We start from the raw sequence: 62,008 nt of genomic DNA, 5'->3' as shown, positions 1-62,008 counted from the left end.
CCCTACGCGCAAGCGAATTATTGAAATAAAATTAAACCATACGTTAGTCCCGAAATGACCTAGTTTGTGTCGAGTGGACGTTAAACCCCATTTATCTCTCTCATCCCTGTAAGTGATAGTAGCGACTAAGCGGTCATTTACTGCTGGTTGAGGGGTTGGATTACCGAATGGCTAGCACGTGCGCGCTGTATCATAAGACTGTCATCGAGTCAACTGGCGTTGTACGTGACAAGGAGTGGTGTCACCTGTCCAACCTCGTGGGTTTTCTCCGGGTCCTCCGGTTTTTCTCCCACTGCTCAAGACCCCTACGCGCAAGCGAATTATTGAAATAAAATTAAACCATATGTTAGTCCCGAAATGACCTAGTTTGTGTCGAGTGGATGTTAAACCCCATTTCTCTCTTTTTACTGCTGATTAGTTTTGGTTTAGGTGACATAAAATCTTCGGTTGATAGTAGATTAACGCATGCGCTTTTGATCATAAGTTAAAGGCATTCATAAGTTGTGTTATTTCCATCCTCTCGGTTTCCCTAAGCTACTAAACCCTTACGTGCAACAAGGTGGTCCCACCGGTTCCCTCCCTCTACTAAAGTCTCCCTCGTGCAACACCGCCTCTACTAAAAACCCGTACGTGCAACGAGGCTATTTCAAAGCTGAACTCCGATTACAAAACTACAGAAATAAGCAAATAAAAAAAAATTAACACCCTAAATAATCGCCATACTTGTTTTCAAGTTGTAGAACAATCATGGCGATTGTACGGTGTACAAAACCAAAGGCATGCCACGCCCACATCCAGTTCATGCCTTGTCAAACACACTGTCTACATCCGGCTAGCAATATTTCTACTACCAATTCCCTCCTGACTGATTGACGTTTTTTCACCAACAGTTTATTATTGCTACAGAATTATTATATCTGATCAGGGACATATTATTTTACTAATTAGACGAAATAAGTAAACCACTGTATACTTTTGCTCTAAAAATAAGAAACAAAACAACTGCCTTACCTCAAACAATAACAATTCTACCAACACCAACGAATTCTATATTGTTGACATAACATCAAGGGACATAACTCCTTCACAAGATGGTGAATATTTTGAAGTAAATGAAATGAAATGAAATGGGGTTTAACGTCCTACTGTTCTGCTCCTATACTGGGCTAATGAAGACGGGCATACGCCATACAGTGTGCTATGAGGGAAATTTTGCCCGGGCAGCGGCACTATCGCCTACTCTTTTATCGAATTCAAACTGCCAGGGGATCTTTTACGTGCATTTCAATATATACACGGGACCTCAGTTTTTCGTCTCATCCGAAGAACTAGACAGCTGTCCTTGTCAGGCCCTCCGCCCTGCATCACTGCCAAGGGGAAACCGCGCCGGAAAATCTGGATGAACTTTCTCGGCCAATGCAGGGCCCGACCTCCTGGCTAGCGAGCCAGCGTCTTACCCACTTAGGAACGTGATCCCCCATATTTTGAAGTGAAATCACACTTCTTTGATGGAGAGAACAACAGTTTTATTGCTGCTTTGGATATATTTTGGAACGATAATAATAGACTTTATAATACTAGAAATTATTTGGTGTTTCCACGCTGTTGTACAAAACATTTCAAGAAATAGGAAAACAATTGTTGGTGTGGTAGATTTGTTATTGTTTGGGGTAAGGCAGTTTTACCATATTTTTTTAGAGCAAACGTACACCGTGGTCTACTTATTTCGTCTAATTAGTAAAATAATATGTACCTGATTAGACATAATAACAGTGTAGCAATAATATTTTCAGTAAACTGATAGTGAAAAAACGTCAATCAGTCAGCTGAAATATTGCTAGCCGGATGTGGACAGTATGGTTGATAAGGCATGATTGTTCTACAACTTGAAAAGTATGGCGATTATTTAGGGCGTTAATGTTTTTTATTTAATTATTTCTGTAGTTTTGTAATCGGAGTCCAGCTTTAAGGAAGTTGAAGCACTTGATTAAAGGTGAATTTGGGGCAGTTGTTTCCCCTTCTTGCGCGACATATCTCGATATCTTCGGTTATTTCATTCAGTATTCAAGTTACTGTATATGTTGACCTGTGTCCTTCACCACTGACAAGTGTAAACCACGTCATAAAATCCCGATGAACACCTCCGGGTTAGCGAGCCAACGTCTTACTCACAATAACGAGTAACTCATTCTTCAAGAGATGGTCACTGTTAAGATCGGTCGAATTATTTCTCTAACGTAAATCATTTATTTAAGTGAAGCCTGCATCATTACAGACCCTATCCTATACATACGTACAGCACAATAGAAGCTTACAGCTGGCCCCCAGATCTATTCACTTGGTTTGATATTTGTTGTTTATTTCTTGCAATGTCTTCCCCGTCCCGTTGTTTGTCTTATCGGTTTTGATTTGCCACCCAACCTCTGCAAGTAATAAACAACAACCATATGTATATATATATCAATTCAAGTAAAATTATCCGGGAGTTAGCCGTAAGCATTTACTGGCCTGTCTATCTTCATTAGACCATTTCATTTCCACTGCGCTGTATAGACCGGGCTTGTAATAATTTTATTCAACAATGAAAACAAAAACATTAAATTACAAGAAAAACGTAATGCGAAACATCAGCTGTACATATCACCGTAATGCAATTGTAGAAATCATTTGCCGAGTTGCAATGTACGATGAGCAATGAACGGTGCTCGTTTATATTGATATCATGCGTTGACAGTTGTACTGTGGGTCGTCTGTTCTTTTTATTTATGCTGTATGGACTTCGCATTTACAGCATTAGTTATCTAATAGAATGTTGCGTTTACATAGACATCCCGAATATTATCGCGAAAAAATCCAGAAATCCCTTCAGTTACAACACATGTAAATAACCACCAACATGTCTACCATGTTTTTGCTAGAACTACCATATTTTGAAAAATTCTAAGTCTGAAAAGTTCTAAGCCTGATCACATGGTTGACACAAACTTTTCTCACCAACAAGTACAATCATTGAATGAATCATAGACATAAGAACTACAACTGTAGTATTATTATTGTCTTCGTAGTTCGTACCAGACCATGTTGTGAACCTACCCATTGAAATCACCAGAAATAGACAAAAATGACTCTAAATTCATAAGTTCTGCTATAGAAATGGTGGTTATAACTATAGTTTTCTATCGAACTATCTTGTATCCTCAAGCCACTACGGTAATAAACAGTGTCTGAGCAGAACATGTTCAAGGTATTGATATAATGAGTTTGATCAATCCCAACCAACTTGAAACAAAGTTATCGTGTTCCATAACTTTACCCCCCCCCCTCTCTCTCTCTCAAAGAGAGTGTAGGTCCACTAAACCGATACTAATTCACCAGCTAAAATGGCTAGGTATGCAAAAAGCATAAGAATTGTGTCAATGGATAGAATCCAAATGAAAAGAATAACCCATACCTGTATACGTTGTAAGAATAACCTCATGTTTCAATGCGAAAATAAAACTATGAAGAAATACTCGAAGAATATCCCCTGGATATATATTCGAAGCCGTCCCTATGTTCCTGAACCACCGACTGCGCGCGAGTTTTACAACATCTGGACGTTGCTAGATTACTACTACTACCTGGTGTTTTAACGCCCGCTTCCCCAGAAGAGATATCGCAGACAAGCTAGATTACTTACTTAGTTAGTTGTATTTTACGTCCGCTTTCACTGAGGTGATATCGCAGATTACTTCACAATTCCCGAACTTATAGCTACGTTTTCTGCAGACACGTGAACAGTAGCACCCAATTGGTATTTTACGACGACCGAGGAATCATAGACTCACCAGATGAGCCGCCCAAAGCTTTCAGATCGCAAGTTATTCCGGTATAGCAAAACCTGGAGAGATCATTTTAACGTGACAGGTTTACAAGTGTTTTTAAAATTCTTTTTACTACCTGTCCATGAGGAGGACAATCTCTGTTTTGGGGGTGGGGTGGGGGCTGAGGCTATTTGCCCGAAAATATTCTTTTTCGGCTGCATTTTTAGAATAAATCAATCATTAACTAAAACGAGTTTTCTATAAAATGTTATTGCACGAGGTCTTAAGTATTATAGTATTAAAAACCATGAATATATGCCCAATATTACTATTATCCCCCAAGGTGAAAATCAAAGAATATTGTCGGTGGTCAGGTAAAAATATAACCGGGATTATTAAGATACGAGGGCTGGATGAAAATTTCTTGCAAGGGATGGTGGATCCCGGTCAGGAAGAAAGTTTCTTCAGCCACCCCAAAGAACATTGTAAATGGAAATCTTTTCAAACAAATCTATCTCTGCAAAATATATATATATTTTTTTGAGTAGGGTACTATTTCTTGTAACATTAAATTTTGTATTGCTTGCAGGCAGTGATACATTGATTAATAAAACCATTTTTAAAAATTAATCACTGTAATTTATTATTAATTAAATGAAAATTTTATTAAATATCCGAAATTTGTAATCGTTATGTTTTTATAAAATATTCCTTCATTATAAAGCCCTGTAGAAGAATATTTTTCAAGTTTAGTTTTATTTAAAACACTGATCAGATAACCATTATTCAGTATATTAATTTAATCCTTACAAATATAATATACAGTTTCCGTACATTTCAATTCACACAACATTCCATTAACAATTAATGGAAAACCCCGTTTACATTCTTAGAAAACTCGCGCGCAGTCGGTGGTTCAGGAACATGGGGACGGCTTCGAATATATATCCAGGGAATATTCTTTGAGTAATTCTTCATAGTTTTTTTTTCGCATGTAAACAAGAGGTTATTCTTACAACGTATACAGGTATAGGTTATTCTTTTCATTTGGATTCTATCCATTGACACAATTCTTATGCTTTTTGCATACCTAGCCATTTTAGCTGGTGAATTAGTATCGGTTTAGTGGACCTACACTCTCTTTGAGAGAGAGAGAGGTTTAACATTCACTCGACACAAACTAGGTCATTTCGGGACTAACACATGGTCATGGTTGGGATATAGTGGTCATGGGTGAGATATTTTAATATTCAAACTTGACAGTGTTCGATCATGCGCATTTTCCACTAAGGCTAAGCAGAGATAAACAATTTGATTGGCCGAGACTTTGGAACACGATAACTTTGTTTCTAGTTGGTTGAGATTGATCAAACTCATTATATCAATACCTTGAACATGTTCTGCTTGGACACTGTTTATTACCGTAGTGGCTTGAGGATACAAGGTAGTTCGATAGGAAACTATAGTTTTAACCACCATTGAATGAATTTAGAGTCATTTTTGTCTATTTCTGGTGATTTCAATGGGTAGGTTCACAACAGTCTACAAGTACACGAAAGTAACTAAAATGGCGTGTGCATCATGTACCCCGAGAAAGTTACCAGAAGGGAAGATGTATCATGTCTCCGTATTATACAATCACCATGAAGGACCAGCAAGTAAACGTGATGAGGATCAGATTAATTCTTACAACTTCGTGAAATTACTTGAACAGAAGTTAAATGGCTTGCAATTTACGAAATTGAATTATTTCGATAATTTGTTACCCGGAAGAAATAAGTTCGCCAATCCCTTAACGATGATAAAGGATTCGGAACGTGTGGTTATGGTTTTAACTGAAGGGTACATGGAAAACGCCTTCAATACCTTTGCGCAACAAAACAACGTACTGGCAGCAGTGAAAGAAGGTGTACTCAATTCTGCCCGTTGCCTTAGGTCTTTCCAAGAAAGAGGACATAAAACCAGAACTAGGATTAGACACCGCAAATGTTTTGTTTTTTGAGGCCGACTGGAAAAATGATAAAGAATCCTGGAGGATGTTAACAAAAGCGTTCGTCCAAAACACGTCATTCTCAACAATTCGCCGCTCAGGTAACAGCTTTTCTTATATCACTTGCCACTGTAATGCGTTCGAAAATATTGTAACATCAAACTTATACCAATCAATGTGTTGCAGAAACTCCCTTCTCCTTGAATTGTGGAATAATTATGTTGTTTCAACGACACAACTACACATATATTTAAATCGTTTAATGACACATATCTAAAATTTAAATTGTTTAATAAAACCCTAAAAAACTAGCAGTAATTAGTTGACTCCGTCTTCTGGTTGATGAAATAGCTTTTCGTACTGTAAATTGTCATCGGTATCCCTATTTTAGAGATAATTCCATAGCTATCAAATTAAACTGCGGAAAGAGATTGGTGCCTTTTTTATACCGTACGTTTTTACCTTCTAACATGACTGGTCATTTGACAGTATGAAAATGATATCTTTTCAGCCGACTTAGTAAATGTTAATAGCCTTTCAAAAGAGATCAACTGCACTTACATAGTTTGCACATCTCCACAATATTATTTGCCAGAAATAGGAACTGATACTCAAATACACGGCGAGCCCCACTCACTATATTGGCGGAATCACCCGTTAAATAAAGAAACATTATAATAAAATTCAGAGTTGCAATAACCAATGTGATGTAGTACAAAGGATTTTATTTTGGCAGCAAAAACATTAGGGCGAGTAAATCTAAGTAACCAAGATATGTAAACCAAGTATGTTAGTATAAGCTTATGTCTAACTGAAACCGCTAATGGACGAATACTCACACTCATGGATTTTTTCTTGTGTAAACAATATTTTATTACAAATGGATGAAAACGGATCTGGGAACAGACATCGCCTATAATACTCAATTCCCTTCAAGGCTCGGCAAACGTTAATGTGACATTTAAGTCACACGACTGGTGACGCTGCTGGTAGCCCAGGTGTTATCTTCTATCCAGTCGCCGTCGGATTCTTTTCATTTTGAGGAATTCATAAAGCCAAAATAGTTTATTGTAATTGGTATTGAGAGTCAAAATGCTCTTAATCGGCGCTACAGTAAACTATCAGAAACATTGGTCTATCCTTAGCTAAATACAATAAATGATATTAGTGTGATGATGACGATGATGATTTTATTAATCTTTATAGTTCAAGAGACCAACAAAGCGAATGCAGAAGATCTTGAAACAGACCATCCTTCACTTTCTGGTTCTACGGACAGAACAATCAAATCACGTAAGTTTTAATAGGGGGTTGGGCTAGCACCTTGCTATGAGTTCATGGGTCTATTAAAGATTGTTATATGGCCTACGCTCCTATGGGAAATCTTAGCAATTACAGTAAATGCAAGGTTGCGAATTACTGAATTAGATTACCAAGTACTAACGCGCTAGTATCGTTGCCCATATCTTGTATGTTAGGTATTAGAATAATAATTTGCCAGTTGTCGTATTTCATTATTCAATTCACGTATTCTCTTTTATCTATTAATAAGAAATTTTAATTCCACACTAACCAGGCAAATTCAAGAGGAACATAAAAGAACCTTTAGGAGACAAAATTCTATGTTGGGTGGTCGGAAAACAAAAAAAGACAGCATAGCACACTACATGGCATTATGAGGTATGCTCGTCTTCAATAGTCCAGTAAAATATTATATATTTTTATTTCATATTAAATCCCTCAGTCATCTTAACCCATTTGTAATCTCGTTTTTATTCCAGGTTTTCGCAAGTTTGTGGATTTTATTGTTTTTTTACCACAGTTTCTGGACCCAGGACAATATGTTTAAATATTTTATACACCTATAATCTCCGTCTATAATTAAACGGTCTCAAATAAATGGCGGCCAATGTATATCATACATTTTATTGTATTGAAACTTAAAGGAGCTAAGTCGCTAATATTTGTGACTTAGAAATTGACACAAATTTGTCGCAACGCATACTATAATGTAATATGAATGTATATAAATTGATTTACATTCAAACGTTTCTGTTTTACTGTAATTTTTAATCAATTAGGTTCGGCGAAATACGCCAGTATTCTCAATCGATTTTCAATCTCTAGCGTCTGGTTATTCCAGTCTACGCCGATATTATTTATTGGGCTTGCTCTCCAGATAAGAATGTAGGGTCACCGTTTGACATGACTTGTGGAATATGCCTAGCCTCGTTTTTCGAGTCCCTTATTACAAATAGCGCTGAAACGCATTATGGTACACGAATAGGTTTATTTTCTCTTAAATATTGGATATCAGAAGGCCATCTTTTCCCGGTAAGATCACAAAATCAATATTGATTTAAACCGACAAATAAATTCTGTTTTCAATGTCAAAGATTTTGGATGATATTGAGTTAGAGACTTAGCTACTTTAAACCTTTAATTTCTTCGTTAAAGTATTACATAATTTCATCTAGTTACACCTGTCTAATATCTGCAATGATTTATAATAAACACACAAAAACAATTTAATACTGTTTATAGTTTTAAATATCACCTAATCGTGATACTGTCAGTGAATAAAATGGTGTTGAAGCAGTGCTCCTCTTGGATCTTAACGACCACTCTTCCCATTTCGGTACTAACATTTGGTTCAAATTTACTTAATAATTCTCTTTTGCGCAGGGGTCATTAACAGTGGGTTGGGGGCAGGGGCAACGAGGTTGAACAGGCGAATCTACTCCTTGTCCCGTACAAGGAAACCACGCCACTTTACTCAATGACGGAGATGGTAATTTAAAGCCAAAATTGTAAACCTTTTGACATAATTCCCTCGCCCCTCATTTGAATATTGACCCATGTCACTCGAAATAGATGACCGAAGAAAGTCGCACGTGATGGGGCGAATAAATAATATTGTAAGCAAATATTGTTTTCTTTTAAGTCCCAGTTCTACTTTCCCGGCCGTGTAAGTCCACTTCCCCGGTCTTTCTGTGAGATAATTGTAACATAAGTAAATAAGCTAAACTACAATGTATGATATTTTTCTATGGGAAAGAGCAACTTATGGACCGGTTAAATAATCAACGCAATAATTCGTTGCTCTGTTGTAATAGATAAACCAAAACAACTATAGATCATATAAGATTTTATTGTTTCAATACCTCCATTAAGAGTAGCATGCATATTAAAAATGAAACCAAAGCAGACGAACTTTTATTATCTGCACGCGATATTATCGAAAGCGAGGCGTCAAGGAATGTGACACATATGTATCATTAGTTAACCATTGTGATATAATACAACCGGTGTTATTGGTGACAATTTCAAAACTGTAACACAACAGGCGTGTAAGATAAATCGGAACTAATCCATGGGATCAGATGACCGCCAGCTGGAGTCTATTGCCGTCCTAATCTCCCTGCCCGTCCTTAAAACTCTTGCTACATTTGAAGCAGCTTGTGATACTTTAATGCAAAATGACCTAATACAAGGGGACGCAACTCTCAGAACAGAAAACGAAACAGTGAGTAAAAATGGACAGGGTTATTTCAAAGCCGAAATTAAGCGGAAAGAAGTATCATTATTGTGTTCTGTACAACTATGTTGATGGTCCAGCAAGTCATAGAGATAATGACCAAAAATTGTCTAGAGCTTTTCTAGCGAAAATGGAAGATGAACTAACTGGGTGTGGCTTTACCGATGGGTATTATTTTGAGAAAATTCTTCCAGGAAGTAATTTATTTGAAGTGTATTCAGCTACGTTTATCGAACCATGCGAGAAAGTAGTGGTCATTTTAACTAAAGGCTTTAGAGATAATTGTTGGCATAAATACACCCAGCAAATATCATTTATGAAACTGATCAATGGCGGTAAAACTGCCACCGTTCTGCCTATTGTTATAGGTGAAAAACGGGAGCATATACCTAAAGATCTAGGGCTAGATAGGGAGCAGATATTATTTTTTGAGGAAAAATGGGAAGATGATGAAGGTAATTGGTGTCGGTTAAAAGACTGTTTTCTTGAAAACAAATCAATTCCAGCTTTGATGAAAAGATCAAAATCCAATATTCCAGGTAGGTCCTACAGAGAACCACACCACTCATACATAAACAGAGAAAAAAAGATAAATGGGGTTTAACGTCCACTCGACACAAACTAGGCCATTCGAGGCCAACATATTTTTCAATGTTTTTTCAATAATTCGTTTGCACAGGGGTCTCTAGCACTGGGACGACCCAGAGAAAACCCACGAGATTTGACAGGCAGGCAACCCGACTCATTGTCACGAATAAGATGGGAATAGAAACCACGCCACTCAATGACAGACCTTATGATCAAAACCAGCATTCGGCCATCCAACCCCCTCGTAAAGACACGCGTAAAGGACAAAGCCTAACGAACATTGGAAGACATAATAGGCCTAACATGGTTCTTGGGGCTAGTTGTAAGCGCACACTGCGATGCACACAGTTAGACGATCCGCGAATAAAAGGGATGTTGCCAAACATGGTAATATTCTGCTGTAAGGCATGATCGGCTGTCAGTACATTGACGATACCTGTTTATAGAAATGAGACATATCACCAGGACCAGGAACCGAATGTGACGTACTTAAGATGACTTGGTCGCGGAGCGTCGCCCCAAAGAACAATTGGTCCAAAAATAAAGTATTTTAAATTGTAATCGATAGGGTTCAAAGTATTATAGGTATTCCAAACTATATTAGTCTATTGGATACAAGACAACCTTGCACTGAATTCAAGAAAACAGCCTTGGTCTGAATGGTCATTTAGCTAGAATGGCAAACAACGGTTAGGTTACAACCATAAAAGGCGATGATAGCATTTAGAAAATACCTATAATGGTTTACAATGGGTGAAAATTGGTGTCTTAGTTGCACAAAATATAATCACCTATGCTTAAAAGAAATTGCAAATCTTGGTAGTTTCCAAATTCCTTTACAAGAAAGGGAGATTATTCCAGAATGAAATAATTCTTTGTCTTCACATATTGTATACTAATCGTATTGATTCTATAGAGCAACATATTTTACTAATAAAGGAGCATTATATAAGATTTAAATATAGAGAGGATCGTTCACGCTATAATATAAAATGAATATATTGAAAGTATCATTCAAATTACTTTATTTTGGACGGAGTTATTATCGCTGTCGTTTTGATAAGATGTGTGCATGGGGTCGAGATGATGTTGGTCGACGTTATCACTGTCGTTTTGATCAGATGCATGCATGGGGTCAAGATCATGTTGGGTGAAGTTATCACTGTAGTTTTGATAAGATGTGTGCATGATGTCGAGATGATGTTGGGCGACATTATCACTGTAGTTTTGATAACGTGTGCATGAGGCCGAGATGATGATATCATTGATAGATGTTATATCTACTTTATCAACTGGTTTTCTTTTATATTCATATAATTAGACATTTGTCATAACTGGCGCAGGATCAGTTCCCATTGGCAGAAAAATCGTTTGTTGTATAATCTGATCACCAACTTCACATGGCCATAGCAGTAAATCTGTTCAAGTCAGAATAAGCTGTCATCATTACTCAGCTTCCAATCAGACCAAAGTCTAACAGTACTTGAATAATACCCATGGATCTCGTTGCTTATTACCACATGTGCATTTTCCTTTTACAGGCCTCCTACTGGCGCTGTAAATACGCCATCTGCCCCAATGACCACGACCACCGGTAGGATGGCGCATTTAATTGCACAATTCGAGGTGGGGTGGGGCGCATTCTGTAGACTTAGTTGTGTTGCGTAACGCACGTTGTATTGTAGACTCTCTGTATGTCAATTACATTTCAGTTGAAGAAACCCAAGACTTTAATAGCCTCGCTGAAGATGGTGCACCAGCTACGGGACAAGATGTACCCAACGTGAACAACCTTAGCATTGATGGTAGACCACAAAGTCCACCTAGCGGGGCTGCATGTGGATCTAAACAATCGAAAAGAATTTCCTGTCACGGTGGAGCTACAGGGGGACTGTCATACAGATCACCTACAACCCAAGTTCATTCAAATCCCTCTGGTCCTAGAGGGGACCCAGTTGGTGCTGCTACGAGTTTCCCAGACCTTCCGCTGAAACCACCAGATGATACTGAAGAAGATCGCTTACCGTCTACACCACAGACCATTGTAATTACCGATTATGCACCTGATTCTATACACATTAGTAAAGCAGCTCATCAAGAAAAGGGCCATACATCAGGGTCAGATAAGGAAAATCCTGCTGAACAGAAGACGTCGCCTTGTGAGTGTAACAATTGTTTTAAAATATTACTTGATAATGATTTGGTGACATGAAAATTTGTCTTAAGACTAAAAAAAAATCCTATCGAACTTTAAACTTAATTTTTCCATAATATTCTCTATTTTGTCGTTGTGAAATGTTTGAAGTTAGATGATTATATCATCTTTGGATGTGTGTTGTGTTTCGACCACATGCCTTATCTCCCTTGAATGATACTTTCAACAGGGACGGTCACTTTGAACAGCTCTACCTTGGATGCGCTTTTTCCATTTTAGTCCCGAAATGACCTAGTTTGTGTTGAGTGGACGTTACCCCCCCCCCCCCCCTCGTCTCTCTCTCTTCAATTCTATAATGTTCATTATTTCTGACGGCCTGGTTGGTATTTAACCCCCACTTCTACAGTAAGTGACATCGCATACAACAAACGACACAACTGGCTTTACAAGAAATACATGTAGTATTGTCGCCTTCATTTGGAAGAAAGTAGGAAACTATTTAAATGGGTTCGTTCGTCACAATTGAGGTTGATATTAATTTAGTACTGGTCATGCCTATGAGTTCAATAATGACTTGGCCTAAACAGAGATAAGCTGTTTGGTTGAGTCTTTAGACAATAACATCTAACAGCGATAGAATATGAGTGTAGATGTTCCTCAGATGACCGTCTTGACAGAGTCCCGTGGTCTAGATTACTGATTCTCAACCAGTGTGACGCGAGATCTTCCTAAGTGTGCCGCGAAAAGTTTGAACGGCGCACTAAGAAAATTTCTCACTAAGGTCGCCATTTTGACTTCTGAAATTCGAAACACTGCAATGAAGAAAGTTCATAGCTGTGTTTTTCTTTATTTAATATGAGTCATTCTATGTGTCTATGACTAGTCTGTGTCCACGGCTGTATGCCGTCTATGACTTGACATGTTTTTATTTTGTAAAATTCAAATATTTTTCATATATATTTAGCCATGTGTTCCAAGGTGTGCCGTTGGCAATAAAAGGTTGAGAACCACTGGTCTAGATACATGTAGATTATGTTAGACTACTTAAAAACCATGAAAGTATTTGTACAACTCGAGAAGTGGAAAGTGTATACATCAAATCGAAAATCATGTTTGTCCGACCGTCGAATACCTCAATTTACATTTCGTTTATTTTCATTTCAGTTTATATGGACGTCTTGAATTACATGGTTGGCACTTTGTGATGAAACTTAAAAACATAATTTTAGAATTAAGCTGATGCATAAAAAAAAAATTTGAAGGGTGGTCCAAGAATTCTGATTCGTATATAAATACGATTAAATATACCGGTCTTGAACACACTCTCCCCAACAACAGACAGCGCTATCCCTCTCAAATAAAACGTGGACCAAACTACCATATTTATGAAGCAAGTCCGTAGCTATGGGGTGAAGAAATAAAATATGAGTATTTTGAAGCATCTTTTGAACAACATCAAATTCAAATTAGAACTGCCATTTGTATATTTTTAATTCATTTTAGTCTCATTATTACTACAGACTGAATATATCTTAATATATATTTTCTAATCCTGGTACAGGAAATGTATTTGCGGAGGTCTACTTGTTTGCCCCCACCCAGGTCCAGACTCGGACTACGGTAAAATATGGGATGGATAACTGAACAGTATTTTGTATCATATGTGTTATAGTGTAAGCTTAAGCTACGTCTACACTAGCAGCATTCACCGTCTACACTAGCCTTTTAAATCCCGGTTTTTTCCTAAAAGCCGGCTTTTTCAATTTCTCAATCGTAAAAGCCGGCTTTTTAAAATCCGGCAATTATTGAGGGATTTTTCAAAATCAAAAAGCCGGCTTTTTCAAAAAACCGGCAATTTTATGTGTGTAGACGGTAAATCCGGGATTTATCAAGTACCCGGATGTCATTCGTCCAGAGCTTCCGTACATTCATAACATTGGCATTGCTTCCGGTTCTAAGAAATTGCGGTAAATCTCAAATCCATCTATAGCCTAGCCTATTTAATTTCAACATGCCTAACCTAAAATGGGTTAACGAGGAGTGCTTATTGCTAATTGAGATTTGGGGGCGGGGGAACATTCAAGCTTTGTTTGATGGAACTGTCAAAGACAATAAAATTTACAGGGTTATATGCGCTGAATTAGCCGAAGCTGGCTTCTCTCGGTCCACCGAACAGGTCAAAAGCAAGTTAAAACGGCTCAAGAAGGAATACGTCGGTTTTCATCGTCTTTTTCCGTTCAGTCAGTGTAGACGCTACTCTTGAAAAAGCCGGGTTTTGAAAAAACCGGGTTTTTAAAAAGCCGGCTTTTTCAAGCCTAGTGTAGACGAAGCTTATATGAATATACAGGTTACAATAATTAATTTGATCGAGTATTAAACCTGCTCAATGAAATGGCAGTAGTTATATTTCACATTGTTTTATACCAAGTTCAATATAGATTTTATAAGCTAAAGGTTTGTTAATCTACTGTTTATTCTTGTGTTCGTCATTTGGTAATTCTATGCAATAATGTCCTTTAACCCTTTGTACTCTTGTTGTTCTTCAATAGTGACAAAAATTTAATTTAGCTCCGACCAAATTAGGTTTCGATCTCTCGTCAAAAGACGAAACGCCACTGCCTTGGCAATCTATTTGGGTGGGTCAAAACGATCAATAAAATATGAACAGATTTGTGTAGTTGTCATATAATTAAAGGAGCTAATTCGCTAATATTTGGGACGTAGAAGTCGATACAAATGGGTCGCAACGCATATAATTATGTAATATAAATGTATATAAACTAATTTCCATTCAATCGTTTCTGTTTTTACTCTTAATTTCAATTCAGTTATGTTCGGCGAAATACGCCAGAAGTGTCAATCGAATGGCAAACTCTACCGCATGGTTATTCCAGTCTACACCGATAGTATTTATTGTGCATGCTCTTCAGATAAAAATAAAAATATGATGTCACCGTTTGACATGACTTGTGGAAAATGTCTAGCCTCGTTCTTCGAGTCCCTTGTTACAAATATGGTACACGATTTTTGCCTTAAATATTGGATACTGTAATACAATATCATTTGGGATCTAAATTTTATTATTGTATTTTGAATTCATATTTTAAATTATATTTTTCATTTGTAACTCATTTTGGACATGTGACAGATTAATTGTAAAATGTAATCTGCATCAGGTGTGTGAGGATTATTTCATAGTATTATGTAAGATATAATGGGTTACCCGAACAATGTATAGCCGGCTTGTCTTAGACTAGTATATTATGATATAAGGTTTAGGTAACAAGCATTAACACATTGTCTAGAGATAAGATGTGTGAATCTTAATAATTACTTTTCATTGTTCTGATTACTAATGGTATTAACTATGGCGTGCCTTAACCGATATAAAAAGCCTAGTTTACAAGCAGGCAAAAGGAGGGACAAGAGAGACCCGTAGAGACTGGATTAATATCTCAGAGTTGATAATTGTATAACCTATTCGAGTTCTACTGTGACAAGACATTTGAATTCTCAGTGTTGGTGTCAGCCATATTGTCATGGCCGGTCTATGGCCACCGTGATTCACCACCTTTAAATTCTAATTAAGACCACATACAAGCTGTTGAAGTGTTTTATTGACAATGAGTTACATAAAATCGACAAAGATGACAATTAACCCTAATGGGGAGATGAGTGTAACAAACCGTATAATTCGTGACAATACTGTTGAACTGATTCCCGACGATGATAACCCCTCCACTGGTATTGCCTCAGTAGACATATTATATTTCCTACAAGCTAAGGATTTTGACATCAGCAATATAAAATGTCTCCAAAATGTAGGTAAGGGCAAGTTTTGCCTAACTCTTAAGGATATACTTGCCAAGGAGTTATTTCTTGAGAATCTCAAGACCTTCTCAGTGAAGAATTGCAATTATACAGTAGAGTCGGCTGGAAACATCACATGGGACTACCCTGTTGATTCAATTCCTGTTGCGGTCTTCGGCCTACCATTCGAAATGGACAATAAATATCTGGTTAACAAATTGACGAACTATTGTGAATTGGTTAAATGTGACAGATCCTGCTTCAAACCATTTCCAACGGTCGAAAGCGGTGTTAGAATTGTTTATGTAAAAAAAATGTTTAAACCTATTCCATCGCACATTTATATAAAAGGGATACATGTATCCATTAAATATGAGGGCCAAACTAGGGGCAAAATTTGTTACAACTGCGGCCTGCATGGGCATCTTGGCCGTGAATGTACAAAACCAGACAAAAGATATAGTCTGCCAACCAACCCCAATGCACCAAATCCTGATGATCAAATGGAATTTCCTGCCCTTCAACCCCAAACTAGTCCAAACAGTGCTATAGTATCTGCTGATATAGCCACTGAACCCACCCATAATATTGATAATACTTATGAACCTAATCATGAGCACCCAAATATCAATAACCATGTCTTAGGTTATGACCCTAGTGAAGACAATAACCCTGGTGTCAATAATATTATCCCCTCAAAAAATAATACGACAAAAACAAATGTCTATAATTCTGGTCAAGTCAAACCCGCAAACCCAGGAAGTCTAAACCAGGACTTAGCTACTCTAGACTCCATAAAAACAACAGTAGTCAACAATGACATTCCTATCACTACCGATACAACAAATGTTATCCTCAGCCCTGATAGCCATTTTATCAATGATGTTAATAAGTCTATTATTGATACATCTAGTGGTCATGTTTCTTCCACCCCCATTAACACAGGATCCTCAGAGGGTCAAAGTTATTTAGAGGATAACAGTATCATTGACAACTCATCCCATGATATCCCTGAAACATCGCAGTCAAATCTTAACTATGACGCTGATGTCTCATTGTTAAATAACTCTACAGTCACTAAGTGTGACACAGTAAGTAAAAGGGAAAGAAGCCTTGATAGTTTATCCGAAACAGAAATAGATGATAAAAGGGCGCGAGCGGAATCCCCGCTTACCGAAACAGAAGTTTAGAGATCAAACAAATTAAGACGTTATAAGTTCTTGAAACCATATTAGTTAACAATGAAGCCTTCTATCCCTATTATTTACCTAATTATTATGTTAATTTACTCCATAAACGCTCTACAAGGAAATCTTCAAAAGATTAAACAAATTAGCAATATATTTAACAAACTAGATATTGTTTGTATACAAGAAATTCTAAAATCCAATGTCCATCAAATAAAAAATGTTGAAAACGAAACTGGCTATAACTTATACACTGCATATAATGAAACAAAGATTGGCATTGCCCTATTATTAAGCCCAAACATTATACATAAACTCTACAATACACCTGATGAATTAGCAGGTAGGCTCCAACATCTGGAGGTAAATGCAAATAATGAAACTATTCAAATATTCAATATATATGGTCCCTGCAAGAGAGAATTGAAAACTTATTACTACAAGAGACTTCTTGAATATGTCAAAACTATTCATAATCCACAACATTCTTATATTATTACTGGTGATTTTAACCTTATTGAAAACAGTAAAGATAACAAACATGGCAACATGAATAACCATCCAAAAGATGCTATAAGATATCTACTTGACATACAAAATCTACTTAATATAAGTGATGGTTACAGAATTATCTCCCCTGACACTCCCCTTTTTACCTATCACAACTCACAAGGACATGCTAGCAGATTAGACCGCATTTACATAAGTAATAAATATGCAACTTACATCAAATCAATTAAACATATACCACTTCATTTCACTGACCATAAAGCAGTGGAACTAAATATCAACCTTAACAATCTTAAATGGGGTAAAGGATATTGGAAACTTAACAATTCTATTCTAGATGATAAAAACTACCAAAATCAAATTAAAACATTCTGGTCAAGCTGGCAAAACAAAAAATACCAAATCATTGACAACATACAATGGTGGGAAAAAGGTAAAGCCGCTATTAGAAATATTACACAAAATTACTGTCAAGCCTTAGCAGTTGAGAACAAACATATCCTCAGTAACCTTTATCAACAACTGGAATCCCTAGAAAAAGAAATACCTAGTAAGAATAACTCTATAAACGAGATTAAATCAAAAATTGAGCTTATAGAATATAATACCAAACAAGGCTACGTTATACGTTCAAAATTAGAAATACCCCAAATTGATGTATCTACTAATTCTAAAATATATAAATTAGCAGAAGTTAAAAAGGGTGCAAAAAAACAAATTAAACAACTGATCAATCAAAATAATACAATCTGTGACAATAAACAAGATATATTAGACACAATTCACCAATTCTACCAACAACTATATACTTCTCAAAATATTAATGATAACTTAATGAAGTCCTATATCGAAAACAGTGACATAAACACACTAACAAACATGGAAAGAGATTCAATATCACATTTTATATCTAGAGATGAAGTCCTTAAGGCGTTATAAAAATTTAGAACAAACCGTAGCCCGGGTATAGATGGTATTCCAGGAGATTTCTACATAAAATTCTTTGACATTATAGGAAACGATTTAACAGAAGTATTAAACAACATCTATCTACAGGGGGAATTATCTAACACAATGAGAACTGGTATCATAACAATTAACTACAAGAATAAAGGCGACCATCGATTACTCAAGAACTATAGACCGATAAGCCTGTTATGTGTGGACTATAAAATCATAACAAAAATTCTAAGCACAAGAATAAATTCTGTTATTAACAAATTAATCTCTAATACACAAACAGGAGCTGGACCAAATAAAAGCATTTTTGATAACCTATATTCAATAGATACAATACTAAATTATATAAACACAAATGAGTCCAGTGCCTATATATTATCATTTGACCAAGAAAAAGCCTTCGATCGCATTGAACACAACTATATCATAAATCTACTTAAACATATTAATTTCCCAAATTACATCCTTAACTGGGTTACAATATTGTTTAAAAACTTGATTAGTAAAGTCCAAGTAAATGGATCCTTTTCCCAAAATATTAAAATTAACCGATCGATTCGTCAAGGATGTCCACTATCCATGATTCTATACTCATTGTGTATCAACCCCCTTGCTTCATACATAAACAAAAACATCCTCATAAAAGGCATCAGGATCCCTAACCACCCTTCAGAGATTAAATTATTTCAGCATGCAGATGACTGTTCTGCTATAATATCTAGACTTTCTTCATACAGCACTCTCCTCGAACAATTCAAAACATTTGGCTCTATATCTGGCTCCAAACTAAACCATGATAAAACTGAAATCCTTTCTGTTGGGAAACCATCACACTACTCCTATCCTGTAAATATAAATATTAATATTAAAACAGACGCTATAAAATTACTAGGCATTTGGTTTGGCTCAAATAAAATGGAAAAGAACTGGCTACCCCTTGTTCAAATAATCAATTCAACCATCCAGACATGGGAAAATCACTCTCTTTCATATAAAGAAAAAGTATGCAGCTTAAACACCTATATACTCAGCAAACTATGGTTTTTTGCTAGGATAGTTACTCCCTCAAACTCAATTATTAAAAACATAAATAAAATAATCTACAATTTCATCTGGGAAAATAAAAGTGAAACAATTAATCGAAACACCTTTAACCTAGAGCATAAAAATGGTGGCCTTAAAGTGCCAAACATTCGACTAAAAATCCAGGCAATGCAACAACAACTTATAGTAAAAGCAATCAAAGACAACAACAGTCCCTGGTTAGGCCTATACATATACTGGCTAGGATTTACAACAAGGGATACTCTGCCAAGATATGCATCCAATAATTATACCCACTCGGAAAAACTCCCCCAATCATATATAGATATAAAAGAAACTTACAATAGCCTCAAATCATCCATCAAATATACATACAATACAAAACTTAAAGACATATACTGGTCCCTAATTGACTTATTACAGACACAACCAAAAATAAATAAACAATTACCTCATGTTGACTTTTCAAAAGTCTGGACAAACCTCTATAAATGCTCCTCCTTATCTGAAAAAGAAAAGGATTTCATGTATACAATCATCAATAATGCAGTACTAACAAAAGATATTATGCTATACAGAAATATATATACTATCAACTATAAATGCCACTATTGTAACCGAGCAACTGAATCTTACCATCATTTATTTCTGAATTGCCCCAAATTAAAATTCTATAAATGTTTCATTACTACACATATAAACAACATTCATCTCACCAAAGAATTCAAAATCAACAACAATACAATCCATCTACACAATATAAAATCTAAATACATTCATGATATATACCTATACCTGTCGATCATATGGTCTAACCGAACACACCCTCTATCCACCAATATTTCACAAGAGCTTATATACCAATTCTATACAAAAAGAAAACAAAAATAAAGATTACTCTCTTAAGCTCGAGTCTTCACTACCTTATGACCCTCCTTAAGCCGGCGCTATTGCACTTTCGTACCTCTACCAGTTCCCGTGGTATTGCACTTTCGTACCTCTACCAGTTCCCGTGGTCGTAGGAACTTGAAATTATTAGAGGATGTTAAGGGGGACTAGCAATGACCACACACCAAATTTCAGCCGAATCGATGAATAACATTTTTATTTTACCGACCTTTTAATTTCTAACGAGAGAGAACTTCATCTGTTTGACGCCATTTGCTTTGTTTACTATTTAGACTCGAATAACAAGACACTAAGACGGAAACCGACACACTGCACTAGCTGCCTATCTCTGCAGTTCATAAAAATTAATATAATTTTCGTATACTTTAATTTTTGCGCGAAGCCACCATGTTCTATAAAATACTATTTGGTGTTGATCAGTGGATTGGCCTTTAGGTGTGAATATTGCCGTGACCTTGATTTTGACCTTGAGTCTTAACTTCCCATCCATATCAGGGCCTTTGCGTTTATGATTGCCGTGGCCTTATTTCTTACTGTATTTTCAAAGTTAATGTTCGAGGTGAAAGCAGAGACGACGTCCTTCGGAAAAGATGATTGGGTCAAAGTCGTAGGTCAAGGTCATGTTACAGAAAACTAAACTCAAACTTTTCAAAGTCATTTTTTGGACATTTGACCTTGACTTACGACCTTGACCCCGTAACCATTTTCGAAGGCTATCACCATGGCTTGAATCATGGACGCTTACCTTGGTTCTGTCACACACTGCTCGGTCAGAAAAGGGTCAAACGGAGAGGGGCCCGTGTCCGAAAGGAAGTCAATGGGCGTGGTCAATGTGAAAGGTCGTGGTGACCTCCACTAGTCACCGTTAACCATCCGTGACCTTGACCCTGACCTAGAGTCCGAACTTCCCATCCATCTCGGACCCTTTGCGTTTATGCGTGCCGTGACCTTATTTCATTTTTGGGACAGGGCCAGGGTAAAAGTCGATGGTTCAAGCCAAGATGATGGGCTTTGAAAATGGTTACGGGTCAAGCTCGTAAGTCAAGGTCAAATGTCCCAAAACTGACCTTGAAAAGTTTGAGTTCAGTTTTCTATAACATGACCTTGACCTACGAATTTGACCCAATTATCTTTTCTGAGGGACACTGTCTTTGATTTCACCTCAAGCATTAACTTTGATAATACAGTAAGAAATAGGGTCACGGCAAGCATAAACGAAAAGGGCCCGAGATTGATGGGAAGTTTGGACCCAAGGTCGAAGTCAAGGTCACGGATGGTTAAAGGTGACTAGTGGAGGTCACCACGAACTTTCACATTGACCACGCCCTTTGACGTTCTTTCGGACACGGGCCCCTCTGCGTTTGACCGTTTTCTGACCGAGCAGTGTGCGACAGGGCCAGGGTAAACGTCGATGGTTCAAGCCAAGATTATGGGCTTTGAAAATGGTTATGGGATCAAGGTCGTAAGTCAAGGTCAAATGTCCCAAAACTGACTTTGAAAAGTTTGAGTTCAGTTTTCTGTAACATGACCTTGACCTACGACTTTGACCCATTTATCTTTTCGGAAGGACGTTGTCTCTGCTTTCACCTCAAGCATTAACTTTGATAATACAGTAAGAAATAGGGTCACGGCAAGCATAAACGAAAAGGGCCCGAGATGGATGGGAAGTTTGGACTCAAGGTCGATGTCGAGGTCACGTATGGTTAATGGTGACTAGTGGAGGTCACCACGAACTTTCACATTGACCACGCCCTTGACTTCCTTTCGGGCATGGGCCCCTCTGCGTTTGACCGTTTTCTGATCGAGCAGTGTGCGACAGGACCAAGGTAAACGCCCATGATTCAAGCCAAGTTGATAGCCTTCGAAAATGGTTACGAGGTCAAGGTCGTAAGTCAAGGTCAAATTTCCCAAAACTGACTTTGAAAGTTTGAGTTTAGTTTTCTGTAACATGACCTTGACCTACGACTTTGACCTTTTAACTTTTCTGAAGGACGTTGTCTCTGCTTTCACCTCAAGCATTAACTTTGATAATACAGTAAGAAATAGGGTCACGGCAAGCATAAACGAAAAGGGCCCGAGATGGATAGGAAGTTTGGACTCAAGGTCAAAGTCAAGGTCACAGATGGTTAAAGGTGACTAGTGGAGGTCACCACGACCTTTCACATTGACCACGCCCATTGACTTCCTTTCGGACACGGGCCCTTTGCGTTTGACCCTTTTCTGACCGAACAGTGTGCGACAGGACCAAAGTAAACGTCGATGGTTCAAGTCAAGGTGATAGCCTTCGAAAATGGTTACGAGGTCAAGGTCGTAAGTCAAGGTCAAATGTCCCAAAACTGACTTTGAAAGTTTGAGTTTAGTTTTCTGTAACAAGACCTTGACCTACGAATTTGACCTTTTAACTTTTCTGAAGGACGTTGTCTCTGCTTTCACCTCAAGCATTAACTTTGATAATACAGTAAGATATAGGGTCACGGCAAGCATAAACGAAAAGGGCCCGAGATGGATAGGAAGTTTGGACTCAAGGTCAAAGTCAAGGTCACAGATGGTTAAAGGTGACTAGTGGAGGTCACCACGACCTTTCACAATGACCACGCCCATTGACTTCCTTTCGGACACGGGCCCTTTGCGTTTGACCCTTTTCTGACCGAACAGTGTGTGACAGGACCAAAGTAAACGTCGATGGTTCAAGTCAAGGTGATAGCCTTCGAAAATGGTTCCGAGGTCAAGGTCGTAAGTCAAGGTCAAATGTCCCAAAACTGACTTTGAAAAGTCCGAGTTTAGTTTTCTGTAAGATGACCTTGACCTACGACTTTGACCCAATTATCTTTTCTGGAGGACGTCGTCTCTGCTTTCACCTCGAACATTAACTTTGATAATACAGTTAGAAATAAGGCCACGGCAAGCATAAACGCAAAGGGCCCGAGATGGATGGGACGTTTGGACTCAAGGTCAGAGTCAAGGTTACGGATGGTTAACGGTGACTAGTGGAGGTCACCACGACCTTTCACATTGACCACGCCCATTGACTTCCTTTCGGACACGGACCCTCTGCGTTTGACCGTTTTCTGACCGAGCAGTGTGCTATAGGACCAAGGTAAACGTTCATGATTCAAGCCAATGTGATAGCCTTCGAAAATGGTAACGGGGTCAAGGTCGTAAGTCAAGGTCAAATGTCCCAAAAATGACTTTGAAAAGTTTGAGTTTAGTTTTCTGTAACATGACCTTGACCTACGACTTTAACCCAAGTATCTTTTCTGAAGGACGTCATCTCTGCTTTCACCTCGAACATTAACTTTGATAATACAGTAGGAAATAAGGCCACGGCAAGCATAAACGCAAAGGCCCCGATATGGATGGGAAGTTTGGCCTCAAGGTCAAAATCAAGGTCACGGCAATATTCACACCTAAAGGCCAATCCACTGATCAACACCAAATAGTATTTTATAGAAAATGGTGGCTTCGCGCAAAAATTAAAGTATACGAAAATTATATTAATTTTTATGAACTGCAGTGTTAGGCAGCTAGTGCAGTGTGTCGGTTTCCGTCTAAGTGTCTTGTTATTCGAGTCGGTTTCCGTCTTAGTGTCTTGTTATTCAAGTCTAATTAGTAAACAAAGCAAATGGCGTCAAACGGATGAAGTTCTCTCTCGTTAGAAATTAAAAGGTCGGTAAAATAAAAAGTTATTTATCGATTCGGCTGAAATTTGGTGTGTGGTCATTGCTAGCCCCCCTTAACATCCTCTGAAAATTTCAAGTGCCTACGACCACGGGAACTGGTAGAGGTACGAAAGTGCAATAGCGCCCTTAAGCCTAGGATTGTGTCGTCATGTCTGAATTTATACTCTGCAACTTCTCCCATGAAATATTGACTTTGCTACTATAATAAGTAGCTACAACCATAGACATCTTCTTATATTTCTTTCGTATATGAGCACTCATTGCAATTTTTAGTAAGAATGTAGGCCTACAAGCGAAAATAACCAAACACCTGTAGGCCTACCCCATATAAATTCTGGAAAATTTTGGCTTAATTGATAAACCAATATTATACAAAAGGAAATAAAATCGAAATCACCAAGCTTCAGCCTACTCTGCCTTACCGAATTCTCCTGTATAAGGCAAGTTATCGTCCTGTATGAAGCTTCCATATTAATTACTCTACTATATGACTAGACCGTGCTATTTACTTTAAGTTGTCACAATTTGACATCTTAGTCATCTTTCGTTTTCGTTAAATGGCACTATCTCACTCTGTCATATAAATAAAATACCTATACACCCACTGAAATATGTCCAACAGTAAAATAGAAATCCATTAAAAACATTTAAACACTAACTCAAGTTTTACCCGTTTGTTTTACCGCTATTTATTAACTGTAATCAACACTCACCTCTAACATTAACATGGCCATCATAACATCCCACAATTCCCTATGCACGTTCTTTTTGTGCTGGGAAACATCACACTCTCTTTCAACCAGACGCTTTTCCACTACAGACTTCAAATATATTTTTAGCTGTATATAAGAAAGTAGCTATAATATAGGAACTTTAATTGTATTCTGTATTATATTACCGTTTGTATATATCATCTCATATTGACTTTGTATATAACAATTGTAAATAAATAAATAATTCTACTGTATTAAATTATAAATTATCTATTGTATTGTTAATATAATTATGCATAACTGAATGTAATTATATGAATTTTATAAATAAACTATAAAAGGGAGAGGGTCTGTCCTCGACACCAGGCAGAGGGGTCCTGTGAGGCCGAGGGGAAGCAGCTATAGCTAGACGTAACTTTACCCAATCAAATGATGTTATTATATACCTGTAAATATGTTATCCAGTATTAAAATATCTTTTTAATAAATAAGAGTTATGTATTGTATCACGATACCAGAAGCCCATCTTTTATCGGTAGGATAACGACATCAATGTTGATTTATATTGACAAATAATTCGTGTTTTCAACGTGTAAGACTTTGAATGATATTGAGGTAGAGACTTAGCTACTTTAATGTCATCTAAAAAAAAATAAAGCAATGAAATTTTTTAATTTTTAGGGGGTATTAGAAATAAAGCATGGAAAGTATCGATGGACATACAGTCGACATATTAAACACCGAGAATGTTGCCTTTAAATGACTGATTTTGATTTGATATTTGACAGATAGCATGCAAGCTGTCGACAACAGTTTTGTCGGATGTTGAAAAATAGTGTAGGGTTTTCATTTTCATGTTTCGGTGGAGCTCGATGAGTAAGATGTTGGCTCGCTGACCCTGGGGTCCCTTGTTCGATCCCCTCTCGAAAGTGATTTTCCAGATCGTTCCCCCCGATCACTGTATGGTGTGGGCCCGTCTTCATTAGCCCTGTCGGAACAGAAAGGTAGGATGTTGAACCCGATTTCATTTCATGTTTAGGGGCTACTGTTGTAGTAGGGTGAACTTCGACCCAATGTTTAATACATCGCGCTAATCCGCACAGTATTACTTAATTCAGTGAACTATATTTTAATGGATCTTAATCCACCTTAATTACCCCCCATTTATATCTATTTCATATTGTCTTATATAATTCTTTAATCGCATGTCTCCAGTATTGGGGGGGTTGGGTGGCTGAATGGTTATCGCGTGCGTGCTGTATCATAAGGCCTGTCATCGAGTCAACTGGCGTGGTTTCGAATCCCCGGTTGTACGTGACAAGGAGTGGTGTCTGTCCAACCTCGTGGGTTTTCTCCGGGTCCTCCGGTTTCCTTCCACTGCTAAAGACCCCTACGCGCAAGCGAATTATTGAAATAAAATTAAACATGTTAGTCCCGAAATGACCTAGTCTGTGTCGAGTGGACTTTAAACCCCATTTCTGTCTTTTTACTGCTGATTAGTTTTTGGTTTAGGTGACATAAAATCTTCGGTTGATAGTAGATTAACGCATGCGCTTTTGATCATAAGTTAAAGGCATTCATAAGTTGTGTTATTTCCATCCTCTAGGTTTCCCCAAGCTACTAAACCCTTACGTGCAACAAGGTGGTCACACCGGTTCCCTCCCTCTACTGAAGTCTCCCTCGTGCAACACCGCCTCTACTAAAAACCCGTACGTGCAACGAGGCTATTTCAAAGCTGAACTCCGATTACAAAACTACAGAAATAATCAAATAAAAAAGATTAACACCCTAAATAATCGCCACACTTGTTAACAAGTTTTAGAACAATCATGGCGATTGCACGGCGTACAAAAACAGAGGCAGGCCACGCCCACATCCAGTTCACGCCTTGTCAATTGCTACACAATTATTATATCTGACCAGGGACATATTATTTTACTAATTATACGAAATAAGTAAACCACTGTATACTTTTGCTCTAAAAATAAGAAAAAACTGCCTTACCCAAAACAATAACAAATCTACCAACACCAACCAATTCTATGTTGTTGAGATAACATCAAGGGACATATAACAACTTTACGAGATGGTGAATATTTTGAAGTGAAAACATACTTCTTTGATGGAGTGAACAACAGTTTTATTGCTGCTCTGAATATATTTTGGAACGATAATACTAGACTTTATAATACTAGAAATTATTTGGTGTTTCCACACTGTTGTACAAAACATTTCAATAATAGGAAAAACAACTGTTGGTGTAGTAGATTTGTTATTGGTTGGGGTAAGGCAGTTTTTACCATATTTTTAGAGCAAAAGTACACCGTCGTCTACTTATTTCGTCTAATTAGTAAAATATATGTACCCGGTTAGACATAATAACAAGGTAGCAATAGATTAACAAACCTTTAGCTTATAAAATCTATATTGAACTTGGTATAAAACAATGTGAAATATAACTACTGCCATTTCATTGAACAGGTTTAATACTCGATCAAATTAATAGCAATAATATTTTCAGTAAACTGATAGTGAAAAACGTCAATCAGTCAGCTGAAATATTACTAGCCGGATGTGGACAGTGTGGTTGACAAGGCATGGACTGGACAAATCGGCCCCGTTGTCGCGACGCAGGAGCGCCATCACGTAGTGATCTCCAAAACTATTATGGCCACTTCCGCCTTCATTTCTATCGGGTTTGGAGCTCAAAGTACGGCAATAAACTCGCTCTAACTTGACTGAATGAAAAATCTAACATACCTTTCGACTTTGTGGAATAACAATCTATAATTCTACTGATCTTTTTTTTGAAAATCTTATCGGATTCCTGAGAACAGATGTAGGCCTATTTTCTTCATTATCACCATCAAAACATTGAAGAATCCATTATGACGTAAATTTTATGTTAATTAGATTGCCATTACTTAGATTTTCCTTTTTCTCACTGTTTTATTGTCGATTTGGGATGATACGAATATATAGTATATATTAAAGACGTCTCTATTCATTTGACCTCATTTGACGTTTAAACCTACATAATGTACATGAATTTTAGGTACTATTTTTTTTTGTGGATGAATACAGCTGTTCTGTATTGTATTGAAGTGTCCAGCAAGAGAACTGCGCTCCTTATCACCATAATTGATTAAAATAATAATTCAATATCCTAATTTATATGCTTTGTATATTAATATTAATCAAACCAAATTATGCAATATATGCCATTTAATATGTATAGTGATTGTTTTACGTAGTATGTTGTTATGTTAATTTAATGCCATTGTATATATTTTTGCACTGTCATTTAGTTCCTCCCGGTTTGTTTTGTTATTATGATTTTGACTAGTTGTTTCATGTACATTATTTTATTACCTTGCATAGTGCCATCGTTATCATTGTGATCTGGGCCGGACTAAACGTCCGCTACTTAATGCTTGATAGGTATCTAAAACACTGCAACATTGTTTGTAACTAAGACTCCTGAGTTTAGAAGTTTTTAACGAATAAATGGTAATTTAAATTACAAGTTGTTGTTCGTTTTTGAGCAAGGGAAGATTACCTTTTGGCTAATCTCTTAACCGCTCGCCCGAAGAGCTTGGTCCGTGACTCACCGGAAGAAGTCACTGGTGGCAGAATTACCTTCACTGATAGCAGACCTCTGGTTAGAGGACGCTACAGTATTCTGTTGTAGACTGAAAATTTTGGATCCATGTGTCGACGCTTTAAATCACATGGATCCATTAAACCTTCTAACTGTTTAATTCCATTTTTTTCATTGAAGATTCTTATATTACAAATCTTTCCTTACACTAGAAACGTAATCACTGGATGTGGGCGTGGCCTGCCTCTGTTTTTTTTTACGCCGTGCAATCGCCATGATTGTTCTACAACTTGAAAACAAGTATGGCGATTATTTAGGGCGTTAATGTTTTTTATTTAATTATTTCTGTAGTTTTGTAATCGGAGTCCAGCTTTAAGGAAGTTGAAGCACTTGATTAGAGGTGAATTTGGGGCAGTTGTTTCCCCTTCTTGCGCGAGATATCTTGATATCTTCGGTTATTGCCCCTCCCTCTTATATTAATAAACATAAGAATCAGTGGAGAGATTTCATTCAGTATTCAACTTAATGTATATGTTGACCTGTCCTACACCACTGACAAGTGGAAACCACGCCATAAAATCCCGATGAACACTTCCGGGTTAGCGAGCCAACGTCTTACTCACAATAACGAGTAACTCATTCTTCAAGAGATGGTCATTGTTAAGACCGGTCGAATTATTTCTCTTACGTAAATCATTTATTTAAGTGAAGCCTGCATCATTACAGACCCTATCCTATACATACGTACAGCGCAGTAGAAGCTTACGGCTGGCCCCCGGATCCATTCACTTGGTTTGATATTTGTTGTTTATTTCTTGCAATGTCTTCCCCGTCCCGTTGTTTGTCTTATCGGTTTTGATTTGCCACCCAACCTCTGCAAGTAATAAACAACAACCATATGTATATATATCAATTCAAGTAAAATTATCCGGGAGTTAGCCGTAAGCATTTACTGGCCTGTCTATCTTCATTAGACCATTTCATTTCCACTGCGCTGTATAGACCGGGCTTGTAATAATTTTATTCAACAATGAAAACAAAAACATTAAATTACAAGAAAAACGTAATGCGAAACATCAGCTGTACATATCACCGTAATGCAATTGTAGAAATCATTTGCCGAGTTGCAATGTACGATGAGCAATGAACGGTGCTCGTTTATATTGATATCATGCGTTGACAGTTGTACTGTGGGTCGTCTGTTCTTTTTATTTATGCTGTATGGACTTCGCATTTACAGCATTAGTTATCTAATAGAATGTTGCGTTTACATAGACATCCCGAATATTATCGCGAAAAAATCCAGAAATCCCTTCAGTTACAACACATGTAAATAACCACCAACATGTCTACCATGTTTTTGCTAGAACTACCATATTTTGAAAAATTCTAAGTCTGAAAAGTTCTAAGCCTGATCACATGGTTGACACAAACTTTTCTCACCAACAAGTACAATCATTGAATGAATCATAGACATAAGAACTACAACTGTAGTATTATTATTGTCTTCGTAGTTCGTACCAGACCATGTTGTGAACCTACCCATTGAAATCACCAGAAATAGACAAAAATTACTCTAAATTCATAAGTTCTGCTATAGAAATGGTGGTTATAACTATAGTTTTCTATCGAACTATCTTGTATCCTCACGCCACTACGGTAATAAACAATGTCTGAGCAGAACATGTTCAAGGTATTGATATAATGAGTTTGATCAATCCCAACCAACTTGAAACAAAGTTATCGTGTTCCATAACTTTACCCCCCCCCCCTCTCTCTCTCTCTCAAAGAGAGTGTAGGTCCACTAAACCGATACTAATTCACCAGCTAAAATGGCTAGGTATGCAAAAAGCATAAGAATTGTGTCAATGGATAGAATCCAAATGAAAAGAATAACCCATACCTGTATACGTTGTAAGAATAACCTCATGTTTCCATGCGAAAAAAAAACTACGAAGAATTACTCGAAGAATATCCCCTGGATATATATTCGAAGCCGTCCCTATGTTCCTGAACCACCGACTGCGCGCGAGTTTTACAACATCTGGACGTTGCTAGATTACTACTACTACCTGGTGTTTTAACGCCCGCTTCCCCAGAGGAGATATCGCAGACAAGCTAGATTACTTACTTAGTTAGTTGTATTTTACGTCCGCTTTCACTGAGGTGATATCGCAGATTACTTCACAATTCCCGAACTTATAGCTACGTTTCCTGCAGACACGTGAACAGTAGCACCCAATCAGAGATTGTGACATAGCGACGAACCTTGACATTGGACGAACCTTGAACTTTGCAACTTGAGTTGAAAGCGAGGAATTGGTATTTTACGACGACCGAGGAATCATAGACTCACCAGATGAGCCGCCCAAAGCTTTCAGATCGCAAGTTATTCCGGTATAGCAAAACCTGGAGAGATCATTTTAACGTGACAGGTTTACAAGTGTTTTTAAAATTCTTTTTACTACCTGTCCATGAGGAGGACAATCTCTGTTTTGGGGGTGGGGTGGGGGCTGAGGCTATTTGCCCGAAAATATTCTTTTTCGGCTGCATTTTTAGAATAAATCAATCATTAACTAAAACGAATTTTCTATAAAATGTTATTGCACGAGGTCTTAAGTATTATAGTATTAAAAACCATGAATATATGCCCAATATTATTATTATCCCCCAAGGTGAAAATCAAAGAATATTGTCGGTGGTCAGGTAAAAATATAACCGGGATTATTAAGATACGAGGGCTGGATGAAAATTTCTTGCAAGGGATGGTGGATCCCGGTCAGGAAGAAAGTTTCTTCAGCCACCCCAAAGAACATTGTAAATGGAAATCTTTTCAAACAAATCTATCTCTGCAAAATATATATATATTTTTTTGAGTAGGGTACTCAATCAGCATACAAATTCATACCGGTACTCTTAGTTTTCAAATAACACTACATTCGAATTTCAAAACGTGTTCTATTTCTTGTAACATTAAATTTTGTATTGCTTGCAGGCAGTGATACATTGATTAATAAAACCATTTTAAAAATTAATCACTGTAATTTATTATTAAAGATACATTATGTGAGATAAGATAAAGAGATGGCAGTTCTCGCTATAATAGTTAAAAACTAGATAGTGTAAAGGTAATTTGCTGAAAATTTCAGTCAAATTGATCCACTATGAGTCGAGAAAGAAGCGGGTGAAATTTTTGCATAGTCTCGGTCATCATTACTAAAATCATTAATATAAACAGCATAGTCTCGATTATCCACTTTTATTGATTTAATTATCAATAGCCGTTAGCGGCATATAGGAATCTAATCAAAGCCAACATCGAAGGCTAGCCTTGACATCGAGAGTTTATTATGGTCTGGATAAGTTAATTAATTGATAATTTAGATAACATTTCAGGCCTAAAGAAAGACTTGTAATAAGCAGATTTTGCTCTTGCATAATGCATGTTTAATTAAATGAAAATTTGATTAAATATCCGAAATTTGTAATCGTTATGTTTTTTTAAAATATTCCTTCATTATAAAGCTCTGTAGAAGAATATTTTAAAGTTTTGTTTTGTTTAAAACGCTGATCAGATAACCATTATTCAGTATGTTAATTTAATTTTATATAATATACAGTTTCCGGACATTTCAATTCATACAACATTCCATCCGGCCCGTTTATATTATTAGATGCAACGGGTGATATAAATAGATATAATCACCGACTCCGCGCATTAACTCTTTTATCCTTCCGCCTCTAGATTTTGAATATTTACCAAAACCTAGCAGAAAATAAAAACAAAAACCCTCTCTTTTTCATTCTAGAGCAACAAATCAACAAAAATTGACATGCCAAATGAGGAGAAAAGAACGAATAGTTATAAATAGACGAAATACAAATCGTAGTACCGAGATAAGGGAGGTAACTGTGAACAGTCTACAAGAACACGAAAGTAACTAAAATGGAGTGTGCATCATGTCCCCCGAGAAAGTTACCAGAAGGGAAGAAGTATCATGTCTCCGTATTATACAATCACCATGAAGGACCAGCAAGTAAACGTGATGAGGATCAGATTAATTCTTACAACTTCGTGAAATTACTTGAACAGATGTTAAATGGCTTGCCATTTACGAAATTGAATTATTTCGATAATTTGTTACCCGGAAGAAATATGTTCGCCAATCCCTTAACGATGATAAAGGATTCGGAACGTGTGGTTATGGTTTTAACTGAAGGGTACATGGAAAACGCCTTCAATACCTTTGCACAACAAAACAACGTAATGGCAGCAGTGAAAGAAGGTGTACTCAATTCTGCTATTCTGCCCGTTTCCTTAGGTCTTTCCAAGAAAGAGGACATAAAACGAGAACTAGGATTAGACACCGCAAATGTTTTGTTTTTTGAGGCCGACTGGAAAAATGATAAAGAATCCTGGAGGATGTTAAAAAAAGCGTTCGTCCAAAACACGTCATTCTCAACAATTCGCCGCTCAGGTAACAGCTTTTCTTATATCACTTGTCACTGTAATGCGTTCGAAAATATTTTAACATCAAACTTATACCAATCAATGTGTTGCAGAAACTCCCTTCTCCTTGAATTGTGGAATAATTATGTTGTTTCAACGACACAACTACACATATATTTAAATCGTTTAATGACACATATCTAAAATTTAAATTGTTTAATAAAACCCTAAAAAACTAGCAGTAATTAGTTGACTCCGTCTTCTGGTTGATGAAATAGCTTTTCGTACTGTAAATTGTCATCGGTATCCCTATTTTAGAGATAATTCCATAGCTATCAAATTAAACTGCGGAAAGAGATTGGTGCCTTTTTTATACCGTACGTTTTTACCTTCTAACATGACTGGTCATTTGACAGTATGAAAATGATATCTTCTCAGCCGACTTAGTAAATGTTAATAGCCTTTCAAAAGAGATCAACTGCACTTACATAGTTTGCACATCTCCACAATATTATTTGCCAGGAATAGGAAATGATACTCAAATACACGGCGAGCCCCACTCACTATATTGGCGGAATCACCCGTTAAATAAAGAAACATTATAATAAAATTCAGAGTTGCAATAACCAATGTGATGTAGTACAAAGGATTTTATTTTGGCAGCAAAAACATTAGGGCGAGTAAATCTAAATTCGAAATTTGAACCAATGTACGTTATTCCCAACTGGACCTGCTAATGGACGATTAATCGCACTTGGGATCATGTTGAAGGTTAACGACCATTGTAGATTCTCTTCTTGTGTAAAACTTTTTTTTATTACAAATGGATGAAAACGGATCAGGGAACAGTAATAACCATTAATACCCAATTCCCTGTCAGGCTCGGCAAACTTAAGTCACAGGGCTGATGGCCCCGGTGTTATCTTCTACCCAGTCGCCGTCGGATTCTGAAATCCAGACTCAACCCATCGCTCCATCTACATGTATATGGTTATATAAAATAAATTTGAGGAATTCATAAAGCCAAAATATTTTGTTGTAATTGCTCTTAATCGGTTAATCGGTGTTAATGCATTTTACAGTAAACTACCAACAACATTGGTCTTTCCATAGCTAAATACAATAAATGATATTAGTTTGATGATGATGGCGATAATGATTTTATTAATATTTATAGTTCAAGACACCAATCAAGCGAATGCAGAAGATCTCGAAACAGATTATCCTTCTCTTTCTGGTTCTACGGACAGAACAATCAAATCAGGTAAGTTTAAATAGGGGGCTAGCATCTTGCTATGAGTTGATGTGACATGACTTCGTTAGGGTCTATTAAAGCTTTGTGTTATGGCCTACGCTCCTATGGGAAATCTTAACTATCACAGTAAATGCAAGATTGGGAATTACTGAATTAGAATACCAGGGCCCTGTTTCTCGAAATCTTAACTAAAGATAAAATCCGAACTTTAGTAGATACTTCAATTTTGATTGGCTAAGCACTAAAGTAAATCTAATATCCAATCAAATTACTAAATACTAAAATTTGGATTTTATCTTACTTAAAATTTCGTGAAACAAGCCCCTGGTACCAATGCGCTAATATCTTTACCCATATCTTGTATGTTAGGTATTAGAATAATTATTTGCCAGTTCTCATATTTCTTTATTCAATTCATGTACACTGAAAAAACCCTTGTGTTGGATCTCAACACAAGAACTTGTGTTAAAAATATTTAACACATGTTTGTGTTGTATTGCATTGCAATGACACAAGTTTGTGTTCTTTTCAATGTCTTAACACAAACTTGTGTACATTTATAAAATCTTATGTGGTTTTTTCCCCATATAATTAATTACGTCGACATTAAAGATAACATTTATTATGTTCCTTTATCACATTTTATTTATTGAGAAAATCTGAATGGGATTGGGGAACTGGATTAGGGATCTGGCCTAGCCTATATGTAAAACCACTCTTCCTGAATTTGAATGTCGAGTAATTCACTTGATTTTTAATATTTCTAATTATCTAAAAGGATATTATATTAATTATTACAAACATTAAGTAGAAATCGCAATGTATGTATCGTGCGATGCATTTAATATCTCTTTTAAAACAACGTATTTTATAACAGTATACTGATATAAGAGATCAAAGTTTTAGTCAATTATTATCTAAATATAAACTATTTATTTAATTAGATATAATAAAAGATTATTCTGATTCTACTCTTTGTTTATTTTCACATCTTGTCTCAGACAATATACAGAGACAGGTTATTACAATGTCTGCATTTGGAAGTGTCTGATTGATATCGCCCCAATAAACTTGACACATCAAAGACAATAACAATTGTGTTATATCTACGTTTTAAAAAAATGTTTGAATGGGCGTGGAAATAGTCGAGTTAATCTTTTTATTTAATTTAATTGGTTCATTAATCGAAATTGGAAATTTATTCTTACCTGTAAATGACCAATTAAAATGAATTACTCTTAAAACAAAGAAAGAAATATTTATTGAAGTAATTTTGCGGTATTAAACCCTGTGGTACTGCAAATGTTAATTGTATTATTAAGCATTAGTATCGAAAAAAAGTGATATTGTTGTGAAAAAAGTTTGTTCAGAAAATAAGAACATCAGGTTTGTGATTTTGGTATTTTTTAATACAATGTATTTATAACGCAAATTTTTCGTTTCGGTTAAAACAAAATATACGTCCATTTTAATTGGCCGAAGGATGTGTGACTAATAGAAATATGGCGGGCGGACAAACTGACCAAACAGTATATTTCGAGGTATTTGAGGTAAGCTAATTTAATATTATATCATAACTGCATGTGCATAATTGTGTTCTGTTTGATTAAATATTGAAAAAATCATTCTTAGGATACAACCTCGACACCAGTCCGCCCTGAATTGCAATGTTTGTTTTGTGTTCTGGGCGCCATTTTGAATATAATACAATCCAGCGATAGTATAGTCTAATTCCTTTAAAAGGGAATCCGAATTTGTTAATTTTCTGCAATATCACTTCGGTGGAAGCGGACGTTAAATAAAGCTATTTTACGTACAAAGACCTACAATAAAATCCAGGTGGATTGGGAAAAATATTCATGTATTTTCTTGATGAAGAGTAGCTATTTCAATTTGTAAATGCCCAGTCATCTTAGACAAATAATAATTCCAACTTCAAATCAGTTGTATTTATTCAAATCATACTATGAATAATTGTATTTTTCCACTTGCATAATAATAAAAACTTGACTTTTATTATTTTATTTCTTCAGGCCAAGAGCATGGAAAATTGGTAATTGCCTTGTATCACTGCTAACTATAAATCACAGGGAGCCTTGGGCAGAAATGATAATATGGTTCTCAGATATGTTACTGTGTACAGACTGAACAGAAAATATTTATACACTTGCTATTACAGTACTGGCCAAATTAATAGCAATTTTTTCTAAAAACGTTGCAGAAGTAACTCACTAAAATTGAAGTATGAATAAAATCATACACCGTGAATATATTGAACTGAATATTCTTACACATAACCATAGGCGTACGGGGAAATTTTTGACTGGGGGGCGGTGGTGGTTGGTGCCCCAAAAATGTAGTTAGGTTCTTAGTATGTTACATAATAATAATAAATTCGCTGTTTAATTGGACACATTCAAGAACACAATATTTTTTTTATACAACTTTTACAAAGTACAATTGTGTGCCCAAATTTTCCCAGCATTTGGTTCCCAAAATGGGGGGGGGGGGGCGCCGCCCCCAGCCCCCCCCCCATCTCGTACGCCTATGCACATAACCATATTGACATCTACTTCACATTGCATGGTTGGTCGACGCAACGCCGTGTATAGATAAAGTTGCGACAACTGTGAAGCCAGAAATTTCATATGACGTCATGCAAACTTATTATCTATTTATATGACCTATTATATTGTTGGATGTCATAGATTTCAGCGAATAAGTGTATATAGGACATAAAACATACATTTTTAAACGAAAAGTATAGCTGAACATACTATTATTAGTATTATACAACAAGAAGCGCACATTATTGTTATATAGCCTTATTCTATAAGAAAAATCAAAATAAAAGATACACTAGATAAAAGTACTCTTAAACCAGGGGCGGATCTAGGAATTTTGAAAAGGGGGGGGGGGCTGCAAAATGAAGGCATTGACCGCGGAGACGGGGCTTGCCGCTGAGGGGGGGGGGGGGGTCCCTAAGAAAATTATCCGTCATTTCCTTACATCTGTAGCCATTCCAAGACTGGTGTGTTTGAGTCGATGGTTCGAGTCATTTGGGATCCCTACAACGGGTTGGGAACTGACATATTTGAATCTGAGAAAAGGCACTTTCAGCCGTAAAAAAGGGCACTGTTGAAAATTAGGGAGGGGGGGGGCGCCCCTCGCGCCCCCCATTGAATCCGCCTCTGATTAAACATATTTAACTTGCATTCGCTTTTAAAGGAGCTAAATCGCTAATATTTGGGAACTAGAAATTGTCACAAATGGGTCGCACTAACCTTGATGTTCACAAATACTTAAGACGATATGAACATCAACTAAAAAGATATGTAATGTGATTCAGCTGCAAGGTGATATATGCATATATGCAGCATAGATAATTAAAACTTCTATTCAAGTTAAACCAACTGTATCTATTTATGTCTTACGTCGAGCTGAATACATTTTATGATTTATTGTCATTAAAACATCTATTGGTGGTTAACAGTGTGTAACTAAAAGCTAAAATTGGATCTTATTATTGCCAATGATATAATGTACCTTGAATTTTTCATCACGAAGTCTATCGCATCCAGATATTTAAAGCGCGTTTACAATATATTCATTTTTTTGTATCGTAAAATTCATCTTCATTTGACGAACTACACCCAAACTACAGTCAGCGTAAACACGGTTTGGAGACTGTATCTGAACTACAGGGTACATCGAACTACAGTGTACATCATGCTTAAGAGACACTATCTAATATCCAACAGGAAAAATGACGATTAATTTAATATCCGCCAATTGGTGTTGCTGCTATTTTGTATTTTCAAAATTTATCTTCAAATTCAGAGACATCGAAAACCATATAAAGGACATTGCAAAAGTCATATCTTACGTATCTTAAGAGATGCCCTTTTAGTCTACCAAATTTATGTTTTTTTTGTTAAATTGCCTTATACATGTATTACCAAATTCGGTAGCCCTTTTAAAAGAAATGCCCGGCACCACATGGAAAATACATTTCTTTAATTGATGTTTGTCAAATTCGATTTCCGCACATTTCGCGTACATAACCACGATATAATGGTCGAATATTACGTACATCAGATAAACTATTTTTAAAGCCCAAAACTATTCAACTAGTCTCTTTTAGTTATCAAGCACCTGTTTTATGGGATAATCTACCATTTAGTTTAAGATCTTGTACATCTCTATATTCTTTTAAAAAAACAACTTAAATCACATTTATTTAATGAGGCTTTTAACTGACTCTGTATACAATTGTTAACATGTCCATAATCTTGTTGTTTATTTATGATTACATTGTCACTTTGTAAAGTGCCCCTGAACATGTTTTATGAAAGGGCGCGCTATAAATATGCTGTAATAATAATAATAATAATAATATTACCAAATTTGGCGGCCATTATGAAAGAAACGCCCGGCACCATATAACAAATACTTCTTTTTTTTTAATTTGACGTTTGTCAAATTCGATTTTTCGGCACATTTCGCTTGCATAACCACTCTGTGTTTGAGGAATTTAAAAAGAAATCATTTATAATCCAACGAGTATATAGTAAAACACACTGATTACGAGATATCGCTCTCAGAAAATTCCCCGATTTTGGGTATGATTTTGTTTGATATATTTATCACTGAACCAAACTGCATTGGTTTCTTTTGCATTTTTTTTTAGGGTAAAACGTTATATTATCCCTCAACGCCTAATACTGCAAGAAAAAAACAAATTTTGGTATGTAAACCTGTATGAAGCCATGACGTCATAGCATTTATGGCGTCATAATTGGGACCCAAAATGGCGCCTGGAAATGAGTTGTCGTAACTTTCCCACAGTCTACTCACTCATGTGCTCATCGTTGTATACCAACTATCGTTGAAAAAATCAATTTACGTCGATTTTTGAACATTTTAAAAGCCGTAGTTCGATTCGGCGCCCAAGAAAAGATATAAATCTACACCAAAAACATGGCAATCAATCAAGTTGAAGCGTTTTGGCGTAAAACATCTGTTTAGGCGAGATGACGTGTTTTTGGTGTACATGAGTAAGCAATAATGCTACCTGACTAAAATACCCCCCCCCCCTCTTGCATTCGCATGTAGTCATACATATGAGTCTCAAAATAATATAATATATTGTTAAATTATGCTCTTTTCAACTATATACCCATGACTGGTGTACCAAGTTAAATCCACATCAAAACCCCATTTGTCGATAAGTGTATTTATAATAATCACTTGAACATCCTTGGAGAATTATATCTATTTAGTGAATATTAATACCAAAGAAAGAAAACAACTCTAAATTCTGAATATAAAGTCATCAAATTCTTTTACAGATCTTATTGTGGAAACCCAAAAGTTATATGTCACCATTGCCTTTTTAATCACATTTTTGTTTTTAATGTCAAATACCAAACCATCTCTAATATTGTTACAGTTTTCTGTATATATTGATCTCATTATTCTTGTATTACTGTATTAGCTTGATAACGTTGAGAGAATACTCTTCGAAACGTCGCCCAAATAAATAAGTAGCTGTTTTTCCATAAGTATGTGTTTTTTGTGTATTGCTCTACCCAGTTACTAAATGCCTCTTAAAGATTATCATCTCTAATATTGTTTCATTATATAGAATGCAGTGTAATCCTAAACACTAAAGATTTGGCCTGAAAATTTGAAATAATATAGAGGGATCATCAATAATTAATAGTAACATTCGATAATTATAAAAATGTATTATTGTAGGATGAAATCAACCTTTATTTTTAAACATTTAGTGAACATTTCGAATGTTAATGCCTCTTTTATATAAAATGGTTTTATTAATTAATCAATTTTTGTTTTACAAATTTTTAATTTTCTCCATTTTGTTTGATTTTTATGCTATATTTATTTTATCTATCTATAATTATTTGCCTGTGCTTTATCTATTAGTTCCCATTTATATACTGTAGAAAATTTTGAATTCCTAATCTGTTAAAGGGACTAATTTTTCTTAAAAGTATTTCAATTTAGTGCATTATTAATGTCTTTAGTGCTTGGTTTGGTTGATATTAAATTTAGATATATTTAAAATGTATGTTTTGGGACCATGGGGTAGGGATATTGTGAACATATATATTATATTCTCAGTTCTTTTTAAGGTTAATTGTAAAAAAAAATTAAATAGCTTTTTTTGAGGGGTGGGGGGATATTGTTATTATTGAACACAATTTTATTAGTATTGAAATTAACTTTATTTTTCAATTTAAATAGCTACTTTTTATTTAATAATTGGGAATGGGGGGTGGGTATTTTTTCATTGTATAACACAATTTTATTAGTATTGGAATTAACTTTGTTTATTAACCTTCAAGATGTCTGTATTGGTATTAATTAGGCATTAATTTATTTTTTCATATCATTTATTGAATAAATAATAATTTAACAAACAAAATTATTATGTCATTTATCAATAATTAGAGTTTAAACAGAACTTATGGAAGGGGTTGCATTCGAAAGGTTGTTATACTGGATATAAATTGGTAAAATACAACACAAGTTTTTGTTATACACAAGTTTGTACGAAACAACACGAGTTTCAGAAATTTCAACACAAGTTTCAGAAATTTCAACACAAGTTTCAGAAATTTCAACACAAGTTTCAGAAATTTCAACACAAACAAGTTTCAGAAATTTCAACACAAATAATGTGTAGATTTTCACATAAGTTTTGTGTTGTTTCAACTTTAACACAAGTTTTGTGTTGTTTCAACATTTAACACAAGTTTTGTGTTGTTTCAACATTTAACACAAGTTTTGTGTTGTTTCAACATTTAACACAAGATTGTGTTGTTAAATAGAGACACCTAACTTGTGTTGAAAATAACACAAGTTTGTGTTGTTTCAACACAAGTTTTTTTTCAGTGTATTCTCTTTTATCTATTTATAAGAAATTTTAACTCCACGTTAACCAGGCAATTGGTAGGTGAAATTCTATATTGGGCAGTTGGACACGCATCCATCCGGAACAAAAAGGTCCGCATAGTACACTACATTAGTCCAGTTGATGCAGAAACAGTAAAATGTTACACCCCATATTTTCATTTCATTTTTGATCACTCCGGCATCTTTGCCCATTTATAATCTCCTTTTTATTCCAGGTTTTCGCAAGATTATGGATATCATTGTTTTTCTACCACAGTTTCTGGACCCAGGACAATATGTTTAAATATGATATCTACCTACCATATCCGTCTATTTGTTATAAATATGTTATATATACCTACCATCTCCGTCTATTGGTAAACGGTCTCAAATAAATGGCGGCCAATGTACATCATACTTTTTATTGTATGGAAACTGAAACCTTGCATTACTTCGTTTAAGTATTACATAATTTCATGTAGTTGCAAGCATCTTTCCTCTCGAACAAACCAGTTTTGTTTTTGCAATGATTTATAATAAACATATAAAGGAATCACAGTTTAATATTGTTGTTTTATATAGAACCTAACCGTGATGTTGGCAGTAAATAAAACGTTTTTGGTATTGGTTTAACGACCACTCGTCACAAACTAGGTCATTTCGGGACTAACATTTGGTTCAAATTTATTATAATAATTCTCTTGTGTGTAGGGGGTCTTTAGCAATGTGGGGGAGGAGGTTGAACAGTCGAACCTTCTCCTTGTCACGTACAAGCGGTGAATCTAAACTACGCCAGTTGACTCAATGACGGTCATTGTGATTTAAAATCAAGGTTATAAACTTTTTGACATATCATTCCCCTCCCCCAGCAATTTGAATATTGACCCATGTAACTCAAAATAGATGACCGAAGAAAGTCGCACGAGACAACCCGGTCGTAATGGAGCGAATAAATAATATTGTAAGCAAATGTTTCTTCGGAGTCCCAGTTCCTCTTCCCTTCTGTGAGAGAATCTAACATACATTGATAAGCTAAACTACAATGTATGTTATTTTTATACGCCCACATTTTCATGTGGACGTATTATGCCGTCGCCCCTGTCCGTCCGTCCACAATTGTTTGTGGACTCTCTACAGGTCACAATTCTTATCCGGTTTTGACGAAACTTGAAATATAGATTTATCCCCAAAAGATCTCGGCTGCTTTCGATATTGGCATGTATTGGATCGAAACTTCATGGATTATGGCCCCTGATTGTACGAAAAATCACGTTTTTAGCTTGTAGACCCTATAGAGGTCACAATTTTTATCCGATTTTTTTGAAACTTGAAATGTAAGTTTATAACCCAAAGATCTCGGTTCCTTTCGATATTCGCGCATATCGGACCGTAACTTCCTGAATTATGGGCCCTGATTGTACGAAAAATCGCGTTTTTACCTTGTGAACCCTATAGAGGTCATAATTTTTATCCGATTTAAAAAATCGTATTATTATATCACCGTTACACCCTAAGGACGGCTGAGTTCGAATTTCGTGAAAATCGGCCCAAAATTTACAGACAAAATGGCCGCCGTTCGTTCTCAAATAGCGTAAAAATATGGTATATCAGGGTTGTGGACCCTATAGAGGTCACAATTTTTATCCGATTTTGTTGAAACCTGAAATGTAAGTTTATAACCCAAAGATCTCGGTTCCTTTTGATATTTGCGCATATCGGACCGTAACTACCTGAATTATGGCCCCTGATTGTACGAAAATACGCGTTTTTAGCTTGTGGACCCTATAGAGGTCATAATTTTTATCCAATTTAAAAAAACGTATTATTATATCACCGTTAAACCCTAAGGACGGCTGAGTTCGAATTTCGTGAAAATCGGCCCAAAACTGACAGACAAAATGGTCGCCCTTCGTTCTCAAATAGCGTAAAAATATGGTATATCAAGGTTGTAGACCCTATGGAGGTCACAATTTTAATTCGATTTTGTTGAAACTTAAATGTAAGTTTATAACCTAAAGATCTTGGTTCCTTTCGATATTCGCGCATATCGGACCGTAACTTCCTGAATTATGGCTCCTGATTGTATGAAAAATCACATTTTTAGTTTGTGGACCCTATAGAGGTCATAATTTTTATCAGATTTAAAAAAACGTATTATTATATCACCGTTACACCCTAAGGACAGTTGAGTTCGAATTTCGTGAAAATCGGCCCAAAACTGACAGATAAAATGGCCACCCTTCGTTCTCAAATAGCGTAAAAATAGGGTATATCAAAGTTGTTGACCCTATAGAAGTCACAATTTTTATCCGATTTTGTTGAAACTTGAAATGTAAGTTTATAACACAAAGATCTCGGTTCTTTTCGATATTTGCGCATATCGAATTGTAATTTCCTGAATTATGGCCCTTGATTGTAGGAAAAATCACTTTCTTCTTAGCTTGTTCTCTATCCATCTCTCGAAAATGAGGGCGTATCGTGCCTGGCAGCCGCTGGTTTCTATTGGAAAACGAAGGTAACAAAGGGACTAGTTAATTGGTAGACGAAGGTAACTAAGGGACCGGTTAATTGATCAACGCAATAATTCGTTACCCTGTTGTAATACGTCCATTAAGAGTTGCATATTATATTATTAAAAGATGAAACCAAAATGTTACGCTTTACTCTAGCTCGAAAAGCAGACGAACTTTTAATATCTGCACGCGATATTATCGAAAACGAGGCGTCAAGGAATGTGACACATATGTATAGTTAACCATTGTGATATAATACAACCGGTGTTATTGGTGACAATTTCAAAACTGTAACACAACAGGCGTGTAGGATAAATCGGAACTAATCCATGGGATCAGATGACCGCCAGCTGGAGTCTATTGCCGTCCTAATCTCCCTGCCCGTCCTTAAAACTCTTGCTACATTTGAAGCAGCTTGTGATACTTTAATGCAAAATGGCCTAATACAAGGGGACGCAACTCTCAGAACAGAAAACGAAACAGTGAGTAAAAATGGACAGGGTTATTTCAAAGACGAAATTAAGCGGAAAGAAGTATCATTATTGTGTTCTGTACAACTATGTTGATGGTCCAGCAAGTCATAGAGATAATGACCAAAAATTGTCTAGAGCTTTTCTAGCGAAAATGGAAGATGAACTAACTGGGTGTGGCTTTACCGATGGGTATTATTTTGAGAAAATTCTTCCAGGAAGTAATCTATTTGAAGTGTATTCAGCTACGTTTATCGAACCATGCGAGAAAGTAGTGGTCATTTTAACTAAAGGCTTCAGAGATAATTGTTGGCATAAATACACCCAGCAAACATCGTTTATGAAACTGATCAATGGCGGTAAAACTGCCACCTTTCTGCCTATTGTTATAGGTGAAAAACGGGAGCATATACCTAGAGATCTAGGGCTAGATATGGAACAGATATTATTTTTTGAGGAAAAATGGGAAGATGATGAAGATAATTGGTGTCGGTTAAAATACTGTTTTCTTGAAAACAAATCAATTCCAGCTTTGTTTGAAAGATCAAAATCCATTATTCCAGGTAGGTCCTACACAGAGAACAACACCACTCATACATAAACAGAGAAAATAGATAATTGGAGTTTAACGTCCTCTCGACACAAACTAGGTCACATCGGGACCAACATATGGTTCAATGTTATTTCAATAATCCGTTTGCACACAGGGGTCTCTAGCAGTGAGACGACCCAGGAAATAATTTGTATCCAGATATACATCCATCCCATTTATTCTTTTTATTAATATAAAAAAAAATTGCAGAAGAAAAAAATGGTTAATATTTTGAGCTAATTAACTCGCACAGATGTCATGCATGTGATTGTACCGGCCTAGCGAATATTCACTTCCGATCAGTTTGGTCACATACCAGCTTGGGATACAAACCATACCACGTGACTCAATAACAGACCTCATCCCACTCCCTCCCAACTGGTCCAAAATAATAATCGATAGGGTTCAAAGTATTCCAAAGTATATTAGTCTATTAGATACAAAGATCTTTTTTACCGTCTTCAGGAGCAGAACAGTAGGCGGTTAAACGCCATTTCATTTCATTTCCTTATACTGAATACAAGAAAGCAGCCTTGGCCTGGATGGTCATTTAGCCAGAATGGCAAACAACAGTTACGTTACAGCCATAAAAGGCGATGATGAATTTGAAAATACCTATAATCGTTCGAATGGGTGAAAATAACTGTCTTAGTCAATTGTACCATTCCACAACATATCATCACCTATGCTTGTAAGAAATTGCAAATCCTGGTAGTTTCCAAATTCCTTTAAAATTCCGTTTGTGTCCCATAATGCACTTAAACTGATAGGAGATTATAAGCATTATGTAAGATAAAGAGTTGGTCGTTCACTTTATAATGCAAAATGGATATATTGAAAGAATCGATCAAATTACTTTATTTTGGGCAAAGTTGTCACTGTAGTTTTGATCAGATGTGTACATGGGGTCGCGATCATTGTTGGGCGAAGTTGTCACTGTAGTTTTGCATGGGGTCGAGATGATGTTATCATTGATAGATGTTATAGCTACTTTATCCACTGGTTTCCTTTTAGATCTATATAATTGGACATTGGCTATACTTGGGGTAAGGTTAGTTGCCATTGGCAGACCAATCGTTTGTTGTATAATCGGATCACCAACCTCGTATATCCATAGCAGTAAATCTGTTCAAGTCAGAATAATCTGTTACAAGTCAGAATAATCTGTCATCATTACTCAGCTTCCAATCAGACCAAAGTCTAACAGTACTTGAATAATGCCCATGGATCTCGTTGCTTAATACCACATGTGCATTTTCCCTTTACAGCCCCCCTACTGGCGCTGTAAATACACCATTTGTCCCGATGAACACGACCACCCGTAGGATGGCGTGTTTAATTGCACAATTCGGGGTGGGGTGCATTCTGTAGATTTAGTTGTGTTGCCTAACGCACATTGTATTGTAGACTCTCTATATGTCAATTACATTTCAGTTGAAGAAACCCAAGACGTTAATAGCCTTGCTGAAGATGGTGTACCAGCTACGGGACAAGATCTACCCAACGTGAACAACCTTAGCATTGATGGTAGACCACTAAGTCATCCTAGCGGGGCTGCATGTGGATCTAAACAATCGAAAAGAATTTCCTGTCAAGGTGGAGCTACAGGGGGACTATCATGCAGATCACCTACAACCAAAGTTAATTCCAACCCCTCTGGTCCTAGAGTGGACCCAGTTGGTGCTGCTAGGAGTTTCACAGAACTTCCACTGAAACCACCAGATGATTCGGAAGAAGATCGCCCACCATCTACACCACAGACCATTGTAATTCCCGAATATGCACCTGATTCTATTCACATTAGTAAAGCTGCTCATCAAGAAAAAGGTCATACATCAGGGTCAGTTAAAGCAAATCCTGCTGAACAGAAGAAGTCTTCTTGTGAGTTTAACAATTGATTTAAAGTACTACTTGATAATGATTTGGTGACATGGCAATTGTCTTTAAACTAAGAATCGAATTTCAAATTTAATTTTTCCTTAATATTCTCTATTTTGTTTTTGTGAAATGTTTGAAGTTAGATGATTATATCATCTTTGGCTTTGTGTTGTGTTTTGACCACATGCCTTATCTCCCTTGAATGATACTTTCAACAGGGACGGTCACTTTGAACACCTCTTTGGATGCTCTTTTTCCATTTTAGTACCAAAATGACCTAGTTTGTGTTGAGTGGACGTTACCCCCCCCCTCTCTCTCTCTCTCTCTTTTCAATTGTATAATGTCCATTAATTCTGACGGCCTGGTTGGTATTTAACCCCCGCTTCTACAGTAAGTCACATCGAATACAACCAACGGCACAATTGGCACTATAACAAATAATTTTGTCGCCCTCATTTGGAAGAAAGTATGAAAGTGTTGAAATGAGTTTGTTCGTCACAATAAGTCTGCTTCTAATTGATGTATATTAATTTAGTACTGGCCATGCCTATGAATTCAATAATGACTTGGTCTAAACAGAGATTAGCTGTTTGATAGAGTCTTTAGACAATAACACCTAACAGCGGCAGAATTTGAGTGTAGATGTTCCTCAAGTGATTGTCTTGACCGATTCCCGTGGTCTAGATCATTAATGCTAGACCACTAGATCTACCTACGTGTACCGCGAAATTTTGAACGGCTCACTAAGAAAGCCAGCTATTTGACTTATGAAATTCGAAACGCTGCGATAAATTCATAGCTGCGTGTTTTCTTTATTTAGTATGTGTCTATGACTAGTCTGAGTCTACGGCTGTATGCCGTCTATGACTTGCCATGTTTTTGTTTTGCAAAAGTTCAAATATTTTTCATATATATTTTCCAAAGTTCAAATATTTTTCATATATATTTTGCAAAAGTTCAAATATTTTTCATATATATTTAGCCAGGTGTGCAGCTGTTTTTTCATGTGTTCCAAGATGTGCCGTTGGCAATAAAAGGTTGAGTACTACTGGTCTAGATACATGCAGATTAAGTTAGACTACATGAAATCCATGAAAGTATTTATACTACCCGAGAAGTGAAAAGTGAATACATCAAATCAAAAATCATGTTTGGCCGACCGACATGAATACCCCTATTTACATTTCGTTTATTTTTATTTCAGATTACAGAGACGTCTTGAATTTCATTTTGGGCAATGTGTGATGAAACTAAAAAACATAATTTTAGAATTAAGCTGATGCCTAAACAAAAACTTTGAAGGGGGAGGGGGGGGGGGGGTCCAAGAATTCTGATTCGTATATAAATACGATTAAATATACCGGTCTTGAACACAGTATTAAACCTGCTCAATGAAATGGCAGTAGTTATAGTTTACATTGTTTTATACCACGTTAAATATAGATTTTATAAGCTAAAGGTTTGTTAATCCATTCTTTATTCTTGTGTTCATTATCTGGTAATTCTAGCAACGATGTGATTTAACCTTTTTTACTCATTTAGCTCTGACCAAATTAGGTTTCGATCTCTCGTCAAAAGACGAAACGCCACTGCCTTGGCAATCTATTTGGGTGTGTCAAAACGACCAATAAAATATGAACAAATTTATGTAGTAGTCATATAATTAATGTCATCAAAAAATAAGGCATTGGAATTTATTTTATTATTATTTGTTTGTATTAGAAATAAAGCATGGACAGTGTCGATAGACATACAGGCGACAAATTAAACACCGAGAATATTGCCATTAAATGAATAATTTTGATTGGATAATTGAAAGATAGCATACAACCTGTCGACAACAGTTTTGTCATAAGTTGAAAAAAAGTGTAGGGTTTTCAGTTTCATGTTTCGAGGGAGCTCTGTGAGTAAGATGTTGGCTCGCTGACCTGGGGGGCCCTTGTTCGATCCTGTCTAGGCCCGTCTTCATTAGCCCTGTCGGAACAGAAAGGTGCGATATTAAAACCGATTTCAATTTCATTTTAAGGGGCTACTGTTGTAGTGGGGTGAATGTCGACCCAATTTTAATACATCGTGCTAATCCGCACAGTATTACTTAATTCAGTAAACTATATTTTAATGGATCTTAATCCACCTTAATTACCCACCCATTAATATCTATTTCATATTGTCTTATATATTTCTTTAATCACCTGTCTCCAGTATTGGGGGGTTGCATGGCCGAATGCTTAGCGTCAGTTAAGAGAGAACCTTCCTACAAACCTGTCATTCGGAGATCAACTTCAGATCTCATCCCCAGGGACCTGTATTTGGATATTTAGATATCCATATCGGAGCTTATTTACCATTAAACATACATTATCCAAGCGCTAAATCTGCCTATTATAGGTCTTTCTTTAGGTCTGAAATGTTATCTAAATTATTAATTACCGAACACAGTAAGTGCAGGGTTTGGAATACCATGTACCATGCCAGACTAATCATTTGCCAGATCTGGTATTGCTTTATACTATTCATGTGTTTCTCTATTATCTATAACTAGCAGAATGCCCGGCTTCGCTCGGGGGTCATAACCCCGAAACCGGAAGTGGTAGACTAACGCCACCTGGTCTATGTTACTCCACGGTCCGAGCTACCCCTATACCCCAAATTTCAGACTCGGGGCAGACCTAGTGTAGCCGCCAACCCCGGACAGACAAACGACAGTCACAAATATTAGTATAGATTAATCATTTGCAAGTTCTGGTATAGCCTTATTCAATTCATATATTCTCTTTAATCTATTAACAAGAAATTTTAACTCGACACTAACCAGTCAATTTCAAGAACAACATACAATAACCCTTGGTAGATAAAATTCTATGTTGGTCAGTCGGAAACGCATCCATCCGAAAGAAAAACGCCCGAATAACACAGCATGGGGTAAGCCAAGTGATGCAGAAAAGTAGGACGTCAATTTTTGCATTCGCACATCAAACCACGTGAACGCTCAGTCATCTTAACTTATTTGTAATCTCCTTTTTATTCTAGGTTTAAGCAAGTTTGTGGATTTTATTGTTTTTCTACCACAGTTTCTGGACCCAGGACAATATGTTTAAATATTTCATATATAACCATCTCCATTTACTAGTTTTTGGACCCAGGACAACATATTTAAATATTTCATATAGCTAAATTTCAACCTTCTCAAGCAAATGGCGACAAATGTATATCATATTTGTTATTGCATGGAAACTGAACCCTTTTTGTATTTCGTCGTAAACGTATCACATAATTTCATATAGTTTCACGGAAATGGGCAAAGACGATTTGCATCTATCTTTCCTCTCGAACAAACCAGTTTTATATAGCACCTTACCTTGATGTTGTCAGTTATAAAATGTTTTGATGCAGCATTTCTCTCGGGGCTTAAAGTTCACTTAACACAAACTACGTCATTTCAGGACTAACATATATTTCAATTTTATTTAGACAATTGTGCGTAGAGTTCTTTAGCAGTTGTAGGGGGGGGGGGCGTGTGACCTTGCTCTTTACGCGTAGAATCGAAAGCACGCTACTTGACTCAGTGACATACATTATGATTGATAAATGTGCGATATAAACACTTAGTTGACCATCCAACCGACCATTTTGAGTATGAACCCATGTCACCAGTAAAAGATGACCGAAGAAACCGCACGAGACAAAGCGGCCTTGATTGGGTGGGCGACGAAAGCCTGAAATTGTTTTGTATTTATTTTAGAGAAAATGTAATTAATAATAATTTAAGTGAATTCCTCTCTCATTTAGGTGTGAATAGAAACTCCAGTCCCACTTCCCTTGCCTTGCTACATGCAAACTAAAATATATGCTATTTTTATACGTCCACATTCATAATGTGAACGTATTATGCCGTCGCCCCTGTCTGTGTGTGTGTGTGTGTGTATGTATGTATGTGTGTGTGTGTGTGTGTGTGTGTGTGTGTCTGTGGTTCGCCTACAGGGCGCAATTCTTCATGGATTTTCTTCAAACTTGGTATACTTATTCCTTATACCCCAAGGAAGATCCCTATTGTTTTTGGTGCATGCCCGACCCCCCGGGGCAGAGCCACGCCCATTTCTAGTATTTGTTTGTTTGTCGTCTACAGGCCACATTTCTTAACTAATAATCTTGAAACTTTGCATACACATTCTTTGTACCCTAAGGAACATCCCTATCGTTTGGGGTGCATGCCCAACCCCCAGGGGCAGAGCCACGCCCATTTTCTTTTCGTGTGTCTTTGTGTCGCCTACAGGGCGCAATTCTTACTGGATTTTCTTCAAACTTGGTATACTTATTCCTTATACCCCAAGGAAGATCCCTATTGTTTTTGGTGCATGCCCGACCCCCAGGGGCAGAGCCACGCCCATTTCTAGTATTTGTTTGTTTGTCGTCTACAGGCCACATTTCTTAACTTATAATCTTGCATACACATTCTTTGTACCCTAAGGAACATCCCTATCGTTTGGGGTACATGCCCAACCCCCAGGGGCAGAGCCACGCCCATTTCCCATTTTCTTTTCGTGTGTCTTTGTGTCGCCTACAGGGCGCAATTCTTACTGGATTTTCTTCAAACTTGTTTTTGTATTTCTTTGTTTGTCATCTACAGGGCGCATTTCTTAACGTATCATAATGAAACGTTGCATACTTATTCTTTGTACACTAAGGAACATCCCTATCGTTTGGGATGCATACCCTACATCCAGGGACAGAGCCACGCCCACTTTCTTTTTGTGTGTCTGTGTGTCGCCTAAAGGTCACAATTCTTAAGTGATCATCTTGAAACTTTACACACTTATTCCTTATACCCTACACACTTATTCCTTATACCCTATGGATGATCCCTATTGTTTTTGGTGCATGCCCGATCCCCAGGGTCAGAGCCACGCCCATTTCTTGTATTTGTTTGTTTGTCGTCTACAGGCCGCATTTCTTAACGTATCATCTTTAAACTTTGCATACTTTTTCTTTGTACCCTAAGGAACACCCCTATCGTTTGGGGTGCATGTCCAACCCCCGAGGGGCATAGCCACGCCCATTTCCTTTTTGTGTGTCTGTGTGCCGCCTACAGGCCACAATTCTTAATTGATCGTCTTGAAAAAATTTCGAATGAATTCCTTATACCCTACTTTCTTGGTGCATGCCCGATCCCCATGGGCAGAGCAACGCCCATTCCTTCTATTTGTTTGTTTGTCGTCTACAGGCCGCATTTCTTAACGTATCATCTTGAAACTTTGCATACTTATTCTTTGTACCCTAAGGAAATTCATATCGTTTGGGGTGCATGCCCAACCCGCAGGGGCACAGCCACGCCCATTTCTTGTATTTGTTTGTCGTCTACAGACTGCATTTCTTAACGTATTATAATGAAACTTTGCATACTTATTCTTTGTACCCTATGGAACATCCCTGTCCTTTAGGGTGCCATGCCCTACCCCCAGAGGCAGAGCCACGCCCATTTTCTTTTTGTTTGTCTATGTGTCGCCTACAGGCCACACTTTTTAAGTGATCATCTTGAAACTTTACACAATTATTTTTTATACCCTATGGATGATCCCTATTGTTTTTGGTGCATGCCTGACCCCCTGGGACAGAGCCACGCCAATTTCTTGTATTTATTTGTTTGTCATCTACAGGCCGCAATTCTTAACAGATCATTTTGAAACTTTGCATACCTATTCCTTATACCCTAAGGATGCCCCTATTGTTTTTTTGGTGATTGCCCAACCCCCAGAGGCAGAGCCACACCCATTTGTTCTTTGTGTCCCTGTGAGTTGCCTACATGCCACGATTCCTAATCGTGTTTGAACTTGGGATATGTATTCCTTATAGCCCAAGGACGACAACTGCATGTCCAACCGCCAGGGGCAGAGCCACACCCATTTTTTGTATCTATCGTCTACAGGCTGCAATTCTGAATGGATCATCTAGGAACTGTGTCCCTCCTGGGACAGTGTCACACCCACTTTTTTGTTAGTATGTTGTCTGTAAATTTGGCAAAACAAACCCAACGCCTCGCCGTCTTTGCCTTTTATCATATTACAGTCATTTCATTTTTCATTCTCTTCATTTTAAAAAGTACCATATCAATCAATGCTGGAATGTGGACGTATATTGCAGCGTTAGCGATGCTCTTGTTCCTTTAAGAAAACGAAAGTAATTAATTTCGCGATGGGTACAATATTGATGTCATTGTATCTACTATTCACAATGATTATTTTGACGCATTTCCAGATTCTAAAAATAATAATTTGTTTAATATATATGGGAGTCAACGTGGCTCAATGGGTAGGGTGACTCGTTGTTTAGTCTGGGGGTCCCGGAATCGATACTGAAGGGCATGACGCATGTCCGTCTTCATTAGCCCGATTCATGCAGACAAGTGAGGCGATAAACCCAAACAGATTGTACCCGTTATCAATCAGCTACAACAACCCACTAATTTAGTAGTTTACACCGCACCACTAATTCAGTAACTGGGCACGGCAGCACAAATTCAGTAGTTGGGCAGCCACCACCAATTCAGTAGTAGGGCATGGCACCACCAATTCACTAGTAGAGAATCGCACCACAAATTCAGTAGTAGGGCATCGCACTACAATTCAGTAGTTGAGCAGCCCACCACCGATTCACTAATAGGGTATCGCGCTACCAATTCAGTAGTAGGGCATCGCGTCACCAATTCACTAGTTAGGCATCATGCCACCAATTCAGTAGTTAGGCATCGTACCACCAATTCAGTAGTTGGGCATCCCACCACCAATTCAGCAGTAGGGCATCGCACCATCAATTCACTAGGGCATCCCAACACCAATTCACTAGTAGGGCATCGCACCACCAATTCACTAGTAGGGCACCGCACCTTTGACCAACACATTAGAATAGGAAATGTCAGAAGTGGATAAGAAGTGGGTCTTAGCAAACGCCATGCCCTATGTCGCATTATATGTTGTGTATAAACATATATATATATATATATATATATATATATATATATATATATATATATATAATAATTCGTTACCCTGTTGTAATATATAAACTAGAACAACTATAGATCATAAAAGATTTATTGTTTCAATACCTTCATGAAGAGTAGCATATATACTCTTCAAAAGACGTTGGGGATATTGAAATGCAAATACCTATGCAGGTTGTGATATGATGTATAGTCATGGACACATGGCATGCTTTGAGAGTAAGTACAGAGATGAAGAGCTAATCGCCCTAAAATAACCACTGAGTTGCACATACACGTGGGAGGGGTTCATTGTCAAATTTGACACTTCAAGAAAGGGTTGATGAAAACTGCCGCGTGCTGGTTTATTTATCCATGTTTGCTTTCCCATCGGTTCTTGCATAAGATTTACTGTTTAGCGAATCTTTGCTTTAGTGTGTTACGTCAACCGACAACACTGCAAGAATTGGCCGTAGCACTGCAAGAGGAGTGGGTCAGATTGCCCAAAATCGTGATTGGACGGTTGAGTAGGAGCATGCCACGACGAATTGCTGAATGTCTGAGGATTGGTGAAGCAATTACTCATTATTAAGACAAACGTCCATTTTCACTTTTGACGGTGTATCTCTGCGAGTGAAATGGGGCGGTCAGATAAGCCGCTCATATGAACTGTTTATGTTCATGTGTAGGCAATCGGCCTCTTATTAACATACAGTGGTTACCTCTAATAAAAACGGCAGTGTATTTCCGCAGTTTTGTGTTGTTTCTGAATATCCCCTACTTGTTTTGAAGAGTATATATTAAAAGATGAAACCAAAATGCTACGCTTTACTCTAGCTCGAAAAGCAGACGAACTTTTAATATCTGCACGCGATATATCGACCGCGAGGCGTCAAGGAATGTGACACATATGTAAAGTTAACTATTGTGATATAATAAACCGGTGTTATTGGTGACAATTTCAAAACTATAATACAACGGGCGTGTAGAATAAATCGGAACTAATCCATAGGATCAGATGACCGCCAGCTACATTCCACTGCCGTCCTAATCTCCCTGATCTTCCTGAAAACTCTTGCTACATTTGAAGCAGCTTGTGATAACTATATTTAAACTGGTGTCAAAATGACCTAATACAAGGGGGCACAACTCTCAGAACAGAACCCAAGACAGTGAGTAAAAATGGTCGGGGTTATTCCAAAGCCGAAATTAAGAGGAAAAAAGTACCATTATTGTGTTCTGTACAACTATTATGAGGGTCCAGCAAGTAACAGAAATAAAGACCACCAATTGTCTAGAGCTTTTCTAGCGAAAATGGAAGATGAACTAGCAGCGTGTGGCTTTACCGATTCGTATTATTTTGAGAAAATTCTTCCCGGAAGTAATTTATTTGAAGTGTTCACGGCTGGGTTGATTGAACCATCCGAGAAAGTAGTGGTCATTTTAACTGAAGGCTTTAGGGTCAATTACTGGCATAAATACACCGAGCAAACATCGTTTAAGAACTTGATCGATGGCGGTAAAAGTACCACTTTCCTGCCTATTGTTATAGGTGAAGGGAAGGATGATATACCAGAAAAATTTGGACTAATTATCGAACAAATCTTATATTTTGAGAAGGAATGGGAAGTAGATGAAGTTAATTGGGCTCGGTTGAGAAATTTTTTCCTTGAAAACAAATCAGTTTCAGCATTGTATCAAAGATCAGAATCAACTATTCCAGGTAGGTCCTACAAAGAACCGCATCACGCATAAACAAACAAATCCCCAGAAGACAAACTCACAGACTGGGCATACAGCATACGGACATTGGGGGACACCTCACTTTTCCCACATCTACTGTTTAGAGTCTAGGTCCACTAGGCCATGACTAATTAATTAACAAAGGGGGTTTAAAGTATAGTCTGTAACACGTTTGTGACACTGCAACACAATGATTTAAATAATATTAGTGAAAAAGATTACCTGTAAAAAAACATATATGGATTCTTATATTATACCATTTCCAGAATTTTAATAATATACAAATTAACACATATAAAAATCCTAACCACCTTTAGTATAAGCAATGTATCTTAAAGTTAACCAGAGCGTTCGCCATTTTGGAATGACCATTTGTGATTCAGAGGAGCTATATATATCAACTGATAAGCTGTGATTAAATATCAGTAGTTTATTTATTTTTGTCAAATTAATTATTACATCAAAACTACTCACAATGTAAACTTATTAGTGAACTGATTTCACCAATTTGCCCAATCTACTGTGGGAAGTGTTCACCAGTAACAAAAATTTACTCCAGTGATACTAATTAATTAGAACAGACTATAGTCCTATACTATTCACAATGATTATACTGACGCATTGTCAGATTTGTTTAATATATATGGGAGTCAACGTGGCTCAGTGGGTAAGGTACTGGTTCTCTAGCCAGGAGGTCCTGAAATCGATATGTCCGTCTTACACGGTGGGTAAGACGCTTGCTCGCTAGCCTGGAGGTCGGGTGTTCCTATCCCTGCATTGGCCGAGAAAGTTCACCCGGATTTTCCGACTTGGTTTCTCCTTGTCAACGGTGAAATACGGAGGGCCTGGTAAGGACAGCTGTCTATAGGACGAAAAACCGAGGTCCCGTGTATACAATGGCCTAAACGTAAAAGATCCATTGGCAGAAGGAATTCGAGAAACGAGTAGGCCATAGTGCCGCTGCCCGGGCAAAATTTCCCTCATTGTACACTGTATGGCGTATGCCCGTCTTCATTGCCCCAGTAGGACTTTAAACCCTATTTCATTTCATTATCCCGGCAGGTGCAGAACCGTAGGGCATTAAACCCAAAACAGATTGTACCCAATCTTAGCTACACCAAACCACTAATGGGGTCCGCCGTCGACATTCCACGCTAGGTGGCGCGCGTGTATTAGGGGGGATACCTATCAATAGGGGTGTCACAATCGGAACAAAATTTGGGGTCGGGTTGTTTCTGAGGCAAAATTTGTCACTGAAGACGATTATGAGATTATTTTACTTCTGTGACGTCATTTTCGGTTGGGTTTTTTCTGATTTCCAAAATGGCCGCCAGAATTTGACGAAAAATTAATTTCCAGATAGTATGGGTGATTATCACGCAAGGTATGGCTTGTAATATATCATATATAAGGTTTTTTAGTAATTGAACTGAAAAAATAATCTCTAAAACTAGTTTCCCCAAATCCAAGATGGCGGAAATTCAAAATGGCGGCCAAAATTTACCTAAAATGGCTGATTTGTCAGATAAAAGTCATTTCACTCTTTGATATGATTTATAATATGTAATTTAAAGGATTTTCAGTGTCACTAAACTTAAAATTAATCTAAATATAACGGGGTTCCAAAATCCAAGATGGCGGAAATTCAAAATGGCGGCCAGAATTTCCCTAAAATGGTCGATTTTTCGGATAATCGTCATTTTTAAGTTTGATATAGCTACCATCTTATGGAGACATAATGTGTGGTGCATTTACGGTCTTATAAAGCTCTATTCTTACATAAAGAATTCTTGATTCGCACGGAAGTGTTTTAGCCGTGATCATTTTAAGTCATGCTTATGCCAAGATCTGGGTAAGTGTTAATTTAACTAGATATCAGAAAAGTACCACGTTTTCATAAATGTACTCTTTAGATAAATTGTACAATATTTATCAGTTCACTAGTTACGTGTTGACCTTTAATATCACACTTAGATCCTGTACGCTTTGTGTCTTACAGTCAATACATGTCATGAAGAACTCTTTAGACATAATTTCGTTTATAATACTTTACTCGTTTCTATTGAGTTGTTTAGCAGAAGTAACCCATGACAACAATATGTTGAGACGACTACGTAACAGAATAGGACGATTCAATGTTATTAAAATGACACAATGACAATTTTAATTTTATTACCAACCCTTTCACAATATTTGAATGAAATATCTCACACAGGGTGTTAATCTGTTTTCAGTTTCTATTCCAATTCAATAAAACATTTAAAACATTTAATACATGTCTTGGCTTGATTCATTATTTACAATTTAATACGTTAATAGTGTATTTTAAATAATACAGTTCAAGAGATCAAAACATTTCCGAATTTATACATTCAACATTACACGTAGACCTAAATGTATTTTTCAAATACGTGTATAAACATTTATATGAAATATATTATAAACAGATATGCTATGACCAGCGTTGCCATTATCTTTATTATTCGACTGGAAAACTCCTGTCATTCACTCTGTCGTTCGACTGATCCATCATTCACGTTGTCATTTCCGAGTCTGAAATTTGGGGTATAGGGGTAGCTCATACCGGGGAGTAACATAGGCCAGGTGGCGTTAGTCTACCACATCCGGTTTCGGAGTTATGACCCCCGAGCGAAGCCGGGCATTCTTCTAGTATATAAATAAATATATAAATAAATCATCTTCATGGTCATCATCATCGTCATCGTCATCATCACTATTTAACACCAATCATCGTCGCCTGACAATTACCTTATCTATTCAAAGCGCTTGTTTAGTTTTAAATACTTGTGAACTTTACTAAAACTCACTTTGTTGAACGGGTTACTTTCGTTGGTATCGCCATATAGGAACGCTTTTGTATTTATGGATTTAAATGGGAGGGTATTTAATGTTGAGATACGCTGAGACGAATAATTTGGGCAGTGCAGAAAATAATGGTCGCTGTCTTCTTGAGTATGACCACAACTGCATGTCGGGTTATGTGAAATATGCATTAAAAATCTATGGAAGTTTAGAGCACTTTTACAATTACGAAGTCTGGAATGTCTAATCTGAAATTTACGTTCTCCATAGTAACATCTTACTGACATCAATAAATACAAAAATATAAAATGGCTGATTTGTCAGATAAAAGTCATTTCACTCTTTGATATGATTTATAATATGTAATTTAAAGGATTTTCAGTGTCACTAAACTTAAAATTAATCTAAATATAACGGGGTTCCAAAATCCAAGATGGCGGAAATTCAAAATGGCGGCCAGAATTTCCCTAAAATGGTCGATTTTTCGGATAATCGTCATTTTTAAGTTTGATATGGCGAGTGATATGCGATTTAAAGGGTTTTCTGTGTCACTCAACAACCTCAAAAGAAGAGTTTCCAAAATCCAAAATGGCGACCAGAATTTCCTAAAATGAACGATTTTTCAGATAATCGTCATTTTTTCGGTTTTGTATGGCTTGTAATAATGTCCTTTATTAGGTTTTCAAAGTCCACGAACTTGAAAATAACCTCAAAAATGAATTTTGAAAATGAATATTACCTCAAAAATGAATTTTGAAAATGAATATTACATCAAAAATGAATTTTGAAGATGGTAGATAATTGCTTAAAAATACAACAGGACAATCGTGAATTTTCCTATGGGATTGGCTTGTAATAGCAAAGAGTAGTAGTTATTTTGATGGTAACTGGAACTGTTATACTGGATCTCACATAAACAAGATTTAATATTATTCCAGCAAAACAGTGAGGTATATATATCCAGTTGTTAAGAATTTATCTATTGTTTATTCAGAAATGGTTCGAAATAGTGGTTCAGTGAGTAAGACTCGCTAAGAACGAGATCTGGGGTTCGATCCCTATGTTTGCTGAAAAAGTACCTTAGGATTTTCCAGTGTGGTTTCTCCTTGTCAGGATGCAGCACCGGGGGCTTCTCGAGAAACCAGGTTTATATGTACACGTTGACGTGCGCATACAAGAACCCTAGATAGTTGGAATTCGAAATAAGAGTACACCATAGTACCACTGTCTGGGCCAATTTTTCTCATAGCACACTGCTTGACGAATATCAATATTTATTAACTTTTGTTCAGAAGACTTATGTCCGGAAACCGTTTGTGGTATCATCTAGACAGATAAATTCATATTTGTCAGTCATGTATTTCATAAAGTGAAAAGTGTAAAATGAATCATCGAAGTCTCTGTGTCCGCAACTTGTGTGGTATGGTATCCACAGATCATATTCGTCTGTAATGTAATGCACACCAAGTTCTAAGTTAAAAATAATCATCACGAAAATAATTGGAAATGCATTTACGACTAGGTATCCCAAAAGTCATCCCCCACGATTTCCTCTTTTCTTATGTGTTGTTCTAACATGTAGAACTTGTTGTGAAATACGTAACTGACGAAAATGACCTGTGGATACAACATCTAGACTATACCACAAAAGTTACTGGACACGGAGTCTTCGATGCAAAAACGGACCACATTACCATTTCTGAACGAATAGGAGAACTTAAATTCTTAACGACTGGATATACCACAAATGATTCTCACTCCGGTAAAATGGTGCAAAGACAAAGGAGATGAAATTAAAAATGCGTCAGTTGGCCCCGTTGTATTGTTATGGGGGTTTTATGCATAAAAACAATTAAGCTACATTTATTGTGTCTTAAGGTTAAATTCTTTGAAATTCTAATTAGCTGACTGGTAAGTTCTGCACATGGTTTATTTATTGACAGGTAGATTCCTGGGTCAGGTCAAATTAAGTTGCCCTTAAAAAAGTATTACAATTTGCTATTATAAACCAATCCAAGAGAAAGATTGATGATTGTCCCTTTTTTTTCTGAAACAATCATCTTCAATTATCAAATTCAGAGAGAAAGAGAGAGAAATGGGGTTTAACGTCCACTCGGCACAAACTAGGTCATTTCGGGACTAACATATGGTTTAATTTTATTTACATAATTGGCTTGTGCGTAGGGGTCTTTCGCAGTGGGAGGAAACCAGAGGACCCGGAGAAAACCCACGAGGTTGGACAGGCGACCCTACTCCTTGCCACGTACAACCGGGGATTCAAAATCACGCCAGTCGACTCAATGACAGACTTTATGATACAGCACGCGCATGCTAACCATTCAGCCATCCACCCCCCCCCCTATCAAATTCAGTGACTCTGACAACTTAATAGAGGACATATTACAAGCCATATCAAAACAGAAAATTGACGATTATCTTAAAAATTGATCAATTTAGAGAAAATCTGGCCGCCATTCTTTTAATTTCCGCCATCTTGGATTTTGGAAACTCTATTTTAGATTGATTTTAAGTTCAATGACATTGAAAACCCTTTAAATTACGTGTTACAAACCATATCAAAGAGTGAAATGACTTTTATCTGACAAATCGGCCATTTTAGATAAATTTTGGTTGACATTTTGAATTTCCGCCATCTTGGATTTTGAAAACTCTTTTTTTCTTTAGATTAAGGTAGATTCCTGGGTCAGATCAAATTCAGTTGCCCTAAAAAAACTATTACAATTTGCTATTATAAACCAATCCAATAGAAAGATTGGTGATTGTCCCTTTTTTTTCTGAAACAGTCATCTACAATTATCAAATTCAGTGACTCTGAAAACTTAATAGAGGACATATTACAAGCCATATCAAACAGAAAATTGACGATTATCTTAAAAATTGACCAATTTAGAGAAAATCTGGCCGCCATTTTTTAATTTCCGCCATCTTGGATTTTGGAAAATCTATTTTAGATTGATTTTAAGTTCAATGACATTCAAAACCCTTTAAATTACGTATTACAAACCATATCAAAGAGTGAAATGACTTTTATCTGACAAATCGGCCATTTTAGATAAATTTTGGTCGACATTTTGAATTTCCGCCATCTTGGATTTTGAAAACTCTTTTTTTCTTTAGATTAATTTTAAGTTCAGTGACAGTGAAAACCCTTTAGATTACATATTACAAACCAAATCAAACTGTGAAATGACTTTAATCTGACAAATCGGCCATTTTAGGTAAATTTTAGCCGCCATTTTGAATTTCCGCCATCTTGGATTTGGGGAAACTAGTTTTAGAGATTATTTTTCAGTTCAATTACAACAAAAACCTTATATACTATTCAAAAAAAGTAGGGGATATTTGATTTTGGGGGCATAATACTAAAATATGCAAATGACTACGAAAAAAGTCACTATAGAACCTAACAGAAGAAACATTTCCAGTTACATGTGACGCCCAAACGCACCAATAGCTACCGCATGGAATGCAGGTGATGCTTGGGATCATCATGGGGGTCCAACCCAAGATTTGCACGACTCTGACTTTGAATGTTACAGTCATTGTGGCATTGAATTCCAGGGTGGAAACATCAGTTTAATTGTTTTAGTGACCAGAAAACAAATTTTGATATGCGTCGGCTTACCCAAAATGAAAGGTTACGTGCCCTTGGCATGCTACAGATCGGCACAACACAGGCGGTTGTGGCGCGGACGATGAATGTTTCTCAGTCTGTCATAAGCAGGCTATGGTCCAGATACCGTGATACACAATCTGTACAGGACAGACCACGCTCAGGTCGACCAAGGGCGACAACTCAAGCCCAGGGTCGATTTATCCGTACCTTGGCCTTGAGAAATCGTGTCATCACAGCAAATCAGATCAGCGCTCGTCTTCAA

The 62,008-nt window shown here is 36.8% G+C and overlaps 3 protein-coding genes and 2 long non-coding RNA genes across 8 annotated transcripts in view; all 5 read left to right on the top strand.

Annotated features, from left to right (window-relative positions):
• Positions 1-6,536: 6,536 nt before the first annotated feature.
• On the top strand, positions 6,537-8,325 carry LOC126814720 (uncharacterized). The gene is made up of 2 exons (XR_007677734.2): positions 6,537-7,086; positions 7,575-8,325. It is a non-coding gene; the product is annotated as an uncharacterized LOC126814720 (long non-coding RNA).
• A 719-nt stretch (positions 8,326-9,044) lies between these two features.
• LOC126814707 (uncharacterized) lies at positions 9,045-14,869 on the top strand. Its single transcript, XM_050540060.1, has 3 exons — positions 9,045-9,870; positions 11,632-12,078; positions 13,239-14,869. The coding sequence occupies exons 1-3, from the start codon at positions 9,330-9,332 to the stop codon at positions 13,277-13,279; spliced, it is 1,029 nt and encodes a 342-aa protein (XP_050396017.1). The 5' UTR covers positions 9,045-9,329; the 3' UTR covers positions 13,280-14,869.
• Positions 14,870-32,393: 17,524 nt separating this feature from the next.
• Positions 32,394-41,668, top strand: LOC126814716 (uncharacterized). Its single transcript, XR_007677718.2, has 3 exons — positions 32,394-32,966; positions 34,116-34,202; positions 41,351-41,668. It is a non-coding gene; the product is annotated as an uncharacterized LOC126814716 (long non-coding RNA).
• A 2,161-nt stretch (positions 41,669-43,829) lies between these two features.
• Positions 43,830-48,308, top strand: LOC130010247 (uncharacterized). Its single transcript, XM_050540059.2, has 3 exons — positions 43,830-44,660; positions 46,124-46,570; positions 47,772-48,308. Exons 1-3 carry the CDS (start codon positions 44,120-44,122, stop codon positions 47,810-47,812), a joined length of 1,029 nt encoding a protein of 342 aa, XP_050396016.1. The 5' UTR covers positions 43,830-44,119; the 3' UTR covers positions 47,813-48,308.
• Positions 48,309-53,632: 5,324 nt separating this feature from the next.
• Positions 53,633-62,008, top strand: part of LOC126814709 (uncharacterized) — a 52,238-nt gene continuing 43,862 nt past the window's right edge. For 2 of the 4 annotated variants that reach the window (XM_050540066.2, XM_050540067.2), the window contains exon 1: positions 53,687-55,266. In XM_050540066.2, the coding sequence (XP_050396023.1) occupies positions 54,726-55,266 (541 nt within the window). In that variant the 5' untranslated portion in view covers positions 53,687-54,725. Of the gene's footprint in view, positions 55,267-62,008 lie in introns of all 4 variants that reach the window. The other 2 variants (XR_007677712.2, XM_050540065.2) reach the window with 2 other exon arrangements.

The sequence above is a fragment of the Patella vulgata genome, chromosome 3 (genome assembly GCF_932274485.2).
Source record: "Patella vulgata chromosome 3, xgPatVulg1.2, whole genome shotgun sequence".
NCBI lineage: Eukaryota > Metazoa > Mollusca > Gastropoda > Patellidae > Patella > Patella vulgata.
The sequence above is the reverse complement of the archived record's forward strand: the minus strand, read 5'-3'. Positions and strand labels throughout refer to the sequence as shown.

Coding starts and splice junctions, on each gene's coding strand:
- LOC126814707 (XM_050540060.1), top strand. CDS start 9,330: ATGGACAGGGTTATTTCAAAGCCGAAATTAAGCGGAAAGAAGTATCAT. Junction 9,871..11,631: donor ATCAAAATCCAATATTCCAG/GTAGGTCCTACA, acceptor ATTACATTTCAG/TTGAAGAAACCCAAGACTTT. Junction 12,079..13,238: donor TGAACAGAAGACGTCGCCTT/GTGAGTGTAACA, acceptor TTTTCATTTCAG/TTTATATGGACGTCTTGAAT.
- LOC130010247 (XM_050540059.2), top strand. CDS start 44,120: ATGGACAGGGTTATTTCAAAGACGAAATTAAGCGGAAAGAAGTATCAT. Junction 44,661..46,123: donor ATCAAAATCCATTATTCCAG/GTAGGTCCTACA, acceptor ATTACATTTCAG/TTGAAGAAACCCAAGACGTT. Junction 46,571..47,771: donor TGAACAGAAGAAGTCTTCTT/GTGAGTTTAACA, acceptor TTTTTATTTCAG/ATTACAGAGACGTCTTGAAT.